At 34.3% G+C, this 72,089-nt stretch overlaps 4 protein-coding genes and 1 long non-coding RNA gene across 10 annotated transcripts; 2 read left to right on the forward strand and 3 right to left on the reverse strand.

Annotated features, from left to right (window-relative positions):
- Positions 1-7,879: 7,879 nt before the first annotated feature.
- LOC145037558 (uncharacterized) lies at positions 7,880-9,651 on the reverse strand. The gene is made up of 5 exons (XM_078986246.1): positions 9,249-9,651; positions 8,784-8,977; positions 8,348-8,690; positions 8,071-8,157; positions 7,880-7,993 (listed from the first exon to the last, which is right to left on the reverse strand). Exons 1-5 carry the CDS (start codon positions 9,342-9,344, stop codon positions 7,958-7,960), a joined length of 756 nt encoding a protein of 251 aa, XP_078842372.1. The 5' UTR covers positions 9,345-9,651; the 3' UTR covers positions 7,880-7,957.
- Positions 9,650-17,450, reverse strand: LNO1 (Nuclear pore complex protein). 4 transcript variants are annotated; one of them, XM_078986238.1, is made up of 16 exons: positions 17,228-17,450; positions 16,381-16,589; positions 15,989-16,157; positions 15,696-15,842; positions 15,434-15,558; positions 15,204-15,316; positions 14,954-15,090; positions 14,717-14,879; positions 13,538-14,615; positions 13,307-13,459; positions 13,173-13,230; positions 12,959-13,092; positions 12,739-12,863; positions 12,325-12,649; positions 10,216-12,247; positions 9,650-9,744 (listed from the first exon to the last, which is right to left on the reverse strand). In XM_078986238.1, the coding sequence occupies exons 1-15, from the start codon at positions 17,448-17,450 to the stop codon at positions 10,250-10,252; spliced, it is 5,157 nt and encodes a 1,718-aa protein (XP_078842364.1). In that variant the 3' UTR covers positions 9,650-9,744; positions 10,216-10,249. The 4 variants fall into 4 exon arrangements, with proteins under 4 accessions (XP_078842364.1, XP_078842358.1, XP_078842352.1 ...); XM_078986232.1 differs by having other exon boundaries at positions 9,717-9,811; XM_078986226.1 differs by having other exon boundaries at positions 9,717-9,816.
- A 291-nt stretch (positions 17,451-17,741) lies between these two features.
- LOC145037567 (cytochrome B5-like protein) lies at positions 17,742-26,857 on the forward strand. Of its 2 annotated transcripts, none has more exons than XM_078986256.1 (7): positions 17,742-17,881; positions 18,524-18,603; positions 25,566-25,844; positions 25,962-25,999; positions 26,164-26,241; positions 26,376-26,467; positions 26,639-26,857. In XM_078986256.1, exons 3-7 carry the CDS (start codon positions 25,694-25,696, stop codon positions 26,703-26,705), a joined length of 426 nt encoding a protein of 141 aa, XP_078842382.1. In that variant the 5' UTR covers positions 17,742-17,881; positions 18,524-18,603; positions 25,566-25,693; the 3' UTR covers positions 26,706-26,857. The 2 variants fall into 2 exon arrangements, with proteins under 2 accessions (XP_078842382.1, XP_078842391.1); XM_078986265.1 differs by having other exon boundaries at positions 18,524-18,584.
- Positions 26,858-27,472: 615 nt separating this feature from the next.
- LOC145037580 (uncharacterized) lies at positions 27,473-28,093 on the reverse strand. Its single transcript, XR_013678913.1, has 3 exons — positions 27,866-28,093; positions 27,711-27,748; positions 27,473-27,546 (listed from the first exon to the last, which is right to left on the reverse strand). It is a non-coding gene; the product is annotated as an uncharacterized LOC145037580 (long non-coding RNA).
- Positions 28,094-34,411: 6,318 nt separating this feature from the next.
- On the forward strand, positions 34,412-37,410 carry LOC145037585 (oxidoreductase). 2 transcript variants are annotated; one of them, XM_078986291.1, is made up of 8 exons: positions 34,412-34,598; positions 35,768-35,949; positions 36,105-36,165; positions 36,268-36,306; positions 36,476-36,588; positions 36,701-36,911; positions 36,988-37,034; positions 37,146-37,410. In XM_078986291.1, exons 2-8 carry the CDS (start codon positions 35,842-35,844, stop codon positions 37,269-37,271), a joined length of 705 nt encoding a protein of 234 aa, XP_078842417.1. In that variant the 5' UTR covers positions 34,412-34,598; positions 35,768-35,841; the 3' UTR covers positions 37,272-37,410. The 2 variants fall into 2 exon arrangements, with proteins under 2 accessions (XP_078842417.1, XP_078842409.1); XM_078986283.1 differs by having other exon boundaries at positions 34,413-34,598; positions 35,763-35,949.
- The last annotated feature ends 34,679 nt before the right edge of the window (positions 37,411-72,089 follow it).

A 72,089-nucleotide genomic window follows, 5' to 3' on the forward strand; every position in this document is an offset into this window, starting at 1 on the left:
GTATAGTGCATTTAGAGGGAAAAGGGACTAGAATTGGTTTTGACTAAAATAATTAAACAACTATCAAAGGACAATCCAAAGTTCGACGAGGATTGGTCGCTTGCGAGTAGTTGGAAGTATAGTATTGGAAATTATGGAAGTGTTTCCATATTGGATGGACGATATCGACATCATTACGAATAGATAAGATTCTATTAAGAATGAGTTGTCATATAGAAAATATGGAAGTGTGTCCATGTTGAGAAGTAAAATCTATGTCTAGATTAGAAACTTTATGCGAACGGATGTTCAAAGGAATGTACTTTGAGTGAGAGACATCATATCTAAGGAATTGTCTTGTAACAATCTCCGATAGAGGAATTTGTAATATCATTGGCAATAGTCTTTGAGACTTTGGTGCAGTGACATTACAAAAGGATCGTTGCATAAAGTGTTAGAATCTAGTATATTCTATAAGTAACAAGAATTTGATATTCTTACACTTAAGAAAATGGATTTGGTGTTGTAAAATGAGAATGATTGGAAATGTGTTCAATTTGTCTATTTCGCAAAAGTAAGAACCATAGGTAAACATTGTGTGCATGCTAGGAGCATGGGACAAGTGTTGGAATTCAAATGCGAAGTTGATTACCCGAAACGACAAATAATGAGTAATCGATATGGTGATAAATAAAACGTGTTTGTTTATACTCAAAGGTTTGAGGCCATATGGGATTAGTATTATTCTTGTGTTTCACCTTGCATGTTTTGACTTCCAGAATAATTGAGTTTATTAAGAATAATCGAATTATTCAAACGGGCCACAGTCGTTCATATGTTGGAAGTAGATATGAATGAAGACTGTCGTGAATTGGTGTGTGGATTGTCTAAAAGAGTATTAGACATAAGCAAATGTTTGCTGCAACGTTCATGAGTGCTTATGAATATGATTTGAGCATTGGATTAAACCCACGCTCACTTGGATCACTCCATGAATTGTATTACGAGTGATTGGTGAGACGATAACATCTTATATTCTTGAAACCGAGATGTGTGAGTTGTATCTTGCGAATCGGTTGCACATTGATAATATGTAAACGCACTAGTAACTTGGTGTTATAAAACATATTGTTGTGTGTGATTTGGTTAGTGAGTGCAAGCGAACATTGTATCAAAGTTTATCCGTTCCTTTTATCCAAAGTAGGATAAAAGCGATATCTTTGGGCCCCTCGATGGTTTAGTGATGACATACGTAAATGCTCGGCCGGGCTAGGGCTAATTTGATTTGTTCAATTAGTCTGTCGTCATAAATCGGAAATCGAGATATAGTACAAAGAGAATGATTAGAAATCATATCTCATACGATATCTAGAATGGAGGAATATATGATCCCTTATCTAAGGACACGCGTATCTGATATGATCAGAGTTGACAGCGGCTTTGGAAAGCTACGATTGCAGATCAGGATCTGAAGTCATACGCAGAATAGTTGTTAGACTTATCCAAGTGGGAGACTGTTGGATTAGTGTCTAAGTCCATAACTATTTTGGTATGTACTTGACCCGATGGTGCATGGTCCTTTTGGGTTGCCTTCACCAAAGCAACTTGATTGGAGAAATGAATAAAGAGAGAGAGGATAATATGATTTATTAATATGTTATAAGAATAATATATTAAAGGAGAAATCATATTTGTTTAATTAATATTGGTCAATAATTAATTAAGAATTAGTTTTGTGATCAAATGTAATTAATTAAACTAGAGGGGCTGAATTGTAATTATGTGATAGTTACAAAATAAGGTAAGGATTATCTTATATATATGGTGAACGAATTTGAGGTGTAAATCCCTTAGAAGTCGAGTATGATAAGGATTCAAGGATTATCTTATTGGTTGCTTAATGGATAATCAACTAGATAAGGATAATGACTGAAACCCTATCTCTACACCTATATAAACACCCCTAGGGCCATGGATTCGTGTATTCCTTCCCAAGAGGTCCTAGATACGAATTCTAACCTCTCACTTCTCTCTTTATACCTTCTCCATTTGCTTATGGTGTTTGTGAGCCATTAGAGGAGTGACACTTGTGACTCTATGCATTCCAAAGTCAATACAAGGAGGAATTGGGATTGTTATTACTACATAACAATCAAGGTATATTCTTAAACCTAATTACATGTTAATATGATTACTTGCATGCTAGAATTAGGGTTTATAGTCTTGGATTCAAAGCATGTACAATAGAGAAACCTAGATCCAAGCATTAGGGTTTGTATGAGCACATAGGATGTCTTATGACCAAAACCCAACAATGATAACATGAAAATGTTATGATTCGGGTGTATTTTCTGGGGGAAAATCCTAACGTGTGATAACATGAAGATGTTATAAACCTTATGTAATTTATGGGGTAAGATCCCAATTTTAGATAACATGAAAATGTTATAAACCTTAAGGATCTTAACGTATGTTCAAAGATAAGAGGGTTGGCAAGCCACTGCATCGTGAAATGATCCCCTTATTTGTATCCCATAGTTAGATATCGTGCGTTCAAGCGAGGTGTATAAACCTTACTTCGTGTAAAAAACGTAATTAGCTCTTTAAACCTTAGAGAATATTAAGCACCCTTAAGCGTAGGAGAGATGATCAATCTCTAGCTTGTGTATATGATAGTTTAAAGATCATACCGATGATATAATGGAATTGTCTAAGTGTTAAGATGCTGAGATCTTCGTGTGTCAAGATCTTTATGTTCAAGGATCTTCAACCCTGAGGATCCTTATATTTCAGGATCATTTCTTATGGAGATCATTAGTTGTACAATGTTCTGTATAAAAATGTTAGCTACGAGTGGGCGTTAGTCTAGCTAATGCCCCTCCGATGCTTAAGTTAGTAATTTATCCGAAGAGAAAATAAGTAATGATGAAAAGTTTAAGGTAAAGAACATGTGCAGCTTGGTTTAGTTGAAGGTCAATCGATCTTGTTTACATATAGTATGCTTTGAGATGTATAGCATTCCAGGATCTTGGTAAAATGTCTCCTTTGAGTGTTGCTAGCCAATATGCTCATTTTCCTGCTTTAGCATCTATGAGATATGATCCTTCCCACTTAGGAGCTAATTTCCATATACTATGATCCTTGGTGTTTGGAATGTTTTCCTTTATACCAAGTCTCATATTTGGAATCTTCTGACTTTTATGTTCTTGTTGTAAGCCTTGGTGATCCTTTTTTGATGAGCAGCAATCTGTATCTTTGCAAGATCTTTGAGTTCATTCACTAATAGCCAAAACAACCGCGACCAGATCTCACGACCCGCATTACGATCCATAACCCACCGTACCTCGGTTTACATCCTAACAAGTTAATCTATTAAGCTCTTAAGCAATAACATCCATAGCTCAAACTTCATATATGGCTCTTAAAAGGGGCTTAATGGATAAAGTTCCTGACTTTATCTATTTCCCAACCAAAAATGAGACCGTAATTCAAACCCTAACTCCTCTGGATGCTTATAAGGACAATAACTTGTGCATGGCTCCAAGGGAACCAAAGCACACACCTTTTTCCATCAAAACAATTCTATAACTGAACACAATCCAATCTTAAGGTTTTGGAGTTGCTTACAACTCCAAGAACATTCTTCTAAAGGACCAAAAGAGACCTCTAAGTGTGAAATGAGAACCAATAAGCAATAAAGGTGGTAATTGTATACCTTCATAAGGTCCAGAGTGTTAGTAGGGTAGGATCTTGGTGGAAACAAGCTTTACAAACATCAAGCACCACCTTCTTCTCAAGGCTAAGGTTTATCTTCTAGGGATGGAGGCGGAGAGAATCTGCAAACCGTAGAAGTCGGCGCGCTTATATAGGGCATAAAGTCCGAGATTTGGCGTTTATGCCCGGCCGTCACCACGTCGCGGTCCAATTCCTGACTGTGATGCTACTTAAATGATATGGTTGGGCGGCAATAGGTCTCCACCACCACACCGCGACCAAGAAAAACTCAAACCACCCCCCCCCCCCCCAAACTTAATGTATAAAATCTTACTTGAAACTCGGATGTTACATTATAACTAGAAAATAAACATAAATGATGTCATTTTATAGTAGAAAGTGATGTCTGAAATGGTCCAATTCAAGGGCATACCAAAAAATATTTATTCTTTTCATAACTAGAATAATAACATATATGATGTAATCTTGGAGTAGAAATGTTGAAAAATGCATTTCAAGCACCGAGTCAAAGAATCTTTCCTAAATATAGAAGTGACATTACACAAAATGAAAAATTATAACTAAAACAGAAGTACATTACAATATATATGGATAAAATGGTGTTATATCGTTGAAATATTGGTTATACTAAACATTATTCGGACAAGAACTATATTACAAGGAGTAGCTTCTTCCCCTTACAATCAAAGTCTCATCATCAATAAATATTCTAACAAAATAAAATATGCTCATTTGTTGACCCTAAATGTCACTTCCACATGTTTGGTTGATAGGAAAGACTAATTAAATGTAAAATACATTGTAGAGCATTCACCTCACATTTCATCGCCAAACACCATTCAAATTGTCATCAACAAAACGAGATTGAATTGTATATTTTGTCAATTTCCAAAGCATACATTCTTTGAAATCAAACGAGTAAAGGAACTTCGCCAACCCAAATGTCCTCACAATGAAAGAACCATTGTCCACTTATTTTGTGAAGCATAAAACTAAGATCAATGCCTTTATATCAAACTTGATTAGAAGAACCGATTTTAAGTATTGTTAAAAAAAATGAAGGATTAAAAAGGGTGGTGGTCTTCATGGAAGTCAAAATGATCGATCTAGAAAAAATTATGAATTAAAGAAAACTAGTTATTATATTTTGGTCACCATTTTTATGTTTAGAATCAAAATATTTGACTAAAACTACTCAATTCTGTTAATTTTTTCTATTGTTACCATTTTAACGAGATATAGAATGTCAAGTGACCGATGTGGAAATAAGGTTTAGTGGAATATTTTAATCGATATTGTTAGACTGAAAAAACAACCAATTCAGCTTTTACTTTTTTCTATTGTTACCATTTTAACGAGCTATAGAATGTCAAAGTGACCGATGTGCTCCTTTCCTATTTTGGACAATGATCGAGACGTGTATTTAGGACATTGCTTGGATTATTATTATACCCGAGAATGACTAAGTCAAACCTTAATCAGTCCTACCCTTAGGTGATTAAGTTTTTAATGGGTTAAATGTTCTTACTTAACCCTAATCGTCATTTCATGTGAAATAGTCACTGTTGCAAGTGACTATGACCTGTGATCGGAGATTTACTCAAGTATCTTCCTGTAGGTGACTGGAAGTGAGTCGAAGCTGGTAGAGTTATTTATTGCTATAGTGGTTACCTACACGCATATCGAGGTGAGTTTTGCCTCACTGTACTCGTGGGACGAACGCACCAATGTCGACCCACTAGTTTTGGTTACATGTTAATAGATGGATGCCTTAGAAATTGTATGTAGCCATGTAGGATAGACTGATGGCTCTTGATCTAAGCTCTCTTACATGTTCCTTGTTTAGTTGTGGTTCTAGAGTAGGATCACCTGTCCGGGTAACTATCCCACCTCTAAGTATATACGGCCATGCATTCCTTGGATTGTTGATATTTAGTATGTTGTTATGCTGTAATAATTTGTTAGATTTGTGTTCTGGTATCTAGTATGATGTTATGTTGTAGTGATGTGTTAGATCTGTCTCCCAGTATTAAGTATGTTGCTTTGTTGTAATAATCTGTAGAACTGTATGTTATTTGTGCTTGTTGGTTGTCATCTATGGAGTGCCCTTAGGGTATGTGGTCATGTAGGATAGCATGAGAACTCTTGGTCTAGACTCTCTTGTTTGTTCCTTGTTTGGTTGTAGCTCTAGAGTAGGATCATCTATTCGGGTGGCTATCTCACCTCTGGTTACCTACGGTTACACATTCTATGGAGGTTAGCTGGTAGCAGGATTGTATGTTATGAGAGGACTAGTAGACAGTAGTGAGTTGTATGATTGATGTTGCATGTATTATGTGCCTACTTGATCATTGATTGTTCACATGTCGACATGTTGTGTTTGGTTTAGGTTGAGGCGGTCTTACTTTGTGTTGTAGGACAAGATACACGGTATAGGCCAGCTATAAGTCGTAGGCACAGAGGCTCGGAAAGAGCAATAGGGTTGAGGCGGTAGGCCAACAAACATTGGGTATTCCAGCCCGATGACTGATTGGACACGTAGTATATTGGCATTCCAACATAGGGTATTCCCTCCTGAGGATGACTGGACTCGGAGGTTGACTGGGCCTGGGGTATTCCACTCCGATGGTTGATTGGACCTGATATATTTGATTGTATATATTATCTGGTTGTGTGGTGGTATTTTGGGAGAAACTCACTAAACTTTATGATTATCCAGTTGTTTATTGTTTTAGGTATCATCGGTGTCTATAGGAATGCGAAGATCGGATTGTACATACTTATCAACAACATTGATGATTTCGCATTCATTATAATACTCTAATTTTAATAAATTGTAACTCAGAATAAATGACTTTCTTAAAATTGGTTTTATAATTAAGGAATTTTACTTAAATAAAAATGAAAATTTTGACCGTGAAATTGGAATGTCATACCAAATGTCCTTACAAGGAAAGAAATTGTACACTTATTTTGTGAAGTATATAACTAAGATCAATGCCTTTATGTCAAACTTGAGTAGAAGAACCGGTCTCAAGTATTGTTTAAAAAAATTAAGGATTAAAAAGGATGGTGGTCTTCGTGGATCGACCTAGAAAAAATTGTGAATAAAAGCAAATTAGTTACTATATTTTCCTTCAGAATCAAAATATTTGACAAAAACTAACTCAATTTTGTTATTTTTTCTATTGTTACCATTTTAACGAGCTATAGAATATCAAAGTGAGCGATGTGGAAATAAGGCTTAGTGGAATATTTTAATCGATATTGGCTAAACTAAAAAACAACCAATTTAGTTTTTGCTTTTTATATTACCATAAACATTATTATTTAGATGTATGTAGATATATGAATAATATAAAAATCTTTAAATAACTATGTGTTTACGACTTATATATTAAATAAGCATATTTTAAACTATGTTACGCAGAGGATAAATTAATGATTTAGTCTTTTATTAATTAAATTAAAAACAAGTGTCGACATTATTAGTGTCTTGACATGTTATTTGGGTTTTGTTTAAACCTTATAAATAATTCAGCATACCAATTATTTTTATTATATTCATTTCAATTTCTTCAAATAATACATGGTAAACTTATATCATTTCAGTTTCATCGAATAATACATGTTAAACAAATATTTAAACATATATTATTATTTCTTCCACTTTTCCCTCAATTAAATGTATCAAATAACACATTTTAAGAAATGTAGAAATATATTAAAGAAAAATATTATTTTTAAGGTATTAGAAGTAGACCAAGACCTTTTACCATGGTGAATATCAAATCAAAGACCAAAAGAGATCAAAAGTCCTTCATAAGGAAAAAAAAATCCGTAACTACTGTAATGTTAACGTTTCAATATTATTATTTTTATGAATTAAATATATCAAATAACATATTTTAAAATCCATTTTTTCCTTAAATAGCATATTTTTTATACAACATATTGTTGTAGTTTTGTGTACGTCCATTTTATGATCATTGGACATTGATCAGTGCAAAGGTACAATCCAACATGCATGAAGTACAACCCTCATGCATACCATATTTGCTCAAATGTAATTCAACTAAATGAATAGATTAAAGATGCAACTGTACATTAGAGTATGTTACCTCAAATCATTCAATATAAGAATAATAATAATAATAAAGCTGCATTCTGTAAAAATAAATTAAAAAAGAATATATTGAAATAGGAATCATATGATATATTGTGAAATAATCTTTTTTCTACTTCAAAGACTCCCAAGCCTGTTTACTATGCTCCTTTCCTACATATACAAAAACAAACCTACCAACATTATATTCATATAATCATAGAATTATAAAAACAGGAATTTAAACTTACATTTGAACCCCGAAAAGATTTTCCTAAAGGCGGCTTCAACAGAGAATCAGACAGCGACGCATCCATGCCCATGCGACGGTTTTGACCCTACAAAATTACATCAATTTTCACATGCAACCGTCCCAAATATAATCCTGATACATGTGTATCATGTATCAGGCACTATTAGGCACAGTGCCTAATAGTGCGTGTGCCTGATAGTGCGTCTATCACTATCAGGCACAGTGCCTGATATAGATTCTATATCAGGCACGATGTGTATGATAAAGATATTTACCGGTTGTAAAGATTCTTCATCATGGTTATCTGGGAAAAGAGAGGTGTAGTATGATGGATCATAGATGGAAGCTCCTCCTCCTCCTCCTCCTCCAACTGAATCAAGAGAACCAGACGTGCGTCTAACTACATGAGGAGGTGTTGCAGGATTCATGAAACTGTTCCTCGAATCCATATCTCCATCTCGAGGAACTATACTATCTACAAGTGAAGGCCCCAATCTATACATCTGAATCCATAACAATGAGGATGATGATCTTACTGTGAACCCAATTATTTGCATTAACAGAGTCAATCTCACTGAAAATATCGCAAATTCTCCATAAATCTCTGAAGAAATGTTCCTGAATACGTCCCAAACTGGACTGTTTTAGATGAAACTGAAGAGAGAAAAAAAAATTGAATACATAGGAAGAATTATAAGAGAGAAAGCTAACCAGATTTCTTGACTGAAGAAGATGAACCACAGAATGTCTAGCAAAATTGCGGAAAATAATAGAGCTGCATAAGTTCGACCAAGACTCTGGCTGCTACTCTCGATTGCAACCAATGCGAATAACCCAATTCCGAGATTTACAAGCGTAATTCCATTATATAATGCCCCCAATGATCCAATCAAAGCACAAGCAATCTTCGAACATATGATAAAACTTCAATCGATTAATACAAAATCAAAAGTACATCGCGATATAAACGAACAGTTTTTGAATCGGTGTTATTTATTTATATTAAAATTAATGAAAAACACGAATTCAGATGAAAACTCTAGGTCATGATTCATAAATTCAGTTCTACGTTTCGGAATCATTTGTAGACGGATCAAAACTAGTGTAAAATCACAATGTGTACGACTAACATGAATTCATTGACATGGGAATACAAAATGGGGAGAGAGAAATTACTTGAATGTAAATTAGAATCACGGCGAACGACTGAATCTTGTCGTAATCACGAAGCCAGGTTTGTATCTGAGTGTTCAATTCAGGACAAAGCATCATAAAGCAAACACAATCTCTCCCTCCTCCAATCCCCTTAAACAACTGATAAATTTGAACTCGTCCCACCACAATCAATCAATCAAATTGCGAAGAACATCGGTTATACGATCAATTGGGCTACATTGAAAGAAACGGAATCTTAAATCAATGTCTGAGATAAAGATATGATTGTTTCTTGTGGGGTTTCTCTTCTCCGAACACTGTTTTGTGTGAGTATGCGTTATATGTGTGTTGATCGTGGAAAATGAGGAATTGGGGAGAAGATTTTTGAGGGGAAAGATGAAAAAGGAAAGCGTTCAACACTGGCATGAACCCGCTACTTCAATTTCTTTATGCTTTTTGGGTTATTGGAAAGTTACATTTACAATCCCTCTCGTATAAAATAGTGACTCCTAACCCCCTACAGTTTTGTATGAAAGTCATTTAGGCAACCTTTGGTACATGTGATTGAATTGAATGGAACTAACCTGAACTGAACCAGACAGAAATGAATAAGAATGAACAACTTTTATGTATAATATTTGGTAGGACTAGAACAATACATAACAAGATACTAAAATTACCAAATTATCCTTCTCAACCATGAATTTGTTTTTCACAGAATAAAATAATACACTAAAAATAAATAACTTTTATTGGAATAGCATTCAATGGTACCGAATAAGTTCCCATTAATATTCATATATCACGCAATAAATCGTACTTAATAACGAAAATTTAAAAAAAAAAAAGCATTTTCTCTAACCATAACCAAAAAACCATTGAACTCGTTATCACGTGAAAAGAAACACATTTGTTTAATTAAAGAAACAAAAAAAATGTTTATATTGGTTTTCTTTAATAGATAAACAAACATATAGGAATATACTACCTTCAACATTAGATTCGAAACTATATATGATTATCTATCTTCTCATCTGTGTAAAGAGCTCAGATGGAGGTCTTGGTGTTGTTCCCCCACTACTACCAAATGTAGAGAACCCACTTCCACCTTGGCTCCCAAAAGCACCAAATCCACCACCACTACCCGCTGCAGCACCACCAAATCCACCACCACCCGCAGCACCACCAAACCCACCACCACCTGCAGCAACACCAAACCCACCACCACCCGCAGCACCACCAAATCCACCACTGCCTGCTGCGGGACCACCAAATCCACCACCACCACCAGTAGCCGCAGCAGCAAATCCACCACCGCTAGTAGCTGCCGCCGCAAACCCACCACCACTGGTGGCTAAACCACTAAAACCTCCACCACCGGAAGCCAGATTGGCAAACCCACCGCCAGACGAAGCGGCGGCAAAACCACCAGCAGTTTGACTGGCACCGAAACCGGAACCCCCAAAAGAACTTGGAGCACCAAACTGTCTCGACTGACCAAACGAACCAAGAACCGACCCTAACACCTGTTGACCCGACCCAATCTGAGGCGGCTGCCCAAACCCCTGTCCACCACCAAATCCGCCGGAAAACGCATTGAAATTTGGCTGTTGAGACGGATGTGAAGGTTGCATGGGTGGTGAAGATTCAATGTTGAAGGATGCAGGTCTAAACAGACCACCAGTAGGTTGAGAAGGAGCAAATGAAGGAACCGGTTGAGATGGAGTAGCTACCGGGTTACCAAATGGTGCACCGAATGGGTTCGGTTTGGGTGCACCCGGGTTCGGGTTTGGGGATGACCCGAGCCCAAACCCACTGAAATTTCCCAATGTGGGAGCTGTTTCAGGTACAGGAGCTTCTTCCTCCATCTCATCTTCCTGTGAAACTGCAACATCTTGTATCACTAATGATGCTTGTACTTGTTCTGGTTTTGGATTTGATGCTAATGAAGGAGAGGGACTACTTGTGGCAACTGAGGAAACCACGGGGGTGGGAGGTGAAACTTGAGTTGAAGAACTCTCATTTGGTTTTATATCGAACTTGGGTAATGAAAGTAGACTAGGTATTGGAGTTGGAGTTTCAGTTGTATCTGGTTTTGATTTGGAAGTGTTCAAATCTATGTTGGCTGAAGGTTTAATGGAGGATGAAAACGAAAGAAAAGAAGGTGAAGGTGAAGGTGAAGGTGAAGATGAAGGTGCAGAGAGTGGGGTGGTGGTCTGAGTAGCACCTGATTGGATCCCAAAACTGGTTGATGGTTTACTAAATGAAATGGGAGGCGTTGAGGATGAAGGTGTTGAAGTAACAGGAACAGATAATGATGCAACAGAAGAAGACACAGCTTCACTAAGCTGTTTCTCTTTCGTAGATGACGATGATTCCAAAGAGAAACTTTTTCCTGAAAAGGCAGTAGATGATGACGTGGCAGAAAATGGTGATTCTTGACTCTTTTTTGACCAAATTGAAGAAGAGCTTTCTGCCACTTTTGGCTTCTGGTTCGTGTCTCCAACTAAAAACTTTGGTTTTTCGGTTTCTTTATTGCTTGATTCTGAGAAGTCAAGAGGCTTCTTCTGGAATATATTTGTTGCAGGTGACTTTGAAGGTTCCAAGAAACTTGGAGGCTGTTGAGTAATTTTTGGGTCATCTGATTTTAAGTTGAAGGTGAAACGGCTTTTTGACTTTTCAACCTCTTGACTTACAACAGGCGTTGACTGTGAATGTGAAACAGAGCCTAAAGAAAGCACAGAAGCTGCTACCACGGGAGTTTTTGTTGAATCTAAACTGTTATTGTTACTGTTACTGTTATTACCCCAAACTGAGGAGGAATTCAATTGTCTTTCAGAATGTCGCATTATTTGTGTTTCTGATGGCATATTATGAGAAACCGTGGGACCCACAGACAACCGATCGAGTTTTCTAGTGCCAGGTGGCAAAGATGATCTGGCGGGAGGTGTACTTGTTCGCTCCTCTTGCAAAAGCATCCTTTTTACAGTTGTTCTCGGGGGTTCAATGCTTGCCCAGCTCTGAAATGAAAGTTTTCAAGGTTAAAAATGTCATTTTTTTATGTAACAGAAAGAAGAAAGGTAATTTACGGTTTTACCCTATCGAGAGAATCTCTGCGTCTTCTTGCGGTTTCTGGTTCAGAAGTCTTCACAGCACTTTGTTGACTTTTCTTTGTAGATGAATTTGAAGAAATTACAAGTTGACTTTTTGGTGGGACCGACCTAGATTTTTCTTGACTTGGGGAATTGTCGTAGGAGATTCCGATTGTGTCAAATAACTCCTTTTTCACGTTTTGTTTTTTTGTGGGTCCCGTTTCGATACTAAGCACAGCCATTTGTTTTGAAAGACATTCAGAGAGTTTCTCTGCAGCTGCCAACTGGGCATTCATGGTGTTGTGTAAACTGTGTAAAGACTGAACATGCCTGTAAACCAAAAGATTCTTTCATTAATATTTAATCCTAAATAGATAAAAAGTATTATTATTATTAATTAAATAATAAATAATAATCACCTTGGTGGGCCATGTCTCGTATGGAAAGATCTTCGATTTGTTTCTAGGTCACCTTTATCACCAAATCTTTGGAGTTCAAGGGTGTTTAAATGTCTTTCAAGTTCTATTACCTGATTTGTTAAATTCTGGCAGAAAGGAAACGTTTTTATTTTAATAAAATATAACACAAAAAAATAAAAAATAAAAAGTGTTGGTAAGAAAAGAACTAAATGGTAAATACCTGATTTATCTGTAAAATATGTCTACGCTTCATTTCCAATTCAGAATTCAGCTTCTGGCGATTCCAAATATCTAAATATTGACTATCAGTTGCTTGTTTCACTATTGCCTCCATATATATTTTCCTTGCCAAAACTATAAATTAAAAGCAATTAAAATATAGTGGTAAATAACTAAATATAGAAATTATTTGGTATAAATATGATGTTTGTTACCTTGAACAGTCTTGTCAAGGATAAGTTGAACCTCTTCAATCCCATGATCCATTGTGTCCTATTATTATAAGTAAGGTCAGTATGGTAAATATTTTAAACTACAGATGTGAAGGTGAAGGAAGGAAGGAACTCACTGTCCATTTTCTGCATCTTTCTGAAAGTACCAAAATACCCTCTTCCAGAGCTGTAACAGATGGTTTATGGGCAGAAACAGACGCATCATAAAAACCACCTGGTCCTTGAATAGAATCCAACAGAGTATCTAGTTCTTTTGCCATCTCTTCAACCTGAATACAATACAAAACAGAATAAACTCCAGACTGATTTCTTTTTTTTTAAATGAAAAGATTATTACATTTACTTACACTGCGTTGTTCTGATAGATTTGGGTCAGAATTTAACATCCTTGACTGAGTTTGACTTCTGTAATTTCCTTTGTCAGATGATCTCAAATCCAAAGATTTTCCTAGATTCGGTGGTGTAGTAGACATTACAGGCAATGTGTTGATGACATTAACCCCAGATGTGATTGATGTAGTTGTAGATGAAGCGGAGGGCAATTTGGGAAATGAAAGTTTCAAAGGTGTGGTTCCTGTTCCTGTATTTGAAAAAGGAGACTTCACCTCAAAAGTTCTAGAAGGAAACATGCCTCCACTAGAAGATGTTCCTGATGAAACAGGCAGATTAGTTGATCCTATTTTGCCTGATGATTCTGCACTCCTTTGGATACCAGAAAAAGACGAAAAAGAAGAAGAAGAAGAAGAAGAAGAAGAAGAAGATGGCATCCCAAAAGCATTTAGAGAAAAGTTTGATGATCCAGATGAAGTATTCAAACCAAATGATGCCTTATTCACACTAGCATGAGCTGAAGAAGAAGAAGAAGAAGATTGAACTCCAAAAACATTTGAAGAAAAGTGTGATTCAGATGAAGTATTCAAACCAAATGATGCCTTAGAAGATTGCACCCCAAAAACATTTGAAGAACTAGAGAAGCTTCCAGATGAATCATGCAAGCCAAATGAAGAAGCTTTATTGAAAGATGATTCTAAACCTCCAAATACTGTTTTGTTTGATTTATCATTTTTTGAAACAGAATCAGCAACTTTTTCATTTTCAATCTTCTTCAAATCTTTAACAGGCTCAGATGCTTTAAACAGTGGTTGCCCTTGATCTTTGCTACTACTAAGAACTTGTTGTTGTGTAGCACCTTTATCTAGCTGTAAAACTGATGTAGAGTTGGTTTTTTCATCTTTTCTTATTGTATGAGCTTCACTGTGTGCTTTCTCATTTTGTTCATCCACTTTTACTTTTTGAGGAGTTTGATCCTCAATTTGTTTATTAATATTCATCACCTGATTTTGAGAACTGATTGGAGAAGACTCAACTTCCTCATCAGAGACAGAAGAAGTTGCATCTTCTGACAAAAGGGAAGGGCCTGTGGCACTACATAAGAAGTTGTAAGTCAACCAAAGCTTACTTCTTTGAAAGAAGACAAATATAATAACATTTTAAATATCATTTGTAGTTTAGAAAATGAGAAATACCTGGCAAAATGGAACATAAAAACCTTTGCATCAATGGTAAGGCATAGAAGAATGCAACATGGTGAAACTTCTGTATCTTGTTCCCCAAGTGTGAGTCTAAGTTTCTCATCCTTGTAAACTTTGTCAACAGCTAGCCCCAATATCAGATTATCATCACTGTTTTCTGATGTAGGAAGCAACTTTTATTAGAATTATTGAAATAAATTAATCAAGATTATTAGCAGATATCATTGTTACCTTGAAGATTAATTGTTGGAACCCATGCATCATTTGTGATTTCTATCATTTCAGCTTCATTATTCTTATCTGAAGACCAACCAAATAGCACAATGTGTTGATCTGTGTTCTTCCTATTAGCAACAAATGCAATCTCACTGCATATGATTCAAAAAGAGCATGGAATTAGCAAGAAACAGCAGAGATTTCCAAAACAGTTATGATGCTAAGCAAAATGTATATTAGGTAAAGATAAAAAAAAAAAACAAACCATTCATCCACATAGCTCACAAACATATGGGGTCCACTTCCAGATGGAATGTCATCCTCATTTATAGCAAGAAAAGCATCACTAAAAGTCAAAGCCACTGGATTGGAAGAGGGCTGCATGAAAACAAACAAAATCCACATGTAAACTATATGAATCTGAACCAAAAACATAAACCTTTAATACAAAATTATGTTAATAAAGAGCTTAAGGATACTAATGTGTTTACTTACTTTTGTGATTTTTCCATCTTTGACACTGATGAGTTGAAGTAGATAATTCTCCTCCTTCCCATCAGCATTCAGACGATAACATCCTAAGATAATACAATCTGGGCGGGCCCACCTGAGAGAATCCACTGTAAGGAAAGCATAAAAGACACTTCAGGTTCCTTCTTGACTTGTAAACACATAAGAATGAAAAGGTATATGGAAGTAGAATACATGCATATAAGTTCACTAAATTAAAGTAATCAAGATTTGGATAGTAATATACCTTTTACAACAGAATCTGGAGCGGAATCATCAACTAATGAATCAAATAGTAACTTAATTTGTAACTTTTCTTCAAATTTTGATGATAAAATGCTTAAATAATCATATTTTGCCACAGCAAGAAACTTTCCATCCATGCTCCAGTCAACTAGACAACAAAACACAGTGATAAACAAAGTGGTATTTAAGTTTTCTTAAAGTATCTACTCAGAACTTAAACCTTTTACAGACAAAAAAAGGACAAGGATCAATCAACCCAAGAAAACTTTAAATAGTTGAGAATATAAAATTTACCAGCATCAACATTGTCCATAAGATTATTAAGATCATCTTGGCCAGCTGCATGGTATAAATTTCCATCATTTGTAAGAACAACATACTGTTGCTTCAAGCGTGGACTCCACTGCATGTCTTTGATGCTACTTGAGCCATTGATTGACTTGGAAAAGGAAGGTTCTTGATCCTAAAAGATGAGAGAAACAATCATATCCACAGTGGCATTGCATTAACTCTTGAACAAAATATCTTTTGATTCTCAAGAAAGAATAAAAAAGAAATTGAACTTCCAGAAGTTAGCCCATCAACATAAACCATTTTGAAACCGATGCTTAAGCCAATCATTGTATGGAAACACCAGATTTGAGGGTTATACAGATAACAAATGAAATAACAAAAGTATCACGAACCTTATTAAGAAGACCCTCAACTGAGAAAAAATAAAGGTTGGAACCAACAGAGGCTGCAAGCATGGAAGAATCTGCAGATAATGCCAATATGGAAATCTTTCCAACAGAAACATCCACAACACTTAGCTCCTGTATACAAGGACCAGTGCCTCCATTTTTCAACTCTTCTGCTGAATCCATAACATCTTTGGTCCTTGCAACACAAAACCCTAGCAGCAACAAAGTGAAGTAATATTATGGAAACCATCAACCGTTTATCATATATGTTCCCTATCAGTTACAATACATAAAAAAAGAACTTTGATTTCCGAGTTCCAACTTCCAAGTTCTAACCTTGTAATTTTCTACAATATGCATATGTGTATAGGAACAAAAGAATGCCACTAATTTTCAATAGGCAGTTTGTGTTATTAAACTATTAGCAGTTATCAAGTTTTGGAGAAGTTTCAGAATCAGATCATTTTGAAGTAACAAATAGCAAGTAACTCAATGTTTCGTCTTTCTCCACCAACTCTCATTACACACTAGAAACCGACACAAGGAGATATGTGAAAACGACATATTTGGTAGAAATTTTGGTAAACAGCAGCTCGACTACACCTCATAACACATAACTCTACCAGCAACCAATCCAAGTCACGTTAAAGTAAATACAGACACTGTGACAAACTCTATCCCGAAACATTAACAATTCTCAAGGAGAAGTGAAAATGACTTGGAAAAGAAAAAATCAGTATTGTAGCAGCTTCGATACAAAAGTAAGAGTACTAACTCGATACCTGCGACATTCAGCCCTAGCTAACCTTCAAATGATATAAATAAACTCCAAACGAGAAAGAGCTCTTACCGGAGGAATGAGCAACAAAAATCACTCCAAAACGTTCTGAGACTGCCATGGGACGAGACGGAAGGTTGTCCATATCGAATTTGAAATCTGCATCGGATTTGATGGGAACAGATTCGCCGATTTTGCTGAAACGATAGTTTTTTGTGCCAATTTGGTCTCCTTCGATTTCTTCCTCAACTTTGATGACATTTTTACTAGTATCAGCAGTTTCTGTTTCCGCCATTGAAGCTATACCAGGTGGCTTGAAGGATCAAGGATTCGAAACCTATGGCGAATTTGCGAACGTAAGGGGTTTTGGGCGGGAAGTTATATGGCCAAAACCTAGATGTCTGCGTCTGGGCCGGCTTTACTTTGAAATTAAGCAAGGCCCCAATTCTAAGGGGGCCCAACTTAACCCAAATTTCGATTAGGGATTACTCACGCCACAAATTGAATCAACGATAGCCAAGCGGCCTCAACCTGCTACTGTTCTTCTACTCGTTCTTTGTCCTCTGATTTCATTCTTCATTCTCGTTCCCTAAAACGATTAACCATATTGCATTTTGGAAGAGCAGGTCCACCGGATATCAGAGATACTTATAACCTATTCACTGCTCGTCCTCAACATCACCTTTCGTAAATTGATAATTTCATCATTCGATTTTGTCTTTCCAGGTACAACTGTTTTTCCCCCTTTTTGATAAGTATGGAAAGGTTGTTGATTTTTTCATCCCTAGAGATCGCAGGTACAGTTTCCCGCAATTAGATTTAGTGGTTAATGTGCAATAATAGGATTTCTCATGTTTGTGGAATCTTGCATTTGTAGTTTTCTTCTGTAATATTTTTCATACACCAAAGTGATTGAAACATTTATATTTTTGGAGCATATATGGCTAAATGCAAGAATTGGTAACCAAATTTTGTTTATTTGTTTGTTATTCTTTAATATTTTTTTCTATTATAACATATAATTTCGTTGTGTCTAAAGAAATTTTTTTTGCTTATATCATTACATTTCCAATTTTTTGCTTTGAAAGTCTATCTAGTTATTGCAAGAAAAGTTTCTTAAAATCTTTGTAACTATTGATAACGATGTTATATTAGGTAGAATTTCTAAAGAACAATGCATAAATTGGAAGAAATGAGCATAGGTGTTAAAATAAACAGAGTCACAGTCTCTTGCATTTAACCCAATTATATTATTAACTTTCCCATAATTTGTTTTGATTCTGCTATAAATTGAAAATCTTTATTCCAATTGTTATTGTCTTAGCATATTTGACTTTACTAATTATGTAATTCCTGTGTTGATTATAGGACTGGGGATTCTTGGGGCTTTGCCTTTGTTCGATATAAGTATGCAGATGAAGCCCAGAAGGTAGTGGACAAGCTTAACGGTAACAACTGAATTTCCATTTCTTTAAAATAATCCATTTCATGAATTAGAAAAACAATCATTCCTTTTTACGTCTATGCCATTGCTTTAGGAAGAGTTATTGATGGTAGAGAGATAATGATTCAATTTGCCAAGTATGGACCTGATGCTGAATATGAGTCACAGTCACTTTTGTTGCTAAATATAATCACAAAAAAACATATACATAACAAAAAAAATTAACTCCGTCGTTTATAATTTTTTAGTTATTATTGCCGATTCAAAACCCAGCTAAAGGAGAATGTTTATAACATTAACTATAGTAAAGACCAAAAGGCCCCAAATTTTTGGTTCACTTAGAGCTCCCAAACTGGTTGAGCCGCCCCTGTGGGGAGTAAGCACCCAGTGACCAGCTTGGGACTTGGGAGGTGGCAATGAAGATTTTTACGGTAGTTAGCTAATTACATTACATAACTACTAATATAATTATCGGGGAAATCATATATTCGGATAGAATGATAAGATTTTGAAAATTAGGGCAATTTGGAAGAAAAACTAACGAAAGTTTATAAAACATAAAATCTGTTTGGAAAAAATCTTAGGTGGTGATTGTTTTTCTCGAATTCTAATAGTTGTGTCACGTAAACATTTTGTTTCGCAGACTGTTTGTTTTTTAGATGACTGTATATTTAAAAATATTTGCATATCCTCTTCTTGATGCAGATAAATAAAAACGTATGTCTTGTAACATTTTCTAATATTGTTTTGCTTGTATTTAACTTTTATAAAAGACAAAATTACAAAAATGGTTTTTATGGTTTACCAAAAGTCACAAAGTTAGTTCCTGTTAATTTTTTTTGATGCAAATGGTCCTTGTGGTTTGCAAAACTTACAAAGTTGACCCTTTTTACTAACACCGTTAATATATAACCGTTAGGGACTGAATCTGTAAGGGTATTTTTGTCTTTTTAAGTATAAAGGGACTAAATTCGTGACATTTAATAAACCACAAGGACCTTTTTTGAAGTTTGTTTGGAAAAAAAAAATTAATTAAGTGGGGAAGGCTAGAACTTGAGACCTTCACCCCGTAAAATGACAACAAGACTTAACCATTTGAGTTGGAGGCTTACTTGGTTATAACTTCCTAAAACTAACTTATATAATAACAAAATCGTTAATACATAAATAATAAATAAATTATTAAAAACATTTTTATTACATAATTTTTTTTTTTAAAATAAAACAAAATTTATTTTAGTCGTATTATAAAAAAAATAGTTTTTTACAAAAAATTTGTATGTATTTTTTATGTATTTATTTAACATAAAATATATTTTTTTATATCTTTAAAAAATACGTTTCGTATAAAAAATATGTTTTTGTAAAATATTTTTTTTTAGCCTTTGAAATAATAATAATTAACACTACTCACGAGATGAAAAAATATATAAATTCTTTTGGGTCGCTACTTCTAAAATACGTATTTCATCTTATTTAAAATACATATTTCATCTTATTTAAAATACGTATTTCATCTTTTTTAAATACATATAACCGAAAAACAGTTTTCAAAAAACTGACTAGACTAATTGGTTTTCTGAAAACCGTTTTTCGGTTATATATCTTATTTAAAATACGTATTTAATCTTAATCGTAAGTTCTAAATCGTATGGTTAAAGTGAAGATGAAAATAAATAGTTATATAGCTTTTTGAAATAACGATAATTAATAGTATACTTGACATTAAAAAATACCGTATAAATTATTTAAATACATAATAAAATCGTTGTTAAGGTGTTTTTAATACATAACCGAAAAAACGGTTTTACAACTAGCGACCCAAAATAATTTATATATTTTTTTAGGTCATGATTAGTGTTAGTTATTATTTCAAAGACATAAAAAAATATATTTTACGAAAACATATTTTTTATACGAAAACGTATTTTTTAAAGATATAAAAAAATATATTTTATGTTAAATAAATATATAAAAATACATATAAATTGTTTGTAATGAACTATATTTTTATAATACGACTAAAAATAATTTTTTTATTTAAAAAAAATTACGTAAAAAAATGTTTTTAATAATTTATTTATTATTTATGTATTAACGTTTTCATTATTATATAATTTGGTTTTAGGAAGTTAAAACCAAGTGAGCTTCCCGATCAAATGGTTAAGTCTCATTGTCATTTTGGGGGGTGAAGATCTCAAGTTCAACCCTTCCCCTCTTCCTTCAGTCAATTATTTTTTTTTCCCAAACAAACTTCAAAAATGGTCGCTGTGGTTTATCAAATGTCACGAATTTAGTCCCTTTATACTTAAAAAGATGAAAATGCCCTTAGAGATTCAGTCCCTAACGGTTATATACTAACGGTGTTAGTAAAAAGGGTCAACTTTGCAAGTTTTGCAAACCACAAGGACAATTTGCATCAAAAAAAATTAGCAGAAACTAATTTTGTGACTTTTGATAAACCATAGGGACTATTTTTGTAATTTTGTCTTTATAAAATAAAAGTAACTCTTAGTGTTATTTTTTATTTTTTTTACTTTGTTCTCCATTTTATTAATCTAATTATGCATTAACCTATATATATATATATATATATATATATATATATATATATATATATATATATATATATATATATATATAACATTTGGGTTAATGCATAATTACATAAAAAAAATAGAGGAAAAAGTATAATATATATATATATATATATATATATATATATATATATATATATATATATATATATATCTTTACTACTTATAAAAGAAATCTAACTATTTCTATAAATAGATTGAATATAATAATATTATTTTTTTAAGACGTACAAACGAGTAAGCTAATATTACAAACAACCATTAATAAAATAATATTAAATTTTAAATTTGTTTTGATTCCTTATATTTCTCAGCAAAATCCTAATTTCATGGTCATTCAAAATTTAAAACCTTTTCATCCTAATACGCTTCAACAAATATCCTTTAAATGTTGCATTTGCAGCTGATTAAAATATCTCATAGCAGACGTGTGTTTGTTCTCTCCACCTTATAAACCCTGCTATAAATCCCACTGCCATGAAGTATTTCCCTTATAAACCCTAATCGTTTTTCTCCCTCTCTTAGACGAAGACAATGTGTTTTCTTTAAGAAAAAAAGTTTGAAAATATTCCAATTTCTCAAAAAAATTTACCCCAAATGCGAAACTAGGTAAAATTTTCCATTTTGCGAAGACTACAGGGATGCGAAATGAAAATTCTGCACTTGTCTTTTTATGACCCCATTTTGCGAAGTTGGACCACTTATATTATTTCTTGAAAAGATCAGGTGCCAAATGCGAAACTCTAAGCTTTCTTCCCCAATTCGCATTTATACATTAAAAACTTCGCATTTTCATTCAAATTCTTCGCATCTTGCATCCATCCGTCTTTGAGTTCATTCGCATTTCATCGCATTAACTGAGAAATTAATCAGTTGTCTCATATTCGCATTTCAGTTGTTTGAGAAACCCAGATACGAACCCAAATGCGAAACCCACTGATTTCAAATGCGAACCAACCAAAAATCATCAACCACGTACTTGTGTCACCAAATGCGAACTGAATATCACCATTAAATTCTCCTCGCATTCCATAGATGCGAACACAATCCAGATCTCCGACTCCAAGCTTGCGAAATCAAAATCAATTAACCTCAAACAAATCGTGAACTTCTTATGCGAACTGTTTTGACCCACAAAACCAAATGCGAACTCAATTGATGTCATATGCGAACTGATTTCATAGATGCGAACACAATTGATTTCATATGCGAATCCACATCCATCGATATGAAACCAATACCAGTTACAAGCAATTAGTAGCAACCATCGATCCTCTAATTTTCAATTACTCAGCCTTCGCTTTTCATACAACCCGTCGACCCTGAAAAATCGATAAACACCAAATGTCTCATTTTTAGATCGATTTTCTGATTAAATGTCATATTTGAAGAATGATCGATTTTCTGATTAAATGACCCCATTTTGCGAAGTTGGACCACTTATATTATTTCTTGAAAAGATCAGGTGCCAAATGCGAAACTCTAAGCTTTCTTCCCCAATTCGCATTTATACATTAAAAACTTCGCATTTTCATTCAAATTCTTCGCATCTTGCATCCATCCGTCTTTGAGTTCATTCGCATTTCATCGCATTAACTGAGAAATTAATCAGTTGTCTCATATTCGCATTTCAGTTGTTTGAGAAACCCAGATACGAACCCAAATGCGAAACCCACTAATTTCAAATGCGAACCAACCAAAAATCATCAACCACGTACTTGTGTCACCAAATGCGAACTGAATATCACCATTAAATTCTCCTCGCATTCTATAGATGCGAACACAATCCAGATCTCCGACTCCAAGCTTGCGAAATCAAAATCAATTAACCTCAAACAAATCGTGAACTTCTTATGCGAACTGTTTTGACCCACAAAACCAAATGCGAACTCAATTGTTGTCATATGCGAACTGATTTCATAGATGCGAACACAATTGATTTCATATGCGAATCCACATCCATCGATATGAAACCAATACCAGTTACAAGCAATTAGTAGCAACCATCGATCCTCTAATGAGGAAACAGTTTCCTATTCGATTGTGCTTTGCAATGACAATCAATAAAGCTCAGGGACAAACAATTCCATATGTAGGTATCTATCTTCCAGAACCAGTATTCTCGCATGGACAACTTTATGTTGCATTGTCCAGAGGGGTTTCACGTTGCAATACAAAAGTATTAGTAAAGCCTAACGAAAATTCAAAAGGTGATGGGGTTTATACAGCAAATGTGGTATATAAAGAAGTATTGCACGATTAATATTTTGTGTCGTCTTGACTGGTTGCTTTTTATTGGTTATTTGATGCATGATGTAACAAATAACACCATAGTTTGATTATATTGTCTTCAACATGTACTTTTTTTTAACATAACAATTTTGTAATGGAAACATATCACCGAAAGAACTCACGTGCCCCGCCGCTTTGCGCGGGTAGCCGGCTAGTATATACATATATATATATATATATATATATATATATATATATATATATATTACTGTAAATATATCGTAAGTTGCCTAAACTATATTTGATGGTCGGAACTTTTAAAATCATTTTCTATAAAGTTTTACATTATTATTTGAAAATTAATGCTATAAAGAAATAAAAATTATATCTTTGAAGTTCTGTTCCCATATTTTTCCATCAAAATAACCTGATGTTGGTTACAATTACTACATCCAAAATCCACACAACCTTGCAAATGAAAAATGCAAGTGAGGCCTTATCCAAAACGAAATATAGTAGCACAAAGCTTTATGTAGAGAGCTTGTGAATACATAGGGTGAAACACAATAATTTATAGACAAGGTAACACAACGGCTTCTTTGATTTTGACAAAGCTTATTTAGCCAAAAAAAAAAATATCATCATTAGGTTATTATTGTGGGCGTTATTATTTGCTACAAAAAGTTTAGTATGATCTTAAAAAAAAGGTAAATAACAAAAGAATAAGACTAGTTTGGTCAAAATTTGGTTTAAGCACTCCATTTTCGTTTGTTTTAAAAAATATTATTTACATTTACAAAATAAAATAAATAAACAAAAAAATACAATGTGTTTATCATGATGACACATGTCATTTTTTTCCACTAAAGCCTTTTAATTTTAACAATTTTTTCTGTTTTAATCACTAGAACAAAATTTTTATTTATTTGTTGTTAAAAGGTAGGTTTTTTCTTTACACATTTGCATTTTTTAAGAATGGTTTATTTGTTTTCACAAGGGTTAATGACTTCCGAGGGTAATAAGTTTACATTAGGTTCTCAATGAGTTTTTTTTTTTTTTTTTTTTTTTTTTTTTTTTTTTTTTTAACAATATGGTTGTTATAACCGTTTAAAAAAGATAATAATGTTTTTATTTTGTCCACAATAGATCCCTAACATCTTTTGTTGTACAAATTTTACCGTCATGGTTGTTATAACCGTTTAAAGAAGGGTAATAAGGTTTAACTGTGTCCATATTAGGTCCCTATTTTTAATATATTTATCATTTCATATAACTCTTTTAGAATTTATATTAGTATTTAGTTAGATGGCTTAATCATTTCATCTTCTCATTTTAGTCGTCTATTCACCACAACCACGATTTCAATCAAATGGTTACGTAAACCAATGGCAGAACCATGTCAAAGTAAAAGAGTATCCCCGAAAAGTAATGAAATATCCTCGATAAGTAATGGCTCCGCCAATTGGGTATCCTGATAGGCAATTACTTATCGGGAATACCTCATTACTTGTCGGAGATACTCTTTTACTTTGACTCCAGCTCTGTCACTGACTTATAAGCTGTCCGAAATTTATAAAATGACATAAAATGACATTTAAAAAATACGCTTTCTTAATTAATTAGGAGGTGTATTTGGAAATTTAAACCCTCACTCTTCAAACCAACAAGATGGGAGACCCAAGTAAGATCCACACAAGTGTGCTTTCTCTTACCCATCAAAAGACCAAAATATCAGACGATTTGAGTGTGGATCTTCTATCCATAGGGTCCTGTCAAAAAGTTCCTAAACACTACTTTCTTCACAGAAATACCAACATGCTGACAAGCATTAAAGAAAACATCCATAATCATATCATGTCGGTATATATGAAACCATGAAACTCTTTACAATGAACCGTTAGTCATTTTTATTTAATTTTTTTAATCAATCCATATAATACATAAATTCATAACCTAATTACAAAATAATCTAACTAAATACAATAATACTGTTCGAAGTAATTCGGTTATTCTAAATATCAAAAATATAATCAAAAGTAACCCATGCAAAATGAAATATAATTATTTTGATGTTTTATTTTTTTGATTCTTTTGCTTCCTGAACAAGAAATTCTTTTCTATTAATGTTTATTTTCAGGGACCATTTATACCAATATAACAATATACTGGGGCTATCGACGGCCATTGCAAGAAAGTAGAAACACTTCCACTTTCAAATTAAAACCCCAGTAAACCCTAATTTCTCTCTCTAGATCATCGACTAGAATGGCTACTCCCGAAACCTCCCGAGAACCCTGCCCAGATCGCATCCTTGATGACATCGGTAGCGCCTTCGGCATGGAGCTAATGGTAGTTACTTTGATTATTGGCTTCCTGTTGAGTTTGTTGTTTCTAGCCCCTCGATTCATCAAATCCGGTAAATCTTTTCATTTCATCTTACATTTCTTTCGTGTAATCCATCGAATCGGAAGTTTTCAATAATATGCACAAAATTTGTATGTATTTCTAATCTTCGGGTATTTGTGTAATGCAGATCAAACCAAGAAAGTTCAATCAGATACTAACATCAAGGTACTATCCTTAACATATAAGAATTCTGATGTTTGAAACAACCATGTATTTGTTATACAGACAAAATTGATGCTATGGATTTCAAAGAACACTAGATTTGTATTTCCAAAACAAACAAGTACCTAATGAATAGTATTATAATGTTGTACACTTTTTAATTGCAGACTGTAAAATCATACAACAAGGCTGCGGTTTCCTTGCATAACAAAAGGACAGATTGCTGGATCATCATCAAAGAGAAGGTTCTGTTAGGTTATATAACCTATAACAATACTTCATTCCATCACTATGAAATTAGGGGAAACCTAAAAAAGTTTATATAGAAATAGAGCCTCAATCTTTTTTCCTCATATATATGATTCTTGATCTACCATAGGTATATGATGTTACCCCTTATGTGGAGGAACATCCTGGTGGTGATGCAATTTTGGCTCATGCTGGTGATGACTCAACTGAAGGATTTTTTGGGTAAGTTTCTATGCATTTGAGAAAAGAAAACAACTACTTGAATTAATCTGCATAGGGCCCATTTAGATATAAGGAGTTCTTGATTTTCTTTCCAAAAATAGTCATTTGATGTGAGCAATTGGATATATTATGCAACCTAGATTGAGACTATTTTTATGAAATTTTATTCAGGCCACAACATGCAACCCGAGTATTTGATATGATTGAGGACTTCTACATTGGGGAGTTAGAGAAGTGATGATATTAAAATTGTTGATCATGCAGAATGATAGTAATCTATTTTAGCTGATAGTTTTTTCCTTTATATGTAATCCATTTGAAGACATTTAGATTAATTTGCATTAGTGTTGATCTTCAGGAGATTGAAAATTGAATAACTTGATTTGAAAATCATGTGTTTTTTCATGTGTAGTTTTCTATAGTTGTGTTTGTGTTACATGACAGGATGAAACATCCCAAAAATTACAACTAAAATTTTCTTTTTAAAACATTACCAAAACCATATTCATAAAAACCGTATCATAAATCATAACATAATTTCATAACATTAATTCGAAATACAAGCTTATTATCAGAGTAAAACATCCCAGGCTAGCTGATTATGGTGTGTGCACTGCAATCTTTCCGAGCTTCTCTTTTGAAAACTGAGTACCTGAAACCAAAAACTGAAACTGTAAGCACGAAGCTTAGTGAGCTCCCCAAACTACCACATACCATACAATAACATATAAAGCATATACTGGGCCTTGCCCACTCCATCGGACCGAGGTCCGGACTAACTGGGGCCTTGCCCCCTGCATCGGACCGAAGTCCGGGAACTGACTGGGACCTTGTCCCCTGCATCGGACTGAAGTCCGGAAACTGACTAGGACCTTGTCCCCTGCATCGGACCGAAGTCCGGACTAATTGAGGCTCTATTTCTATATAAACTTTTTTAGGTTTCCCCTAATTTCATAGTGATGGAATGAAGTATTGTTATAGGTTATATAACCTAACAGAACCTTCTCTTTGATGATGATCCAGCAATTTGTCCTTTTGTTATGCAAGGAAACCGCAGCCTTGTTGTATGATTTTACAGTCTGCAATTAAAAAGTGTACAACATTATAATACTATTCATTAGGTACTTGTTTGTTTTGGAAATACAAATCTAGTGTTCTTTGAAATCCATAGCATCAATTTTGTCTGTATAACAAATACATGGTTGTTTCAAACATTAGAATTCTTATATGTTAAGGATAGTACCTTGATGTTAGTATCTGATTGAACTTTCTTGGTTTGATCTGCATTACACAAATACCCGAAGATTAGAAATACATACAAATTTTGTGCATATTATTGAAAACTTCCGATTCGATGGATTACACGAAAGAAATGTAAGATGAAATGAAAAGATTTACCGGATTTGATGAATCGAGGGGCTAGAAACAACAAACTCAACAGGAAGCCAATAATCAAAGTAACTACCATTAGCTCCATAGCTCCTCTACTTTGAGCCCTGGCTGCAGTAATGTAGTGTGTGTGGAGTAGAGAGAAATTGGGTGAATTGAAGAAGAGATAGACTTGAGAGGGATCTACAAATGTTTCTAGATTCGCTCGCTAATTTCCCCAATTCAAAATCGTTGCAGCCAGGCGTTTTTATCGACTTAATACTGTTTGCTTTTATCGACTTCTGACTTGTTGACATTTTCGGTCCATCTACTAATCGTTTTTTTGACGTTTTTTGTTTTCTTATTTTTGTGTTTAAAAATTTTAGTCGGATTTGATTGGGTCAAAATTTAACTGGATCGTTTGATAGTTGCTAACTGGGTTATAATTGATTGGGTTACAAACTGAATTTAACTGCGATCGTTTGATAGTTGCTAACTAGGTTATAATTGATTGGGTTAGAAACTGAATGAGTTATAGGTTTTAACCGGGTCATAAAGGAAAACAACGGGGACTCGAACCAGAAAAAAAATGGGAACTTTTACAAAATATTGACTTGGGACTAAGCATCGGGTTCTAAGTTAGAAGACAAATCAAACAACCACTTATATCTGAATATGACCGTTAAGAAGTGTCATGGCTGATTCAAATGTTTTTATAAATGTGGTATCAATTTGTTTCTTAAGCAAGTGATTGATCAAAATGATTTTTGATTTGTTGTCATTTGTATTCCACTTATCAAAAGTTAGATTTGAGATATATCATAACTAGTGGAATGCTTATCATTGTTCATGTTGGTTAAATGTTAATATATATATATATATATATATATATATATATATATATATATATATATATATATATATATATATATATATATATATATCTTTACTACTTATAAAAGAAATCTAACTATTTCTATAAATAGATTGAATATAATAATATTATTTTTTTAAGACGTACAAACGATTAAGCTAATATTACAAACAACCATTAATAAAACAATATTAAATTTTAAATTTGTTTTGATTCCTTATATTTCTCAGCAAAATCCTAATTTCATGGTCATTCAAAATTTAAAACCTTTTCATCCTAATACGCTTCAACAAATATCCTTTAAATGTTGCATTTGCAGCTGATTAAAATATCTCATAGCAGACGTGTGTTTGTTCTCTCCACCTTATAAACCCTGCTATAAATCCCACTGCCATGAAGTATTTCCCTTATAAACCCTAATCGTTTTTCTCCCTCTCTTAGACGAAGATAATGTGTTTTTTTTAAGAAAAAAAGTTTGAAAATATTCCAATTTCTCAAAAAAATTTACCCCAAATGCGAAACTGGGTAAAATTTTCCATTTTGCGAAGACTACAGGGATGCGAAATGAAAATTCTGCACTTTTGTCTTTTTATGACCCCATTTTGCGAAGTTGGACCACTTATATTATTTCTTGAAAAGATCAGGTGCCAAATGCGAAACTCTAAGCTTTCTTCCCCAATTCGCATTTATACATTAAAAACTTCGCATTTTCATTCAAATTCTTCGCATCTTGCATCCATCCGTCTTTGAGTTCATTCGCATTTCATCGCATTAACTGAGAAATTAATCAGTTGTCTCATATTCGCATTTCAGTTGTTTGAGAAACCCAGATACGAACCCAAATGCGAAACCCACTGATTTCAAATGCGAACCAACCAAAAATCATCAACCACGTACTTGTGTCACCAAATGCGAACTGAATATCACCATTAAATTCTCCTCGCATTCCATAGATGCGAACACAATCCAGATCTCCGACTCCAAGCTTGCGAAATCAAAATCAATTAACCTCAAACAAATCGTGAACTTCTTATGCGAACTGTTTTGACCCACAAAACCAAATGCGAACTCAATTGATGTCATATGCGAACTGATTTCATAGATGCGAACACAATTGATTTCATATGCGAATCCACATCCATCGATATGAAACCAATACCAGTTACAAGCAATTAGTAGCAACCATCGATCCTCTAATTTTCAATTACTCAGCCTTCGCTTTTCATACAACCCGTCGACCCTGAAAAATCGATAAACACCAAATGTCTCATTTTTAGATCGATTTTCTGATTAAATGTCATATTTGAAGAATGATCGATTTTCTGATTAAATGACCCCATTTTGCGAAGTTGGACCACTTATATTATTTCTTGAAAAGATCAGGTGCCAAATGCGAAACTCTAAGCTTTCTTCCCCAATTCGCATTTATACATTAAAAACTTCGCATTTTCATTCAAATTCTTCGCATCTTGCATCCATCCGTCTTTGAGTTCATTCGCATTTCATCGCATTAACTGAGAAATTAATCAATTGTCTCATATTCGCATTTCAGTTGTTTGAGAAACCCAGATACGAAGCCAAATGCGAAACCCACTAATTTCAAATGCGAACCAACCAAAAATCATCAACCACGTACTTGTGTCACCAAATGCGAACTGAATATCACCATTAAATTCTCCTCGCATTCTATAGATGCGAACACAATCCAGATCTCCGACTCCAAGCTTGCGAAATCAAAATCAATTAACCTCAAACAAATCGTGAACTTCTTATGCGAACTGTTTTGACCCACAAAACCAAATGCGAACTCAATTGATGTCATATGCGAACTGATTTCATAGATGCGAACACAATTGATTTCATATGCGAATCCACATCCATCGATATGAAACCAATACCAGTTACAAGCAATTAGTAGCAACCATCGATCCTCTAATGAGGAAACAGTTTCCTATTCGATTGTGCTTTGCAATGACAATCAATAAAGCTCAGGGACAAACAATTCCATATGTAGGTATCTATCTTCCAGAACCAGTATTCTCGCATGGACAACTTTATGTTGCATTGTCCAGAGGGGTTTCACGTTGCAATACAAAAGTATTAGTAAAGCCTAACGAAAATTCAAAAGGTGATGGGGTTTATACAGCAAATGTGGTGTATAAAGAAGTATTGCACGATTAATATTTTGTGTCGTCTTGACTGGTTGCTTTTTATTGGTTATTTGATGCATGATGTAAGAAATAACACCATAGTTTGATTATATTGTCTTCAACATGTACTTTTTTTTAACATAACAATTTTGTAATGGAAACATATCACCGAAAGAACTCACGTGCCCCGCCGCTTTGCGCGGGTAGACGGCTAGTATATATATATATATATATATATATATATATATATATATATATATATATATATATATATATATATATATATATATATATATAGATGTGTGTGTGATTATGTTCATGTTTTTCTATTAACATATATATTTATCCAAATAATTTTGACATAATTTTATAGATATTTTTATTTTTGTTCATGTTTGCATTTAGTAGGTAAATCAGGTAACTTTTTTTTTATGTTATTTAGGATAGAAACAATATTTATCGATTAATTAGTTCATATATATAACATCAAGAATCTTAATTAAGTTTTATTTTTCAGTTATCATAATTTATATCACGCTAATAACTAAGTTCATTTAATTTTTTGATTATTGAATCTAAGCATAATTTAAGCCCTTCGAATCATCACATCGTCAAATTATGTATCGGTTTGTGTTTATTATTTTTGATTTGTTGTGTTTTTATCAAGTTTTTTTATCGATTCCCTAACTATATTTGTCAATTAGTTGTTTGCTTTATTTAGTTGCTTAAGTTATAATTGATGAAAATTTTAGTTTATTGTAATATTTTTTATGCTTAAAAAAAGACAAAACTTCATAAATGGTCCCTGTGGTTTTCGAAAATATCAAGTTTAGTCCCTAAGCTCAAAAAACCTCACAGATGGTCCCTGTGGTTTCAAAACTTTTAACAAATAGTCCTTCCGCCTAACTCCGTCAGCTTTCTACCGTTAAGTGAGGGGCATTTTTGTCATTTCAATACACAGGGACCATTTATGAAGTTTCCTCTATTTAAAAAAATGAAAAAAAAATATAATTATTTAATTAAAGAGCCCCACCCTCTCTCTCTCTTTCTCTCTCCTAATTTTCAGAGTTCACACTTCCCCCTTCTTCCCCATTCTTTTGCTTCACACGAAGTGTGTGAGTGAGTGCGTGCTTTTATGAACAATTAATGGTTTGTGTCGAACGAATGACATCATCATCTTGCTTAGACTCCTCCTCCAACATCACGATACGAGACGAACTTAAAACTGTAGTGCAATTGTTTCAAAACAACACCAGAAATGATGGCGATGGTGATGATTTAATTCACAACATAGAAGAAGAAGAAGAAGAAGAAGAAGAAGAAGAAGAAGAAGAAGAAGAAGAAGAAGAAGAAGAAGAAGAAGAAGAAAAAGAAGGTTGCTCAAAGATGGTGATCACAGAGTGTAGAATATGTCAAGAAGAAGACGTAGAACTCGAACTGGAATCTCCTTGTGCCTGTAATGGCACCCTCAAGGTTTATTTCTTATTCTTATTCTTCCCTTGGTTTCTCTTCTGGTTTTCAAACCACAAACACATAGACAAAACAGTTCCTCAAAGAAATTTGGAAGAGATAGAACGTGAGAGAGATCACGAAGGGGTAGATATGAAAAATCAAGGAGAAGAAATGGCTCACCATCATCACCGAGAGAACCTTCCACCAAGATTTGTTATTCGTCGGTGTTGCATCGACGAAACCCTAATCGGAGTTAGAAGCACAAAGAGCACCATCGCCACCAAGTCCAGTTCTTTGAGAAGACAACAATTAATCCGAGAATGGAGGCATACATCGGAGCATCAGGTGAACTGATTTAGTAAACATGTTTGCTCATTTGTTTCCATCTCTTTTTCATGGAAACCGAAGCTATGGGCTTTTCTAATTGAGTTTATGGATGAACCCGCTTTAGGGGTTTGTTTACCCAACTGAAAACAGAGAGAACGGAGAAGAGAGATATGGGTTTGGCTTTCTTTTTTACAGAGAGAGGGAGAGAGAGAGAGAGAGAAAGGGTGGGGCCCTTTAATTAAATAGTTTTATTTATTTATTTTATTTTATTTTAAATAGAGAAGACCTCATAAATGGTTTCTGTGTATTGAAATGACGAAAATGCCCCTCACTTAACGGTAGAAAGCTAACGGAGTTAGGCGGAAGGACCATTTGTTAAAAGTTTTGAAACCACAGGGACTATCTGTGAGGTTTTTTGAACTTAGGGATTAAACTTGATATTCCTGTAAACCACAGGGACCATTTTTGAAGTTTTGTCTTAAAAAAATGATATATTTAAATTTTAGTTTATTTTAACAACATACAGACACTAAAAACAAACAACCTTCTTTTTGCGGACTGCATACATTTGGTTCATCTCTTCTACTGCAGACGTTTGCAGATGTGGTCCGTAGACTGCAGACATTTTGTCTCCGAAAAAACAAACAACACTTTAGTGTTTTTATTTATTCTTTAATTTTTTTAATGTACCATCATTTCACGTTTTTTTCCAATATTTCTTGTTGTTATTAAACCAACTCCTATCTCTAGTTCACTCCGGCCGACTCATGTCACATATTGTCCATCATTCTCATGTTGACTCAGTCCAAAATTTCCGGTCTAGTCATTCATGTGGGTTTAGTCCAACATCCTCACTTCAACCACTTTTGTTGGTTTCGCCTAACATTCCCAATCCATCCACTTCAGTCCTACAATCAAGCTCTCGTTCCCTCTTCTTCCAAGATAGACAATTTTTCGATCGTATATATAAATCTCTTAACCCACATAATAGGGACTTTCAAAGAAGTTCACATACTTCTCTCGTATACATTGCACATGCTCACAGTGACTCCATATTGCTTGGAGAAGTCAACCTATATTTCTATTGAGTGTTACATATATCAAATCACCACTTACATAAATCATCAATTCTAAGATATTACATCTGATCATCATGATGACCATTGATGTGGTGCAGATTATACATATCTAGTTTTAAATTTATTTCCAAACTATTTATCTATTAATGCACTTATAGTCAGTGTACCTAGTCGGATTATTGATATTCATTTGTATGCTTGTTTTTATATATTTGTTGGAAATGAAAAAATTATGTTTAATTTGGAGTTTGTTTATTATTTTTTTTTTTTTTTTGTAAACAATACGGAAAAAAACATAGGGCCCAATTGTTATATTTTTTGTAAGACCAATGAACTCATTTTGTAAATTTTTGTCCCACTTAATTTTTTTAATTTCAATTTTTTTATTCATTTGTTTAGAACCTAAAATATGTTTGGACCGGTTTTGATAAAACCTTTAAAAAATATTAAAAAGGGTAAAAAGCATCTATATTTCAACTTGTTTAATTAACAAAAACAAAAACAATATTAATTTTCATATATCAACCTATTTATTTAACAAATCTGGTTGGATTAAGAAAATGATTTGATATTTTCTAACATGTTTAACAACATAAAACATGAAGCCAACCAAACTTACTTTATAGGTTCTAACCGAGGCGCCAAAGATGGATTGGGTCCAACAAAATTTAGTTGGCATGTTTGATAATGATTTGAAAGTCAAAGACTCGGTCCAAGGTTAGGTTTTCATCAGATTCGGTCCCCCATTTTTTCTTGATGGACCGGGAACAATCCACAATCGTGCTTCTCGTTCCTTGCATCAACACTTCCTTTAATAGAGCATAACACCGGTGACGCCTCATCAGCCTCCATTGGCGGCAACCTCCACAGTAGTGCAGCAGGTAAGCCGATTTCTCCTCCTAGCACTACACACTTACCTTTCCTTGGCGCTAGATACACTTTCTTCCCGATACTCCTCGCACATCCGACCTAAGCTTTCGCCTCCTTTCTTCTAGATAAACACAAATTTTCCTTCACAACTTTTTAACGATTTCGACAACAAGGAATTACATTTTTTCCTTCACAACTTTTTAACAACATAAATTGTTGCTATTTAACGATTTTACAACAAGGAATTACATTTTTTCCTTCACAACTTTTTATGTGCGAAGGGAGTGAAGGGAGATTTGAGGAACAATAACCAATTTGGGTTGTTTAGGCCTCCTATATAATCCATCGTCCGTATGAGTGTGTTTGTATTTATGGATTCCATGATTTCAGATGTTGATTGGTTTTTGGGTAACTACTATTTGTTGATCACCAGGTGTTTGTTAATTTGCTCCAATGATAGCCTATATTTCAATCTTTTTTTCCACCAATTATAATCTTGATCAAGTATGTATCTTGAGTGATTGTGTTTAGAATTATAATGTACGCATCTTGATTTGATTGTAGAAGCTTTTGTAAATGAAATTAATTCAACAGAAATGGCTTTCAACTTGTGTGATGTGTTTTTGTCACTAATGTTTATCAGACCCTTTTGGTTTTCCTAATCTAATGTGTTTGGTTCTTAAACTTGGGGTTGTAGATTATGTTGAAAAATATTTTAGATATAGTTTAATGCTAAATATTTTTTTCATGATACTGTCTCAAAGGTAAACATTTACAGATGAATGGACCAAACCTTAAACATTGAATTGAATTGAATAAATGCAAGTCATTTTCTTGTATGTTTATATGCATATTTTTTAAAGAATGTTTGTAAATTACATTGATTTGATTATTTTGAATGTTTTTATAAAAAATGTAATGTGATAAAGGAATAATTATAGAAAATGGTGTATGAGGGTAATATAGTCATTTTACATAGTTAACCAGATTCAACATCAAACAGTAAGTTTTAGTCAAAGTTAACCCAATCAGAACTTCTAACCCAATCAGCTTCTAACCCAGTTAGCAACTATCAAACGACCCCTTAACCGAGCCCAAATTATTTAACCCGACCTCTACTTTTCAAGCATTTTTGTACGTTTGGAATCGGATCCGATCGGGTTTTATTTATTCAGGATAGGCTAAAGTCGTTAAATTAGTCAGCATTTCAACACATAGCGTGAAGGTTCCGATCGATTTGTAGAACAGAGGGAAATGGAATCGAGTGATCATTTGAACAAGTTCAAAGTCGGCTCAGTTCCGACGTTGTACTACATACCGGACTTTATCTCCGATTCCGATCAAAAACTACTCCTAAATCAGGTATGTAATCTACTAACGCATCTTCTGTTTGCCATCTTTTCTCCTTTTTGTTGTTCTTTGGGGTGTGATTTTTCACTTCGAAATTGAGAACAGTGGTGTAGTTGCTTAACTCTTATTCTCAAATTGAAACGAGGTTTTATTTTTTGATTTTGTAGATTTACACAGCTCCGGTTTCGAAATGGAAGTCTCTGAAAAACAGGAGATTGCAAAATTGGGGTATGACATTACTGTTATCTATCAACTTGTTAATTTGGAGGTTAAAATATATGTTGGTTTTGATGAGATTTTTCGTTTGTTTTCGTGTGATGTTTGTTACAGGAGGGATTGTCCATGAAAAAGGTCTTTTGGCTCAAAATTGTAAGCCCTAATCCTTCTCTCTTATCAATAGCATTTCGGGATTAAGATGTCCTATACCTTATTCTCATAAAACTTAATATTGAATTTTATATGTAGCAATTCCATTTGATTTAATAAGATCAAATTAGCGAGTAATCATAATTCATACCTCTCTCTTTTCTCTTTCTAGTACCACCATGGCTGACAAAAATTACAGAAAAAATCAAGGAGGAATTGTGTTTGTTTCCTTCTGCAATCAACCATGTCCTCATCAATGAGTATCTTCCAAATCAAGGCATAATGGTTTGTACTCTGTAGTTAAGTGACTAAATCAATTAAAAAATTGTATTTTGCATTTACCCTTTTTACTTTCCCATTTATTAACAAATTTGTTTTTGGTGAAATTAAAACATAGCCCCACCAAGATGGGCCCGCTTATTTTCCGGTGGTGGCTATTCTTTCATTAGGATCACCTGTTGTCATGGACTTCACTCTTCATTCAACTTTAGCAGACACTAAAAGCAACATTCAAGAAACCAATCATGGGAATTTACAAAACTACCCTCCTTTCTCTATTGCACTGATGCCATGCAGTTTATTGGTATTCAAAGATACAGCATACTCAGGTGAGCCTATTTTTAAATGTTTTCAATTGATCTTAATGAAATATTATTATACCATTTTTTCCTTTTTGGTGATCAGATTACTTACATGGTATAAAAGATTGTGAAATTCAACAATATGATGAGGTAAGATGACTTGAAAAATCATCATGGCATAATTATATGATTAAAAAAAACTAACTTTTTTTATCTTTATGTCGTTTATATATGTTTTTTTGTTTGTTTTCACTTTTTCAGGTTGTGAATGGTAGTGAGGTTGAAATGCATGATGGGGATTTGAAGGTGATTCATAGATCTGCTACTAGGGTTTCGTTGACTTGTAGAGTTGTATCTAAGGTTCATAAGAATTTGTTCAAGTTTTGAAACTACTTTTTTTTTTAATGTTATTCAAGGTGGAAAAGGGTTGATCTTGTAGGAAATTGGTTGTTTTAGGTGATCCATAATCATATTTTGTTGATATGTTTGCTATTCATGGTGCATTAATTTTAGTAGCATTTCTATGTGTTTAGTTGTGGAAAAATGTTAGTAAGTTTTTTTGGAAATGTTTACAGAAACAGGAACGGAGTTTATTTTTCAGTTTTCAGTAGAAAATTTAGAAAACTTGTTTTTGGTTGAAACGGATTGAGTTTTCATTTTCTATTTTAGAAGATTAGAAAACGTGCTTGAAAGTTTATTTTCTATCAATTTTCGTTTTCTAAATTTGTTATTTCAAATGATACAATATTTAACATATTACCTACATAACACTTAGCAAATGCTGTGTTGTTAAGGGCACATTAAACTATAGTTCTCTAATCTAATAATTATAGAAGTTGTCAATGTGTAATAATATAATTATAGAAATGGTCCATCTATTCTTTTAATTTGCATGGAACAGACAAAATTATAGAAATGTTTCTTATGTAATAGCAGCCTGCAAAGAATGTAAAATTATAGAAATGATCTCGGTGTAATACTTTACATTAGTAGTCCACATGTCTTACCGTAATTGTCTAAATTTGAACGTACAAGCGATTCTGGGTTTTATGTTTCGGTATTTCTTTGTGGGTATGATATAACGAGAAAGGAAGTCAACCTAAAAATCTAACATGGGTAAACCGGAACCTATTTTTTTTTTTGAACCAAGCCGGAACCCAATTAAAAGAAAAGATATGTACTGAAAACCCAACCCTATATATGTTTTGAGTTAACCTAACCCGATTTTCATTTATGACCCTAATAAACCCGACCCTATTAGCATTATTCGGGCTTAGATCAAGTCATGTTAATCGAGTTCGAGCATTTTTATACTCCTAGGTAGGGATGACAAAAAGTCTCGAACCCGATGGGGAACCCGAAACTCGCATCCGTTTTGAGTGGGGAATCCTCAAGTTGACCGGAGATTGGGACAGGGATGAGGAATCCCCAAATAAAAAAAGTGGGGATGGGGCGAGGATAACCCTAATCCCGACCCTGGATTCTCCTCCGATATATTAATATAAACAAATAATACAAAAAAATATATTTATAGTAAATTTTACAATACATAAAGCTTGATCCGGATAGCCTAACTCTTTAGTAATTACTTTGTTGAAATTATATATATATATATATATATATATATATATATATATATATATATATATATATATATATATATATATATATATATAACTTAAACTCGTATACAATTTTTTTCGATTTGGATTATCTATCTTTTACCTCAAATATCACTCTGATAATTTTTTTCTACTTGATTTTTCAAGTATTTCTTTAAATTTGCTAGAATATTTGTTTATACTGTTTATGCAATCTAAAGATATTTTTATATTTTGGAAAAATCTTTAAGCTTACATCGGAAAAACTGAAATTTAGAATTTTTCTTAACGAAAAAGTTCTCATATTAAAAGAGGAAAATAAATTCCCCATTCCCCATTGGGGGTGGGGATGGAAGTTTATTTATATTCTCTCATGGGGATATGGATGTGAATGGAAATTGGAATAAGAATTCGATGACGAGAATAGGGATTAGGGTCGTCTATATTCTCTGATCCCCGTTGCCATCTCTACCCCTAGGTGTATGGGTGTATAACTTATAACTTATAAAAAAAATAGAAATGAAAAATATGGAAAACAAAAATTATCATTTTTTCAAGTTATAGAAAATTGAAAAAAAATCTTTTTTCTTAGAAATTTTTTAGAAAAATTATTGAAAAATACATGTTTTTTAACTTTTCATTATTCTTGGAAAAAAAATCTGTAAAAAAACTAAAATAATTTCTACAACCTAACGCACTGTAACGCCCGTAGATCCGGACTAGTCAATTTAGAGATAATAAGGGTCGAAAGCGACTTTTTGACAAAAGATTATTTAGAATAAATAATCTTAAACAAGTTGTAGAATATGTCTCAATGGTTCCGTACATATAAAGAACATCGAAATCCGAGTTATAACGAAGAAGTTATGGTCCGTCGAAGTTTTTACGGCAAAACCGGCACGGCATCGGGAGACATAAAAAGTGAATTTACGATAGAAGACTCTTTGGCCTTAGTAATCTAAACCAAAGTCATAGAATATGTTAAACCGAGAACAACCATAAAAAGAACGCCCAAATCTGACTTTGTAAGAGGAAGTTATGATTTTTCTAAGATTCGGCATAGCAGTGCACGACTCGAAACTCGAATTTTAGTTCGAGCGGTTTTTGGCCTACACGACCTAAATGAGAATTGAAGATCTCATTAATAGGAACTCAACAGTGAAAAGACAAACAAAAATGGAGTCCGTACGAAGGAGTTACGAATTCTCCGCGGTAATTTAGCAGTCTAATCTCCTCTTACTGATAAATTTAAGATCGACCAAGAATTAGCCGACGGGGTCTAAAAGAAAGTTGTAGATCTTGTTTTTACCTACGCGTTGAAAAAAACATTGAAAATGAAGCTCGTATGCAAAAGTTACAGGGTTTAGAAGTCGGCAGGGTGTTGCTGCAAAAGGGGTGGTGCCACACACGTTTCGCCACCAGAATGCTAACACATGGCCTGGAACTCAACGAGTTGGAGGCCAACTCGACGATTTTTGGTATTTCCAGCCTATAAATAGAGGTGTCGGGTTCCCTCATTCTTCACGCCTTCTCAACTTCACTTTCTCTCTCTAGTTTCTCTTTCTAAAGCCCCAACCCCCCCCCCCCCCCCTCTAAAGTCTAGGTAAACCCCCTAGCACCCGAAGGAAGCTCCGAGGCTCCCGGAGTCCAGAGAAAAGAGCCTTTCGGCTCGGGAACACTGGTCCAACGAAGCCCGATTTTCGAGAAAATCCGTTGTAAGTGAGCTACGCCTAACCTATCTTTAGTATATCTTATGTTTCAATATAGTAATGTTATTAGGACCTTAAAATAATTATTTGGGCTATTATTATAAGTTATATGGGTGTTGTTTAATGTTTATATTATAATAATAATAATAATAATAATAATAATAATAATAATAATAATAATAATAATAATAATAATAATAATAATACCTAGACTATTAATTAGCTGCGGTTAACGTTAGACTAAACCTTGGTGATCATGTAGACTTGATGCCTAAACACTAGTGACTCTGCAGACTTAGTGCCTAAACCTTGGCGACCATGCAAACTTGATGCCTAAACCCTGGTGACCATGCATACTTGGTGCCTAATCCCTGACGGCTATGCAGACTTAGTGCCTATTGTGTGAACCGTGACAACGATAGACTTCGTGCCGATTGCTTAGGATGATTCTTAGGAATAAATAAACGAGGAATAGCTTATTCTTAGGGTAGATCCTTAAGATGAAGGAAGATAATGTGGATGGGTAATTGAGTTGATTGTTTGATGTTTAAACATAATAATTATATTATTATGGGTTGAAAACCGTATGTACTCACCAGGTTTCCCAACCTGACCCACTCAGTTTATTTATATCACATGTGTTGATATAAAGTCACATTACACTGAGAGATTAAGGAGATATAAATCACTAGTGATAATGAATGTAAGTTCTGTTTATGTTTATGTTTCTGTATTGATGATGACATCCCAAATGTTTTAAAATGAATAAAAATATTTTTTCTTCGGAAATGCCTTGATAACGTATTTATCATGTTTTACTGAGAACAAATTCCGCAACATTTTTATTAAAAGAGGTACTCTGATTTTTATAAAGCATAAACAAAAATCGGTCTTTTATGGCCGTGAAAATGGGGATGTCACACGCACCCCACACAATTGTAACTTTGTGTCTACAAAATACCAATTCTATCCTAATAAATAAGTACTTTTATTGACACGTGCCATTCTCTAAGGCTCCCCAATGGATTTTTCCCGCTCACAATTTTACAAACTGATATACCTATCTTTCCCTTTTACTCATTAAACCGCACTAAAGTCGGCCTTGATTTGGTTCTGATTTTCTGCAATCCCGTTTTAAATGAGGAATGCATTCTTATCGGTTCTACAGCTTCTATATGTTCATTGGTACCCATTAGTTAGAGTCTATCTACCCCGATTTCGCTTTCTTGCTTTTGGAAACCGAATCAATTTTTAAAATTGACAAATCCTTTTATCAAAAAATGTTCTTCTAAAGCTGCAAAACCCGTCAAAAGTGAAGCAGTCGACGACAACAATGACAAAATCGTTTCTCAAAATCCACCTTCCATTGGAAATCGTTTTCTCAAAATCCATGTTAAGTGTTCATCAATCCTTATTCCATATACATCTATCTAATGAATTTGTTTATTGTGAATATAAAGTAAAAAGCGTGTGCAGCAGATTGAAAACTCCTCTCACATTAGACATCATCGCTATATAGTTTTCAAGGTATGTATTGCCTTATTATTCAATCTTATTTGTCTATTAAATCCCAATACCACTGTAGTTTATTAGTATATGATTGATGATTGATTCTTTTAATAAGTATTTAACTTTGTAAGCACATAAAGTGTTCGATGAAATGCACACACGGTTTTTTTTTTTCTTTTTTAAAGTTCAGGGAAGCAGGTATTCCACTCCATAAAGCAATCTATATTTATGTATTAACCTTGATTGCGATTAAGAAATTGTGGGTTTGGATGGGATCTTGATTCTTATAATTAGAATTTGAAGTTTTATAAAAAAAAATTTGCAGGCGATATTCCTCAATCACCATTTGTAAGGTTTTCTTCAAAATATCAAATTACCAGAAAAAACCTTAGGAGATTGCAGTTATGACAATCAAGTTGACAACTTCTTCCTATTCAAATTTTCTTTTGTGTTTGATTTAACGACAAAGTAAAACCATTTTTTTGGGGGGTTTGTGAGGAACATGGTAGCGAAGCAAAATTAGAAAATTTTATTTGTGATCTTGATGCCGGGTCTAGGGCATTCACGATGGACAGACTACAAAGAATTCCCAGAAAAAAAAAAAAGTGATCTTCTTTATTTGCAATCCCAAAAACTAACATCCACAATAGTAATTGTTCCAGATAAATAAAAATTTTCCTAAAAAACAGGCAAAAGAAATCAAAAGGATAAACATTAACCTCAAAAAAAAAACAACTAGATAACTAATAGAAGATAACGCCACTTGAATCCGAACAACCTGGGTCCGCTCAGTTCTTCACGGGCCGGGTCCATCCCTACCCGGGTTGTCGTCATCATTCTCCTCCTCTTCGACAGGACTCGTCCTCGAGTCAAACGGATCTTCATTACTAGGAACAAACGGAGATAAATCGGCAACATTAAAAGTAGCGGACACATTATAGTGACTTGGTAACTCGATCTTGTACGCATTGTCGTTGATCCGCTCAAGAACTCGAAAGGGACCATCCGCCCTCAGCTGCAACTTCCCCCCACGCCCTTTAGGAAACCGGTCCTTGCTTAGATGAACCCAAACGAGATCACCCACATTGAAAACAACCCGCTTGCGGTGCACATTCGCTCTCCTTTGATACCAGATATTGTTGTTGATTATTTGTTCTCGTACTTGCTCGTGCATGGCCTTAATCTGAGTCGCTCGATCCTCCCCGTCAGCACTGAAGTGATCAGTAGCTGGTATGGGTGCTAAATCAAGTGGAGTAAAGGGGTTACGGCCATAAACAATGAAAAACGGAGTTTTACCGGTAGACCGGTGAGAAGACCGGTTATATGCGAACTCTGCTTGAGGAAGAATGACATCCCACTGTCGTGGGTTGTTACCCACAAGGCTCCTCAAAAGATTCCCAAGAGTACGATTAGTAACCTCAGTTTGCCCGTCACTTTGTAGATGATGTGCACTGCTGAAATGGAGGCGGGATCCCAACCGTTTCCATAAGGTACGCCAAAAATGACCAATAAACTTAACATTCCGGTCAGATGTCAACGACCTGGGTACGCCATGTAATCTCACAATCTCGGCAAAATACAACCTAGCGATTTGACTTGCATCATAAGTTTTGGCACACAGAATAAAGTGTGCCATTTTGGAGAACCGATCGACTACAACCATGATAGAATCTTTTTGTCGTTGTGTTCGGGGAAGACCTACAACGAAGTCCAAGCTAACGTCCTCCCACGGACCCTCTGGAACAGGAAGAGGGGTGTAGAGACCTGCGTTAGAGTGATGGGTTTTTGCTATATGACAGTTTCGACACCTCTCAACGATCCGTGTCACATCAGTGGCGATTTTGGGCCAAAAAAATCTTTCCTGTACGAGGTTTAGAGACTACGTATGATGGCATAAAATTCTTTATCATATGTACTGTATTTTTGCCGAGTTTCATTTAGTTTTTCACTAAAGAAGGCAATAGGTCTGTTATTTTGGCTGAGTACACCTCCAATACCAACACCCGAAGCGTCACATTCAACTTGGAAAGCCACGGTGAAATCTGGTAGGGAAAGTAGGGCAAGTACTGGAGCTTGTGTCACCTTGGGTGGACCATGTGAATGTGGTTCTTTTGAGACAGTCGGTTATGGGGGCCACAATAGAACTGAAGTTTCGAATAAATCGCCTATAAAATAACGCTAAGCCATGGAAGCTTCTTACCTCGTTGATGGTTGTGGGTGTCGGCCACATGGTGATGGCCTCTATTTTTGATTCATCCATGCGGATACCGATCCCGGAAACAAGATAACCCAAGAATAATACCTCCGATGCTAAAAAGTGACACTTCTTTCTGTTTGCATACAACTTTTGTTTGAGCATGATAGTAAACTGTAACGCCCATGTTTCTAGGTTTGCCATTTTTAGCAATGTAATAGTCTAGGTTAACCTTGTAACTCAACTTGAAATAATAAGAATGTATTATTTGTGAATTATGTGAATTATGTGATTTATGTGTTTATTTTCTTGATTTTTATAATTTAATGAATTAAGAATAAAATAAGCGTCAAAATTAAAGTGTGAGATAAGCCCGATATCTTTGCATAAAGTTGTAGTGGTCGAAACAAGGATTCTGGAGATATAAGGAATGCCAAAATCCGAGTTATAACGAAGAAGTTATGACCTGTCGAAGTTTCGAGACGGAACCAGCACGACGCCGAGTGACGTAAAATATGAATTTAAGTTAGAGCGATATTTAGCCTTAGCGGTCTAATCGAAAGTCGTAGATTTCGTTAAACCGAGAGCGTGCATAAAAAGAACGCCCAAATCTGACTTCGTATGAGGAAGTTATGATTTTTCTAAGTTTCGACTTGGTAGTATGCAGCCCAAATACTCGATTTGAGATCGAGCGGTTTTTAGCCGAAACAATCTAAATAAGAATAGAAGATCTCGTTGTTAGTATCGAAACGATGAAAAGATAGGAGAGAACGGACGTCGGACGAAGAAGTTATGATTTTATAACGAAGTTTTCCTGTCCGAGCCTTCTAAAAATAATTAATAAAAATAAAAGTCAAAATTAGCCGACGGAGTCTAAACGAAAGTTGTAGAGCGTAGTCTCACCTTCGCGTGGATATAAAGAACGTCAAAATCAGAGTTCGTATGAAGGAGATATGAATTTCTGAAGTTTAATAAAATATTTAATATTTATTTTTATTTTACTCCGATATTATCCGAAGAGAGGAGAGGCGGTCTATCCGAAGTACGCAGCGCGTACTGCTGTACACCCCGCGTACAGCGTAGGGTACTCGAGTTCTACGGAGTAGTGAGTCGTATGCAATGACGTAGATGGACCGATGACGTAAGCGCTGACGACCACCGAGGCGTACGCCCCGCGTACGTGCGAGGGTTCAACACCTATAAAAAGAGACCCGAAGCAGCCGAGTTTCCTTTGCAAATTCCATCATTCTCTCTGGTCCTTTGCCTCGTTTTGCGTGCCGTTTGTACCCCGAAGCCCCGGTAATATTCCCGAGCCCCGAAGCGAGATCCGAAGCCCCGAGAATCCCGAAGAGCGTTATTCCCGAGCCGAAGCCCTGCCCGCGAGGAGCCTGCTTTTGTGAAGATCTTCCAGATCTACGGAGAGACACTACTTCTATAAACTGTAGTGCTGTCGGATCATCTTCTGATCAAGTGAGTGTGTAGTTATTTTCATTCCAACGCAATATTATGAAGTATTTCCTATAAAATACGTGTTAGGTGTATATATTTGGTTGTTATACGTGTGAGTGTATATTCACTCTCTTCTATCTTATAGATCTGATGTATTCTCTATGAAATACGTGTTATGTGTGTATGCCTCATCTGTTATGTGGAATATGTATTGATTAAAAAATGTTATACAGGTTTTTAAACAATGTATAAAAATGTATATTTTTATCTACTAATATGTTGGGTAGAACATGGGTAGGTAATTGGTGTGTAATAAACAGATGAGAGGCCTCGGTGTTATTGGTGTTATTCTAGTCATTCAGCAAAGTATGGATGACGACCACGGACTATTCTAGACTGTCCCGTGGAACACTAGCAGGCTCATTACCTGTAGGTGTTGTGAACGACGTGTTCACCGGTGTACTCTATCCCCCACATGGTTGCCTATAGGATACTTATTGTTGAGGAAGCCCCTCTGCAGTAATGTCCATCCTGATGAAAAATCCTAAAATAGGTTCCTTATAATAGACGTTATTTTTAGGAACGTAAGGTGAGGATAACGGGAATGGGTAATCGGGTTTATTGTTGATTGTTGAAATTAAATATAATTATTGTGGGTTGAAAACCCTATATGCTCACCAGGCTCCCAAGCCTGACCCACTCAGTTGATTTATTTTACAGGAAGTGGCGCAAGAGCTTAAGATGGGCGAACATCAAGTTGTTTTTGTTTACAAGTCTGTATATGTATATATTTGTTGAACGACTTGTAATGTTATCGTTTATGCTTTATGACCTGTATCGGAACATGACATCCCGAATTTTGATTATGAAATGAAATCATATTTCTTTATGAAATGTTTTGATAAATATCTATTTTATCATGTTTTGTTTTTGGGAACAAATTCCGCATCTCTTTTAAAATTAAAAGGATTTTCTCTGAAAATTATTTTAAAAAGCATAAATGAAATCGGTCTTTTCTGGACGAGATTTTGGGGATGTCACAGTTGGTATTAGAGCATTAGTTTAAGTGAATTAGGAATTTGTAGGATTTCTAAACTTAAACTTAGGATGCTAAGTGGAGATTGCTAGGTGTGTGTCTGATAAATTTTAGACACGAGCACTAGTTTATTTTAGGAAAGTTGCCTAAAATGCTTTTATGTGCTAAATGTTATATGTTGCCATATATGATATTATTTGTTCGGATCTACGGTTTATTGCCAACCGGATCTGAAGGTTTATGTGTTTAGGATTCTAAGCGTATATGTACGATATTAGAACTAGCATGTAATCGTTTGGAGTAATAAGGTGAAATTATTCGGTGTATAGATCAAAATGGTGAGAACAAGAAGCGGAGTTGGAAATGCTAATGAAAACAGGAATCAACCGCCTGTAATCGAGCAAGTACCTGTCGTAGCTGCTGCACCTGAGCCGATAACAATGGCTGATGTACAAATGATGATTCAAATGATGTTGGATCGTCAGATGGAAGAAACAAGACGCCTGCTTAGGCAGAATCGTGAAGAACCGTCAATTCAAGCGGAAGAGCCCGAGGAGAATGGAGGGCAGTCTGAAGGAGAAAACTTTAGTGGGATCATTGGTTAAGACGAACAACCAGTGGTTAGACGCAATAACCAATATGGAGGAAATGATGGTCGTGGGTGCAAGTATAAGGATTTCATGGCATCCAAACCACCATGCCTATCCGGAAGCCCGATGCCGGTGCAAGTTATGGACTGGGTCTCCGAAATGGAGACTATGTTTGAAAGTTGCGAATGCAGCAACATGCAGAAGACCGCTCTTGCGATCCCTCTGCTAAAATCTGGCGTGTTGAGTTGGTGGAAGTTGTTAGCTGACTCTATGCCCAAGGGAGAAGCAAGCAAAATGTATTGGGAAGACTTTGTGGAACAACTAAAGCTACAATACTGCTCCGAACAGGACCTTCTGGAAATCAGTAATGAGTTTCAGAATTTGAAGAAAGGGAAATTGAGCGTTACTGAATACGCTACAAGTTTCACGGAAAAGATGAAGTTTATCCCATATTTGGTGCCTACAGAACTCTCTAAGGTCAACAAGTTTGCCCTTGGACTACCAGCAGACTATGGTCCAATGGTTAAGCAAGCAACCACATTGAAAGCCGCCATTTGGGCTGCTAGAAATGTTGAGACCCAGATCAGGGAAAAAGGTCTGGAAAGGTCAGAGGTTGGTGAGAAAAGGAAAATCGATGGATTCTCAGCGTCCAGCAAGAAAAGTAAGTTCTCGAAGTCTAGTTCGAGAGGAAGTGGAGGAAAGGTAGAGGCAAAATGGTGCGACAAGTGCAAGAAGAAGCATCATGGGAAGTGTGGCGGGGAAACCACATGCTTCAAATATGGAAAGCCAGGGCATTATGCCAACGACTGCACTTTCACCAAGAATGTTTGTTATGGTTGTGGTGAGGAGGGGCACATCTCAAGGGATTGTCCGAAAAAGAAGGAAGCATCAAGACCCAACATTCCGCCAAAGCCAAAGGCAAAAGCATTCCAGATGACACTGGAAGCTGCTAAAGATGAAGCTGATGTCGCTTCAGGTACCTTTCTCGTTAACAAATTGCTTGCACAAATTTTATTTGATTCTGGAGCCAACTACTCCTTTATATCGCATGAATTTGGTAGAAAACTAGCTTTGCCTATTGTGAGACTAGATAATGCTTTATTAGTCGAAGTTGCTAGTGGCAAGATTGTACCTGTTAGCCATCGTATGAAAAACATTTTAATTGATTTGAATGGGAATAAGTTCCACGAGGAATTATTACCTATAGAACTTAATGGTTTCGACATCGTTTTGGGAATGGATTGGCTTAGTGCCAATGATGCCGAAATTTTATGCAAGAAGAAAATAGTGAAAGTGAATCTGCCTGGAAAGGAATCGTTTATGGTGTATGGAGATAAACGCAGAGTAAATTCTGGAATCATTTCTCTAATGAAAGCTAGAAAATGTTTGACCAAGGGGTGTACATCATACTTAGCATTCGTGATCGATGCTAAGAAGGAAAAGAAGGTGATGCAAAATATTCCTGTTGTGTGTGATTATCCGGAAGTATTTCCCGAAGATCTTCCTGGATTACCGCCCGATCGACAAGTAGAATTTCGTATTGACTTGTTGCCCGGAACAACGCCAATTGCAAAAGCACCTTATCGATTAGCACCGACGGAGATGAAGGAGCTAATGATGCAACTTCAGGAGTTATTGGACAAAGGTTTCATTAGACCTAGTTCATCACCCTGGGGAGCTCCGGTGTTATTCGTAAAGAAGAAAGATGGAAGCATGCGGATGTGCATTGATTACCGAGAGATGAATAAGGCAACAATAAATAATAGATATCCGTTGCCGAGGATTGATGACCTATTCGATCAGCTACAAGGTTCAATTTATTTCTCAAAGATCGACTTGAGGTCAGGATATCATCAGCTAAAAGTAAGAGAGCAGGATATAGAGAAGACTGCATTCAGAACCCGATATAGACACTATGAGTTTTTGGTTATGTCGTTTGGACTAACCAATGCTCCAGCAGCATTCATGGATTTAATGAACAGGGTTTGTAATCCGTTCCTTGATAAATCTGTGATAGTGTTCATTGATGACATTCTGATTTATTCAAAAAGCCAAGAGGAGCATGGCAGACACTTACGAGAAGTTTTGGAAGTCTTGAAGAAGGAGAAGCTATATGCGAAGTTCTCCAAATGTGATTTTTGGATTCGAGAAGTCCAATTCTTGGGTCACGTGGTCAACCAAGAAGGTATAATGGTTGATCCAGCAAAGATTGAAGCTGTAATGAAGTGGGAACAACCAAAAAGTCCCACGGAGATTCGAAGCTTTTTAGGATTAGCCGGATATTACCGAAGGTTTATCCAAGGCTTTTCTTTGATTGCTAGTCCATTAACAGCTTTGACCCACAAAGGAGCTACTTATGCTTGGAATGATAAGCATAAAGAAGCATTCGAGAAGCTAAAGAAGAAACTATGCGAGGCACCGATACTTTCTCTACCCGATGGAGTTGAAGACTTCGCTATTTATAGCGATGCGTCTGGTGTTGGATTGGGTTGTGTTTTGACCCAAAGAGATAAGGTGATCGCGTATGCATCTCGACAGCTGAAAGAGCATGAAAAGAACTACCCAACTCATGATTTGGAGTTGGCAGCGGTAGTTTTCGCTCTGAAAATATGGAGGCATTACCTCTATGGCACGAAGTGAAAACTTTTCACTGATCATAAGAGTCTCCAATATCTCTTTAGTCAGAAAGAATTGAATATGAGGCAACGACGCTGGCTGGAACTACTTAAAGACTACGACTGTGAGATACTTTACCACCCTGGTAAAGCCAATGTTGTCGCTGATGCTCTCAGTCGGAAAGTCAATCTTGAAAAGAGAAGGCCAAGAGCGTTGAGAATTGAAGACATATCTCAACCATTTTGGAAAGTATAAAGGAAGCTCAAGAGGAAGCTTCGGAGGAGAATGACCGAAAGGAGGAACGTTTGGGCAAAACGTTGGTGTTCGGTGTAAACAGTCACGGACTGAAGGTGTTCCAAGATCGGATTTGGATACCTAAGACAGGAGGAGTCAGAGATCTTCTGATGGAAGAAGCTCACAAGACCATGTACTCAATTCATCCCGGTAGCACTAAAATGTATAGGGACCTGAAACCCTATTATTGGTGGCCGACGATGAAGCTCGACATTGCGAAGTATGTGGCCGAGTGTGTGACTTATGCAAGAGTCAAGGCACAACATCAGAAACCGTACGGGAGTTTAGAACCATTGCCTGTGCCTATGGGTAAGTGGGAAGACATTACTATGGATTTTGTCACTAAACTGCCCAGAACAAAGAATGGTCACGACATGATTTGGGTGGTCGTTGATCGATTCACTAAGAGTGCGCATTTCATAGCAGCCAATGAGAAATGGTCTATGGAAAAGCTTGCGAATTCTTACGTGAAGGAAATTGTGAGGCTTCACGGTGTTCCGATAACGATTGTGTCGGATCGTGATAGCCGTTTCACCTCACGATTTTGGAAAAGTCTACAAGAGGAATTGGGTACCAAGTTGTGTTTAAGTACAGCTTACCATCCGCAGATTGATGGTCAGAGCGAACGGACAATAAAAACACTTGAAGATATGTTGAGAGCGTGTACCTTGGAATTCCTAGGTAATTGGGATGAACATTTACCTTTGGTAGAATTTTCCTATAATAACAGTTTTCACTCGAGCATAAAGATGGAACCTTATCAAGCTTTGTATGGACAGAAGTGTCGTACGCCGTCTTGTTGGCTTGAGGCTGGGGAAAAGCAGTTTATGGGGCCGGAGATAGTCCATCAAACTGCTGAAAAGTTGAAAATAATTAGGGAGAGAATGTTAGCAGCTCAGGACCGTCAAAAGAGTTATACTGACAAAAAGCGAAGACCGATGACTTTTGAAGTTGGAGTTTCAGTTTTGCTTAAAGTCTCGCCGTGGAAGGGACTTATAAGATTTGGAAAAAGGGGAAAGTTAAGTCCAAGGTTTATTGGACCGTTTAAAGTTCTTCAGAGGATTGGGAACCAAGCTTACAAGCTCGAACTACCAGAAGAACTGAATGGAATTCATAACACTTTCCATGTGTGTTATTTGAGGAAGTTCATGGGAGAAGTTCCCGACATAATTCCACTTTCAGAGTTGAGGATCGATGAGAACAAAAGGTTGATTGAGGAACCGGAGGCAATTGTTGACCGAAAGACTAAGAAATTGCGACGTAAGATGGTGGAGTTAGTGCTTGTCCGATGGAAACACACGAATGGGCCAAATCTCACCTGGGAGACGGAGAGTGACATGATAAGTTGCTATCCGCATTTGTTTGCTGGTGTGTGATTCCGGGGACGGAATCATTCTAAGGTGGAGAGAATTGTAACGCCCGTGTTTCTAGGTTTGCCATTTTTAGCAATGTAATAGTCTAGGTTAACCTTGTAACTCAACTTGAAATAATAAGAATGTATTATTTGTGAATTATGTGAATTATGTGATTTATGTGTTTATTTTCTTGATTTTTATAATTTAATGAATTAAGAATAAAATAAGCGTCAAAATTAAAGTGTGAGATAAGCCCGATATCTTTGCATAAAGTTGTAGTGGTCGAAACAAGGATTCTGGAGATATAAGGAATGCCAAAATCCGAGTTATAACGAAGAAGTTATGACCTGTCGAAGTTTCGAGACGGAACCAGCACGACGCCGAGTGACGTAAAATATGAATTTAAGTTAGAGCGATATTTAGCCTTAGCGGTCTAATCGAAAGTCGTAGATTTCGTTAAACCGAGAGCGTGCATAAAAAGAACGCCCAAATCTGACTTCGTATGAGGAAGTTATGATTTTTCTAAGTTTCAACTTGGTAGTATGCAGCCCAAATACTCGATTTGAGATCGAGCGGTTTTTAGCCGAAACAATCTAAATGAGAATAGAAGATCTCGTTGTTAGTATCGAAACGATGAAAAGATAGGCGAGAACGGACGTCGGACGAAGAAGTTATGATTTTATAACGAAGTTTTCCTGTCCGAGCCTTCTAAAAATAATTAATAAAAATAAAAGTCAAATATAGCCGACGGAGTCTAAACGAAAGTTGTAGAGCGTAGTCTCACCTTCGCGTGGATATAAAGAACGTCGAAATCAGAGTTCGTATGAAGGAGATATGAATTTCTGAAGTTTAATAAAATATTTAATATTTATTTTTATTTTACTCCGATATTATCCGAAGAGAGGAGAGGCGGTCTATCCGAAGTACGCAGCGCGTACTGCTGTACGCCCCGCGTACAGCGTAGGGCACTCAAGTTCTACGGAGTAGTGAGTCGTATGCAATGACGTAGATGGACCGATGACGTAAGCGCTGACGACCACCGAGGCGTACGCCCCGCGTACGTGCGAGGGTTCAACACCTATAAAAGGAGACCCGAAGCAGCCGAGTTTCCTTTGCAAATTCCATCATTCTCTCTGGTCCTTTGCCTCGTTTTGCATGCCGTTTGTACCCTGAAGCCCCGGTAATATTCCCGAGCCTCGAAGCAAGATCCGAAGCCCCAAGAATCCCGAAGAGCGTTATTCCCGAGCCGAAGCCCTGCCCGCGAGGAGCCTGCTTTTGTGAAGATCTTCCAGATCTACGGAGAGACGCTGCTTCTATAAGCTGTAGTGCTGTCGGATCATCTTCTGATCAAGTGAGTGTGTAGTTATTTTCATTCCAACGCAATATTATGAAGTATTTCCTATATAATACGTGTTAGGTGTATATATTTGGTTGTTATACGTGTGAGTGTATATTCACTCTCTTCTATCTTATAGATCTGATGTATTCTCTATGAAATACGTGTTATGTGTGTATGCCTCATCTGTTATGTGGAATATGTATTGATTAAAGTATGTTATACAGGTTTTTAAACAATGTATAAAAATGTATATTTTTATCTACTAATATGTTGGGTAGAACATGGGTAGGTAATTGGTGTGTAATAAACAGATGAGAGGCCTCGGTGTTATTGGTGTTATTCTAGTCATTCAGCAGAGTATGGATGACGACCACGGACTATTCTAGACTGTCCTGTGGAACACTAGCAGACTCATTACCTGTAGGTGTTGTGAACGACGTGTTCACCGGTGTACTCTATCCCCCACATGGTTGCCTATAGGATACTTATTATTGAGGAAGCCCCTCTGCAGTAATGTCCATCCCGATGAAAAATCCTGAAATAGGTTCCTTATAATAGACGTTATTTTTAGGAACGTAAGGTGAGGATAACGGGAATGGGTAATCGGGTTTATTGTTGATTGTTGAAATTAAATATAATTATTGTGGGTTGAAAACCCTATATGCTCACCAGGCTCCCAAGCCTGACCCACTCAGTTGATTTATTTTACAGGAAGTGGCGCAAGAGCTTAAGATGGGCGAACATCAAGTTGTTTTTGTTTACAAGTCTGTATATGTATATATTTGTTGAATGACTTGTAATGTTATCGTTTATGCTTTATGACCTGTATCGGAACATGACATCCCGACTTTTGATTATGAAATGAAATCATATTTCTTTATGAAATGTTTTGATAAATATCTATTTTATCATGTTTTGTTTTTGGGAACAAATTCCGCATCTCTTTTAAAATTAAAAGGATTTACTCTGAAAATTATTTTAAAAAGCATAAATGAAATCGGTCTTTTCTGGACGAGATTTTGGGGATGTCACATAAACACTTGTGTTAGATGGCGGATGTGTTGTTCTACATCTTGGCTGAAAACGAGAATGTCATCAAAATAGACGACAACACATCGTCCAATTAGGTCTTTAAAAATGTGATTCATGAGTCGCATGAACGTGCTCGGGGCGTTTGAAAGGTCGAAAGGCATTACCATCCACTCATACAAACCGTCACGTGTTTTGAACGCGGTCTTCCCTTCATCTCCGGGCCGCATTCGGATTTGATGATACCCACTTCTAAGATCAATTTTGGAAACGATTGAGGACCCATGTAGTTGGTCTAGGAGATCTTCGAACCGAGGTATTGGGAACCGATACTTAATGGTGATTTTATTGACCGCCCTGCTATCAATACACATACGATACGCACCCCCGGGTTTAGGAACTAATAGTGCAGGAACAGCACAAGGACTCATGCTTTCGCGAATGAGTCCCTTTTCGAGAAGCTCAGTGACCTGGCGGTGTAATTCCTCGAACTCTTTCGGGTTTATTGGGAATCACAGAACCGGGTACGAAGTCAATGCAGTGTTGTACATCTCAAACAAGTGGTAGGCCTGGTGGTATATCTTCCGGAAAAACTTCTTTAAACTCCTCAAGGAGAGGTCGTACCTCACGGGGTGTCCCCTCGGTTTCACTGTTTTGTGCTGCCACGATTAGTGCATACATGAGTGGAGGCATGTGGTGGTGGTTGTAGTCAAGAAATGCTGACTTTGTGAGTATGAGAGCCTCGGTATCTGTCTCGCGAGTGTCGAGAGGAGCCAAGGTGATATTCACACCATCTTTGCGAAATGAATGTGTTTTTGAACCCATCATGTTTCGTATGCCGATCATATTGCCACAGATGTCCCAACAAGACGTGACATGCGTCCATTGGAACTACTTCACACCATACTTCATCGGAGTATTTGTTACCAATCAAGAACTGGACGAGGCACCTGTGGTTAACTTTCACTACGTTTCCTTTTTTTAACCAGGTTAATTGATATAATTCGGGGTGTGGTTCTGTTTTTAACGCCAGTTTTTCCACCATGCGTGTGGCTACCATATTTTCGCAGCTCCCCCCATCAATAATTATGGTACATACTTTCCCTTTTGAGGTGCATTTGGTACGAAATATATTGTTGCGAAGCCACAATGTACTGTCAACAGAAGGTACAGGCGTTGTGTTCAAGACCCGTTGTATTATAAGTGCCTCCCCTTTGTCTGGGTAAAGGATTTCTCCTTCTTCGGTTCCTTCTTCGTTTTCGGTGTCATAGACAGGTTGTGTTTCGTCACGTGGATTTGCCCTCCTGTCTTCTTTTGTTTTTAACGTGATCCCACCACAATGAGGCATATTTTCGCAGCTTAATAGCGACAAGTTTTACCTTATCGTTGTCTTGAATATCTTTCAGATCGAACACCTGTTCCACCGTGCTAAGCCAATCAATGAATTCATCCGGTTGCATCTTCCCATCGAACTCAGGAATGTCAATTTTAACCCCCATGCTTCTTAGTGGATCAGCCTCATACCGTCCCTAACGATTCTGTCGACCAAAAGGGTTTTGATTACCACCATCATCTCCGAAGAACCCGATGTCAGACTCGGTTTCTTCCCCACGTTCTTCCTGTTGCAACTCCAAGTCCCGGACTCGTTGTTGTAATCTTGCAATTTCCTCAACATCACGTGGATATCGTGTGTTCTCCTCGCTGCCTCTTCTGGCGAATCTACGGGCTTGCAATCAAGGTCCTTGCTGATTTGTGGCCATTGCGATAATGAGAGCTCTGTGCTCTAATACCAACTGATGCCGGGTCTAAGGCATTCACGATGGACAGACTACAAAGAATTCCCAGAAAAAAAAAGTGATCTTTATTTTCAATCCCAAAAACTAACATCCACAATAGTAATTGTTCCAGATAAATAAAAATTTTCCTAAAAAACAGGCAAAAGAAATCAAAAGGATAAACATTAACCTCAAAAAAAAAAAAAAAACTAGATTACTAATAGAAGATAACGCCACTTGAACCGAACAGCCTGGGTCCGCTTAGTTCTTCACGGGCCGGGTCCATCCCTACCCGGGTTGTCGTCATCAGATCTGGTAGCAAAGTAAAAACAGTAAACTTTTTTATGATAAAAACTTAGGTTGCTATTTTTTGTGTTTTTAAAAGAACACGTTTATTTTTTTACTTTTTTTTTTGTGACCAAGTAGTAAAGTATAAACATGAAAGTTTTAATATTTGTTTGTTTGTAACAAACTACGTTGTTATACATATGGTACGTTTTAACCATGATGTTTGTTTTTGCAGGGCATGTGACAAAGTGAATTGAACCATAAATGATGCTTCTCAAACATTATAAACACGTCTAGGAGAATGAAATTGTTGTTTAATGTGATGATCTTTTCTCAGTGGTGTAGTCAAAATTTTATTTTAGGGGAGACCAAATAATATACAAAATATGAACAGTAGTAAATTACTTCAAATGATAGCAAAATATAACAATATATGCATCAAAAAATATTATATTTGTATATAATTTGAAATTTTTAATAGGCAAGCCATACGACAACTCAGGTAACCTAGTCTTTTGTAGTTAACACATATATATATATATATATATATATATATATATATATATATATATATATATATATATATATATATATATATATATATATATATATATATATATATATATATATATAACCTGAAATTTATCTAGGTGGGCCAATGCCCACCCTTGTCCTAATATGTGTCTTTTCTCTTACATTTGACAACAAATTGTCTTGCACTTTTTAAATTCATATGGAACCCTAATTGGTGAACATTTTGTCATATTTATGAGAAAGTTGTAATGCATTTGTACCTTTTGATATATTCTTTTAAATTTAGAACTAATCTGGTCCTTTTATTTTGGTTTTATGATTTAAGGTTTTGGCATTCAATGGATATCAAATATGTTTAGAAGTCGAGAATCTTTTTACCAAAGACAAAAGAATTCAAGTGGTTTGTTCCCTTAAGGAAATGACTAATGCAACTCTTCCTAATATCTCAATGCTCTTGAAATATATCGTAATTATATAAATTAGCCATAAAGAGAGAATGCTAACTGTTCGGACCGATGATGAAAGTGGTTGCAAACATGATGTTTACACCAGTTATAGCTTTCTGGCTATAGCAATTATTGTGAGTAGTATTTGGTTTCCTTTGGCCAATGTTTGGAAATTTTAAAGCTTTTAGTGAAAGGGAATACCAATATGTTTGTCCTCTGTTTAACTACTTTCACTTAAAATATTATGTCTGATGTTTTGTTTATTAAGTCAACAAAACATATGAAACTGTAGATATTTTATCATACAGGAGTTTTACGTTTTTCAAAAACTTATTTGATGTATGCTTCTATTCATTCTTCTCCATGATGGTTAGATGCTAAAGTTAAGATCATCATCGTGTAAATGTGATTAGGATTATTATTTTCTTTCTTGATGTATATTGTAATATTTATGGGTGGTTTATTGTTTAGTATCCACTGCACTGAGGTTAGTACGAGTCTTGGTGGACTTTCCAGCAACTCACGGTTATAACCACATTGTAAAGCCCATAGATGTTGAAGTGATGGCATAGTTTGTTTCATGATTGTGTGACATTTAGAGCTTTAGCCATCTTGCAAAGACTAATGGCTATCGATGGAGTCATGTTATGTTCAATGATTTCCATAATATTTCAAGGTTTATTTGATCGTCTATAAGATCACTACAATAATGTTATTTTTATTATCTTTTATAATGCTTTCAATTTGAGATATGCTAAACAAAAATTTTGATATTTATTATTTTTATCAAATATAATAATTTTAAACATACCAACCGTGGTTTCCGCGGGTTATAACCTAGTTATGATAATATTTAATGGTATTTTGTGAACAACAACATATAGTTTCCGTACTTCCGTGTCTCTTTAGTCTTTATAGTTTTTTTTAATAGAATATTTTATATAAAAAAAAATATTAATAGATAGTTACCTATTTGCTACATTAACGATACATTATTTTTAGTAGTATTTTGGGTACAAAACATGTTTGTGATGTCCAAGAAATTCAACGGATCCTTTTAATTCGTTCTTTTTTTTATAAAATTTGTTTTAGTAACAATTACATCTTATTTTATTAAAATTTGTCTAGTAACAATTACATCTTATTTTATTAAATAAACAAATGACATAATTTATTTTTCCTCATAAAATGAGACATTTTTGAACATTTCTTTGATATCACAAGGGGAGGAGCTAGGGAGCTTGCAAACATTAAGGTGTTTTTTTTTTTTTTTTGAGATAAAATGTATGTAGTCTGCGGATCATATCTATAGAGCTTTGCAGTAGAAGAGATGGACCAAACGTCTGCAGTCATAAAAAAAAAAGACTATTTATTTTTTTAATATCTGTAGACTACTAAAATAAACTAAAATCTAAATAAACTGATTTTTTTTTAAACTTCAAAGTATTTTTTTTTAATATTTTTATGACTTTCTTATAAATAATTAGCAAACCTAGATCAACTTTTATGTATAATTGTATAAAAAGTAAAAATAAAAATGGTACAAATTAACGTATATATTTTATAAAAGAACAACAATTTTGTTCATAAAGTTATACTTGAACATTGTAATTAGGAATCAAAGAATTTAATACATAAATGGATGAAAATAAACTTTGATTTTTTCAATTAAATAAATTAAAAACATATCATAAATATTTTCTCAAGAAATTGATGATAATGTATTAAATTATGTTTTATAAAATTTGGTACAAAAAATATATCAATATATTACGATTTTTTTTGTTCATAATTATATAAATAGCTTCAACGACCATTATTATAATAAATCTTTATTTATAAATTTGTCAAAAATATCATGTTTGTGTCGTCGAACTTTTTTTTTAAGTATTGTTTATCATTAATAAAGTTTGAATAAATATAAACTAAAAAAAATAAAAAAAATAAAGATATATGTGTTTTTTTAGGCTAGAAGATGTCTGAAGATGTTAGAAGACTCTAGTCCACATCTGCGCCAAGAAGAGAGCATGCAGACATTTGTAGGTCTGCAGTCTTCAAAAAACAAACAGTCTGCAAAGGCTAATGTCTGCACATATGATCTGTGGGGCGTAGACAAAAGAGGCCAAAAAGATTGAGACAAAAAAACAAACAACGCCTAAATTTTCCTAGTATAACGCATCAACCTCCCCCTGTGTTCACAAAAAAAACCCTAGAATTATCTTCAAACCAAAATCTAGGACATAAAATTTTATGTAACGTTGATTGGGTTTTTTAAACCGTATCTATGGTATGTTTTCTAGATTTCTATATGTCAATTTACTTGTTGTTTATATTCGTAACACAATCGAATTATAATTGGGTTTTGAATTATCATGGATGTGATGCTTTTAATGTTGATATTATTAGATTTCTGAATACACGAAAGAGGAAATTAGTCGTAAATCATATTTAGGAAATGACGAAACTATTGAACTATTTTGCATTTTTGTTTTGAATTCGTACATATTTAAATAATTAAACATTAATCCAAGTTTTATATAAGGGTTATGCAATCAGCTGCGGATTATGTCATACGTCTTTTCAAATGCATAGATCAAGGAAATGTTTGTGCCATGATTTTGGCTCGATTGTGTTTTTATCATGATACAAAAGAAAATACAAGGAGTCTCTTGAATCATGATGTACCCTCTTAAGTTGATTTTCTATAGATTATAATCTAAGAGTGGTTTCACTATATGAAAATCAATGCTTTGTGTTTTGTTTAGATGATGCAATTGCTTCAACGAATTTGACTTTATATAGAAACCTAAAAACTTAAACTTGAAACAATCATGTGAAATTTGATTAGAAACACTATTTATATGTTATTACTATTAATAATTAATTGTAATAACATGATAAGACACATTGCAATTTAATTATGAGTTTATTTGTGGTAGAAATACCTACCTTTAGTTTGTATCATGAAATTGATTCTTAAGGGAAAAAATGAAGTTTAAAAAGTTTTGAAGCTTATCATGAACTTGTTTTTTTCAGGTTGCCAAGATTCTTGCAAATTTGACTGTAATTGGTTATGGAATAATGGATAGGGCTCTTGTTCAAGCACATAAATGCCCTTGGTAATGATTGTATAGTTTATAATCTAATTGGGTATGAGAAAATGAATTTTGTATTCTTTAACCATGTTGACTTTGAGTAAAGTGAATAAGACTTTAGCATTTTAGGTATTTAGGTATTTTATGTATTCAAGTGAGTCCAAAAAACATGTTTGTATTATGTGTTGTAGTTGTTTGGAGACACATGATGTAACAGATATAATAAAATGTTGCACCAAGTCAATGATAACTTAAAATAACTTGCATGGGGGTTTGATTATATCACATATTTGTTTTTGAGATTTAGAGATAAGTAGTAGTAATGAGATCTTAAAAAACAATCATACTATAAGTTGTTACATAAAACACAACTATAATGATAACTAACGAAATAAAAGGTATTAAGATGTGTATTGTCATCATGGACAAAGGTTGATCTGAGATTCTAGAGGATTCCAAAAGGACCGAGAGCATTCAAGAAATATCAAGTTTGTGGAAGGGTCTAGTAAGAGGGTTTTGTGGACCATTCCTTGTAAATATTTTAGAAACGTTAGTTTATTCATTTACTTATAGTTTTGTATTCCAAAAAGACTTGATTTTTAAGAGGTAGGATTCTTCAATTTCTATTCATATTGTTTATATAATTCTATTTTGTAAGTATTAATAGAGTAACACAAGTCTCTTTTCGGTTTTGCTTAGTAAGTTGTTCATTCTTCATTTTAGTTACTATTTTTCCTTGTTTACAATAGTGGTTTGAGTTAGATCGAGTTGGATTGGGGGATAAGTAGTGACAATGAACTTGTAGAGTTAAATCAACGGTATCGAACAATAAAAATGAATTGTTTGGTAATATCTAAACTTTTAAGATCTGATTTTTTTTAATATCTGAATTTTTAAGGGGTCGGAGAGGGAAGTGGGATGGAAAATGGAGGCGATCATGTAAAATAGAAAGAAACGTGGGAAAAAGATTTGCTGAAAAGTTTGGGTATTTTCGGAACACGCTCCTTTTTTTATTCAGATACAACTCCTCTTAAAAACTAAGAGGCTGCTAAAGAATTGTGAGACAAAAAATTAAGAGGCTATCAAACATTTTGAATCTGAAAAATTAAGAGTCTATCTCTTAATTAAAAAATTAAGAAGCTACTAAGCATATTCTAAGGCTAAAATGGATGTTAGTGTGGTATGGAGAGCCACTTTCTCCCTGTTTTATTTATATTGGCTATGAAGGGTTTACATATGGCCATTCGGGATGTTGCAACAGGTCTCTTTTTTTTTTTTTTTGGAAAGGGAACTTCCCTAACGAGGGTTTCCGGGCCAGCTTTCGCGCACCGACTAATCCCCCCGCTGCAAACATAAAGCTTTGCCTCATGCCCTGGAGTCACTGCAGGCGAACCTCCATAGCCACAAGGGCTGAGTGGTGTCAGGATTTGAACATGGGTCAATAGGTTATCCACCATATCTTCCACATGCCTTACCAAGTCACCACAACCCAAGTGGTTACAACAGGTCTCTTTCAAGAAGGGAAGACGGGGAATGATATGTTTTTTCACAACTTTTTTTTTCAAATGGTGTTTTGTTTTTTGGGAGTGTAGCCGCACGAGAACATCTATGAATATTGTGAGGATGTTAATATGTTTCTATTCTGTATTGGATTGAATTCGAATCTTTAAGAATCAAGCTTGTATGAAGTCGGGGTCGGTTTTGATGAAGTGGAACAATCTACGGGTATTATGGGTTGGAGGCAGGAAAAACGTTTATTTAATTACTGGGTAATATAGCATTTTGCAAGGATGACATATTGTGATCAACAAGGTTCATAAAAAATTGTCAAAATGTAAGCCTAATATGCTCTTGTAGGAAGGCTCGCTTATGATGTCAGGAGTTCAAAGAAATAATTGTTGGTAATTCTAACTATTCAGGTAAGTACTTGACGACTTTTTCCCCGTTTAGGATATATGGCAACTATATTTGCATAAAAATAAAATTTCAAGGTTATATGAGTATTTGATATATAATACATGATTTAATAGATTTTTTATTATAATTGTTATAAAAAAAATGAGACATGAAAAAACAATTATAACTTTTATATAAAAATTTATATAAAAGTACATCCATGGCATTATGGGTTTTGATGAAGTGGAACAATCTACGGGTAGTATGGGTTGGAGGCAGGAAAAACGTTTATTTAATTACCGGGGAATATAGCATTTTGCAAGGATGGCATATGGTGATCGACAAGGTTCATAAAAAATTGTCAAAATGTAAGTCTAATATGCTCTTGTAGGAAGGCTCGCTTATGATGTCAGGAGTTCAAAGAAATAATAGTTGGTAATTCTAACTATTCAGGTAAGTACTTGACGACTTTTTCCACGTTTAGGATATATGGCAATTATATTTGCATAAAAATAAAATTTCAAGGTTATATGAGTATTTGATATATAATACATGATTTAATAGATTTTTTATTATAATTGTTATAAAAAAAATGAGACATGAAAAAACAATTATAACTTTTACATAAAAATTTATATAAAAGTACATCCATGGCATTTGTATGTTTGAGAAGTCAAAAGAAAAGTAGTGCCCATGCATACATTAAATGTGATTGCATTAAAGTTGAGTACAGGTCCGAACAAAAATCCAGAAAGAGGATTAGAACTTTACTGGGGTGGTACTTCCTTCGCAAAGTAGATGTCTTTTGTTATCATAGGTTGATTTGTTATTCCTATGTTGGCCAAATACCATGCTAGAGTGGTATGTCACGCTAGTGTGACAAAACAGATAAACATAGTAAACTCTCAGTACAATGTTTGTTGTATGCATTTCATGCATAGCATTACATATATATAATTATTACTACAAAAAAGCTTATAAGACCCGATTAAATCAATTAAAAAACCCGGTTTTCAACCAGGTCTTATAATCGGCGAGTCCTATGTGAAAAAAATAAAAATAAATAAAGCCCAATTCCAAAACCCGGTCCTTTCATGTTTAAAAGAACATGGTTCAAATAAAAAATCGAGACATTTAAGGAGATTAGAGTTTGGTTCTAGTTCATAAGACCGGGTCCTTTTTGTCGAGTCTGAAACTTTTGTACCATTATTTAGCCCGGTTCTATTGTATGCAATCGGGTTCTAGTTCACAACTTTAAGTACATTCTTATTTTATTATATAACAATATGTAAGAAATAGCATGTTTGTGACAAAAAATGGTTACTTTGGAAATTTTCAGTACATAACAAATGCATAAAAGTTAAAGAAATAACATCCATTATCCCATTGAAGAGGTATTGTCCCTAGCATCAAGTACGGCAGATCTATCATCTATCCTCTATCATTACTGAAAAACAAACAAAAAAAATAATGAGTTTTTTACATCATTAGAAAGACTTTAATTTTAACAATTTCAAGAGCATGGTACTCTTCTACTACATGAAATAAGATCATAATGGTGTGTTAAAGCAATGTCAAATGATAAGAAAGGAGATGTGAATGAGGCGGATGCAAAGAAATATAAATGAAAATAAATGATCAATAGACTAAAAATAGGATGTTGGAAAGATAAATGACTAACCATATATGTATTTTTAGAAGACCATGTATATATATGATTATAGATTATACTGAGTTGTGTGAAAGGCATATGAAGATTTTAGCCAAGATTTTGTTGGATTGTTTACATAATTGATGTTATGATTATTAAGTGCATTGATGTCAAGGTTACTCACCAAGCTCTTTGTTTCATGTTTCCTTTTGTTGTTGTATGCTTCCATGTAAACTCGTTAAAGAAGCGAAAAATTATATAAATAAGGTAGTAATACCCGACTTAAGTCATTGTATTCTTTTTTATATTGTCCTTTTAATATCTTATTGTACTAAATGGTTAATACAAGTGTACACTGATAGATTTTGATATTTAAAGTTATTAACATTGAGAAAGATAAGTCTTGATCTAATAATCCTCAACAATACTACATAAAAGTTTTTCGTTGAAAGGATCGGTCCATGATGTTTTACCAAACCTTTTTTCATCAGGGAGCTCAATCTAATGCTATATGTAACAAAAAATTGATTACACTTATATCATAAGCTAATGCGGAGGACATCGAGGAGGCAATATTGGTCGTGTTCTGGTCGTGGCATTATGGAGGGGAAGTGAATGTGACTAGTGTAATTCAATGGAACCTACAAGTCAACTTAATATTGTCGACACGGGAACGAGATTGCGGTGACGATGTCATCAGTCTTCACAAATTCCATGATTGGAGAACCCTGAATTATGAAACATCATTGTAATAGTGATATGATAAGATGATTCCAAGAAGATAGGATTGCAAATAATATTTTCATCTTAGTTTTTTTTATAATTATAATGATTTTAGTATATTTAAAATAATGATAAAATAAATAATAATGTTAAAAATAAAAGTTTAGATAAATTTGATATTTTAAAATTTTACAAAGTAAATACGATATCTAAAGATTAAACTAAAAAATATGTCATAAATATAATGTATAAATGTTTAAAAAAAACATATATGAAATTATTTCCTTAGTAAAATAATGACAAAAATCAAAATAAGAAAAAAAAAACATAAAACAAAAAACTACAGATAAGCATAAGTAAATTTTCCCCCCTTGTTATTTTCCTTCAAAATTCTTTTATCCTATCCGTTCCGTCTAAAATTTCCCTCTAATTTCTTTACATTTTATAAACCTTCGACAATTGATGATATTAGAAGGCATAGAGTTTTTTTGGAAAATTGGATATTTAACCATCTCATAAATCGTTTATTCTAGTCATAGAATCCGTTTGTATTACAAAACCGGGTCACATAACTCTATGGTTAAAGAACCCGGTTATGTTGATGGAGCTCGGGTTTTTTACTTCAAGCATATAACCCGTTTTTTTTACTTTAAACCGGGTAATATATCATCTCTTTTAATAAAACCCGGTTTTTGCAAAATATAAAAAACTGGATCCTATATTGATGTTCCTATGTGACTTTTTGTAGTAGTGTAAATTAAAGAAACAAATTTACAAATAAGAATATGAATATTATTGTGTCAAAAACCCAAGTAACTTAGTAGACATATTTGTCTTACCTATTTTTTTTATTCCATAATCCATATATCTCAGGTGTAAGAGCTTCAGGTGCAAGAGTTTCGGGTGAAAAATTAATATTTAAAGAATTCAAGTTTAAGGTGCTATGTAAGATATTCTGTTCAATTATGGTTTTGTATTCAGTTTGTACTACCCTAAATATTGTAAAAGCTATAAATATTTATGGACTTTCATAAAATAAATTTTATATACATGACTCATTGTATTTTCATAATAAAAATAAATTTATAGAAGTTCTATAAATTTGGGATGTTAGAACCATTATGTGGGTAGATTCATTATGTATTTTATTAACAAGAGATCAACACCAGAAGCAATTGTGATGACAACTTGATGAGAGCAAGACTAAGCTGACCGGGACAACCATTTTTATTTCGTTGTTGATTACTCGTTTGATTGATTTGTCAAGAATAATCGATAAATCGTAGAAAACTTAGGTTTCTTGGCTTCAATACTAAATTAATATTATTTCCGTGTAATTGTTTTTTCCATGCTAACTCCCCATTAACGTGTTTAATGAAATTGAGTTGTTAAAAAAATGAGATTTCTTTTAACACAGTGGCTTCAATATCATCTCTAATATGTTTTATGTAATTAAAATAGTTAAAATGTTCATTGAATGGTGTTTTAAATAATATTTTAAAGGTCACCAAAAAGTATATGATACGATGCCTTTAGGTGGTTTGTCACATGCAATGATTATTAGTAGACTTTTTTTTTCAACAAATCATGAAAAATATTATAAAGAAAGAAACATTCAAAGTACATAAAATGAGAAAGAAAACATATGGAATATAAAGGTGACATAGATGACATATCATTGTTTCTTTATGGGACCTTTATATGCTTTCACAAAAGAAAATTGAATCCAAATATATTAGAACTAATTATATATACCGGTAATTATTTAACTTGTAGCTATCTATTAATCCAAGTCTCTCCAAATTTATATTTATATATCTAAAACATTTATTTTTATCCGATTAATTAAAACTTTTTGATAATATAAAGGAAAATAAAAAGTTTCATGTGTAATTTCATCCACATATAGAACAAATAAAGAACAAAGATCAAACACATTACCCAGCTTATAGAACAAAAATAAGATATATGAGTTAGTTAAGAGCATCTTTCATAAATATTGTCTGTGCTATAAATATGTTTTTTTTTTGTTCTCTAATCTCCAAAAAGGTTGGTAAAGGCAATACATAAACTCACAGATTTTAAATCTATTTATCACGTTCAAGTTAAAATTTTATTTTTTATCATATTAGTATGGTTTTTATTAATATAAAGAAAGATAAAGAGTTTGATGTGTAATTTCATCCATTTTTAGTATAATAAAGAACAAAAACAATAGTTTGATGCCAACGTACAAAAGCAAACGAGATATATGAATATAAAGAGAAGTTATTCATATAAATTTCTTTGCATCTCTTTGCTTGAGCCACGAGTTTTCTAATATGAGTGTAAACTCATGGATTTTGAATTTAATTACAATGTCAATTAATTATTTACTACTTTTTTCGTCATATTAATTTAATATTTTATTAACATAAAAAAAATAAAAGAGTTGGATATAATTACTTTCTTATAAAGACAACAACAAAATTATAATTTCTGATCTCATATCATGGATCTTATAACTAAATAATAAAAATAATAAGAAATATGGTATTATATAAGATTTTGTTTCCATAAATTTTCTTTTGTATCTCCAACTATTCCTCCTATGATACAAAATATTGTTCGAGGCGGACAAGAGATAAAAAGAAAATAACATAATAATTAAGGTTATATGGTATTATACCACATTCACCACATATTATTGTAGTCTCATGTCATCGTCATATTATTTTTCTCCCAACTCACAAACCTAGTGGGTGTCATACTACACCTTACCATATATGTATATGTATATATATATATATATATATATATATATATATATATATATATATATATAAAGAGAGAGAGAGAGAGAGAGAATCAAGATCAAATAAGAAGGAAAATTTTAGTAGGAAGTTAAGAAATTTTTTATATGCATGTTTTCTTAGCAAAAAAATGAAATGAATCATTAGATGATTCTCAAAAATAAGATGATTCATAAGAAAAAATTCCGAAAAAAACTCATTCATGATTCATTTTTAGGTAAATCAAGAAAAAAATTAATTTTTATGATAACTTTAGTGAATATCAACAAAATCATCATAAAACTGAATCATCAAAATGTTTTTTCGGAAATTTTTTTGGTGAATCATGTTATTATTGATTCATTAAGTGATTAATTTGTTTTGTCCCAAAAAATAAGTCGAAAAAAAAATTTCTTGCCTTCCTACCAAAAAAAATTTCTTACCGGATATATATATATATATATATATATATATATATATATATATATATATATATAGATAGAGAGAGAGAGAGAGTTAAGATCAAATAAGAAAGAAAATTTTAGTAGGAATGTAAGAAATTTTTTATATGCATGTTTTCTTAGCAAAAAAATGAAATGAATCATTAGATGATTCAAAAATAAGATGATTCAGAAGAAAAAATTCCGAAAAAAACACATTCATGATTCATTTTTAGGTAAATCAAGAAAAAAAATCATTTTTATGACAATTTTAGTGAATATCAATAAAATCATCATAAAAATGAAATCATCAAAATGTTTTTTCGGAATTTTTTTTTTGTGAATCATGTTATTATTGATTCATTAAGTGATTCATTTGTTTTGTTCGTCAAAAAAATAAGTTGAAAAAAAATTTCTTCCCGGATCTTGACTCTCTCTCTCTCTCTCTCTCTATATATATATATATATATATATATATATATATATATATATATATATATATATATATATATATAATTTTTTAATTGGACGTAATATAATAAATATGTAATTTATAAAATTAATAAAAGAAAAATACATCACTACTTTAATTAAAACGATTACAATAATACAACGATAAGTTAAATTAAATGACCACATAGATAAGATGACGATCAAAATAAAATGACTACAAAATAAGACTACAATTATAATATTTTTCATAATTTCCGCTCTAGCCTTCAAAACCATATCAAGCTCGTTGCCGGTGAGATGATCAAATGATTTTGTTAAAAATTCCACATCACATGTTCTTTTTTTTTTTATCCTATCGCGTTTTTGTTTTCTCCTCTAACTTTTCTTTCTCAAGATTCAAGTGAGTTTTGAAATTCAAATTATAAATTTCGAAACTAGAAGTGACCTTTTGAATGTTAGCTCCTATTCCGACAACTGATGTATTTTATGAAGACCCTTTCTTTTTCACCCTATCCCGCTCCATCGGTCGAACTACCTCTTTGAGTTCGAGTTCATCCACGTCGTTCAAATCAACCCCAAAATATGCATTCAATGAAAATAGTATAAATCGTCTCCGAAACTTTTGTTCTTTTTCTCACCACATTCTTCTTCTTCCCTATACTCTTTTATCTATTTCAGGGATGCGGATAAAAATCTCCAAACATCAATAAATTTGGAAGACTTTTTAGTATCAACAAAAAAATATTTTAAGCGCCATCTCGAAAATTTGTTGATGGCTTTCCCCGTATTTCCGTTGAGTAAGCAAGTTGTTGTAAATGCTGTTGATTTTGGTAACCGATTTGTTCATCTCTCAAAACTTACTATTGCATTGGTGTTTTATACGGTAAGGCCATGACACTGGGAAATCGCTCTATAATGCGTCGCCAAAACTGCTGATCTTTTTGTGCATTTTCGGTTTGTGAATCCTCATAAATGTCGACCCATGATTCGATTAAGTTCATCTCTTCTTCCAATTGCCATTGTTGAGTTGACGTCGTCTCTTTCCCTGAAACCTACACTTTTCCTTTCCTACATCATTTGGGGTTGGATGGTTTGGCTTGTGTTTCGCGAACAATGTTGGGTTGGGTTTCGGTAAACTGTTCGGGTTTGGTTATCGGTTAGGGACCAGGTTGTGTTTCCTTGACAAATTCAATATCAGAGACATATTCGGGAATCGATGAATTTTTTTGAAAGATAGATGGGCTAAGAGGTTGCATCGAATAATAGTGTTGGTAGTAAACTTGTTGGGGACGAGGCGGAATCATGGATGAATCAAGTTGAGGTCAGTAAACCAACGTATCCAACAGTCGAACATGTAGCATCCCAATTTTTCAATGTAAAATTTTTATTTTAAATATAATCAAAACACCCAATTATCTTTTATTCAAAAATTAGAATATTTCATAATAAAACAGTTATCAGAGTATAATCCCAAAATCACAAAGTTGCGAAAAAAAAATGAGTGTATGCGCTTAGATCAAGTCGGACTCTTCCCTTTCAAACTGAAAGTACCTGAAACCATAAATAATAACCTGTAAGAACAAAACTTAGTGAGTTCACCAAAATACCACATATCATACATACAATATAGAATGTTATGTGCCAGCTATAGTCTTGCTATTATGCTATGAACTATATCATGTCTTTCCTTGTCACGTCGCAGTCCAAAACCCTGGGTCTTACAGACAAGTGCCAAGAGCCACCTCCTGGTCTTCCATGCAAGCATCACAAAGACAACAAACATACAATCTACAAATCACAATCTACTTAACTGCCACGGTCCGAACCCTGTTCTTGCATACAAAATTACCAGGAGCCACTTCTGGGTCTTACATACAATGCCAAGGGTCACCCCTTGGTCTTCCAATAATACATAAGCCAATAGGCCGGGCATTGGTGCCTTCGACCCATAGTATAGTAAGGAGACTCTCCTCTGAATCAAAACAATAGTTGAATAGGTCCCGACTCCGAATATCAACTTTACCCATTACCTATTCATCAAATAGTTACCAATCCTTATATACAACTCAAAATACCTCAAATACCCCTAGGTCAAACTTGGTCAAAATTAAAAGTCAAAGTCAACAATATATGTCGGCCCAACACGTCGTGTTTCCCTTGGCCACACCATGTTCCTCCATCATCCAAACAGTTAGCAAAACCCCCCAACCAACATATCGTGTTGACTTGCAACCACACCGTGGTTGCCTGAGTTTCAACAGCTTAATACATGTAGCTGTTTTCTTCGACTCTAAGAGATCCAAAGCTCAAATCTAGCCCAAAATATGATCTAGAAGGATAATATTTCCAACTTTATCCAATAAGATTACCCACAAAGGTCCAAAACCCAATCCATAAAGCTTAATAATGCAAGGGCTTAACCAATAATCACCTAATCCTTAAAGTATGAAGCCCATCCTTTTTTTATAAGTGAATCTAACACGAAAACCATCCTAAAGGTTAGTGCTTTATAGACATACATGTCCAATGCATGTCTTGAACCCATATTAGGTCAAAATGAGGACTTATGACCTAATCTTTATGCATGACATCAAAACTTAATTATAATCTATCCAAGTCATTACTAGTTCATCTTGACCCATAGATTCATAAAGTTGTAAAACTTTATAAGGTCTAGCAATTCCATCATTCAAGAACAAGAAACTAAAGGGACAAAACTCAAGATCTAACAACTTGGAATGATAAAAATCGAATCTTGGACACTTACAAAGGTCCAGAAGAGTGCCAAGATGAAGAATGGGAACTTGCTTGCTTGATCTTTGCTCCCTTCCTCATCCTTCTTCCTTCTCTAGCTTCAAATAGTACCAAACTAGCTCAAAAATGGTGGAATGTGATTAGGGTTTGCAAGGAACGATTTGGGGGAATGGAGGTTGATGTGTGGGAGGCTATGAGGGGTTAAGGATCTTTAAATAGGGCTCAAACCCTTAAACTTTAGGGTTTTCTCCATCAGCCACCATCACGCCTTAGTGGCCCCAAAATACGCTACCTAAAAGTTTATCGCCGCACCGTGGTGAGGTTTCATCACGCCGTGCCAAAAAAGAACTCATACACAAATCGGAAATAATTCCCAACTTGGAATCGACTGTTACAGAACATTTGGATACGATTTGCTCCGAGCGGTAAATTAAGGATTGTTTGGATTCATTTTTGAAAAAAAAATAGGTTTGAAAAGTTGTAGAATTGAGAGAGTTGTGTGTGATATATATGTTAGATATGGGTTGAATTTGTAGTTGAATTATTAAGAAAAAAAAATGAAATTTAACTGTTTGCTAACGGTCCAAAGCGAGCAACGGTCACAAAAATGGTGCGGTAAGGGCTTATGGTGCGGTGGTCATACCGTATTGGCTTGTGGGGGGAGGGGGGGGGGGGTCGGTGTTGTGTGCACCGTACACTATGACGCTACATCAGCCACCGCAGTGTGCGGTTTAGAGTTCACCCACCGGCCCTATGAGTAATATAAGTCCTATTTTTTTTTTAAGTTGTTGGTGATTTTTGTTAAATATCTGTCTTCTTAATTTTACTCTCCTTTTTAAGTATCTATCTTCTTAATTTTGCCATTCTTTTTAAAGATAAATTAAGTAATATTCTAACCACAATTTAATATCTATTTGAAAAAAATAATAAAAAAATCGCATTTAACAAAATAATCACATAGCCCGAAATGATATTTCAGACTAAGAAAAAATATTTTTTTTTTTGACAAAAAAATATATTTCAGATTGACAATGTGAATTTTTGGATTATGGATTGAAATTTTGAAATTCTGAAAAAACTCAATAATTTCAACAAGTTTGAAATTGAACAATTCCATAACTTTGAAGACAATTTTTTTTTATTTGAATATAATAAAAAGTTAAATAAAATAATAAATGTGAAGTATACACGATATTAGAATATATAATCATAAATTTCATTGAAAAACAATGACATGAAACTCTTCAGAATGGAAATTTCGAACATAAATAAGGAGATTTTTTTGGAAAAAACCAAAAAATATGACATTTGGAGTAAGTGATCATTTAAAAAAAAATGATTATTTTTTTTTCAAAAAAATTTATTTATATGGTTTAGTTTGCTTAATTTCTCATTTTTTAAATTTCAAGTTGATTGTTGTGTTTATGCTTCCCTTCTCCCCCTTCACATTTTTTTCATTGTTTACTCACGTTACGCATATTATAGGTAAACTATGAAAATAGTGTTTACCTTAAAGGGATGTACGACCGATTTAACCTCCCAATTAGGGATGAGCAAATGGACCGGGGAACCGGTCGGAACCGGTACCGGAACCAGAACCTGCACCGGAACCGGAGCCCGATGGAACCGGTCGGGCCGGGACCGGGACGTTATTTTTA

The sequence above is a fragment of the Lactuca saligna genome, chromosome 1 (assembly GCF_052625555.1).
Source record: "Lactuca saligna cultivar CGN05327 chromosome 1, ASM5262555v1, whole genome shotgun sequence".
Classification (NCBI taxonomy): Eukaryota; Viridiplantae; Streptophyta; class Magnoliopsida; order Asterales; family Asteraceae; genus Lactuca; species Lactuca saligna.

Excerpts from the sequence above, each read along its gene's own strand:
- LNO1 (XM_078986238.1), bottom strand. The coding sequence starts at position 17,450 with ATGGCGGAAACAGAAACTGCTGATACTAGTAAAAATGTCATCAAAGTT. Across the intron at positions 15,559-15,695 it reads TCCAGATTCTGTTGTAAAAG|TGGATTCTCTCAGGTGGGCC; the intron begins GTATATTACTAT and ends CTTTCCTTACAG. Across the intron at positions 14,880-14,953 it reads TCCAACAATTAATCTTCAAG|AAAACAGTGATGATAATCTG; the intron begins GTAACAATGATA and ends TTCCTACATCAG.
- LOC145037558 (XM_078986246.1), bottom strand. The coding sequence starts at position 9,344 with ATGATGCTTTGTCCTGAATTGAACACTCAGATACAAACCTGGCTTCGT. Across the intron at positions 8,691-8,783 it reads TTCTTCAGTCAAGAAATCTG|GAACATTTCTTCAGAGATTT; the intron begins GTTAGCTTTCTC and ends GGACGTATTCAG. Across the intron at positions 8,158-8,347 it reads ATGAAGAATCTTTACAACCG|GGTCAAAACCGTCGCATGGG; the intron begins GTAAATATCTTT and ends GTAATTTTGTAG.
- LOC145037567 (XM_078986256.1), top strand. The coding sequence starts at position 25,694 with ATGGCTACTCCCGAAACCTCCCGAGAACCCTGCCCAGATCGCATCCTT. Across the intron at positions 26,000-26,163 it reads AATCAGATACTAACATCAAG|ACTGTAAAATCATACAACAA; the intron begins GTACTATCCTTA and ends TTTTAATTGCAG. Across the intron at positions 26,242-26,375 it reads GGATCATCATCAAAGAGAAG|GTATATGATGTTACCCCTTA; the intron begins GTTCTGTTAGGT and ends GATCTACCATAG.
- LOC145037585 (XM_078986291.1), top strand. The coding sequence starts at position 35,842 with ATGGAATCGAGTGATCATTTGAACAAGTTCAAAGTCGGCTCAGTTCCG. Across the intron at positions 36,166-36,267 it reads CAGGAGATTGCAAAATTGGG|GAGGGATTGTCCATGAAAAA; the intron begins GTATGACATTAC and ends TGTTTGTTACAG. Across the intron at positions 37,035-37,145 it reads AAATTCAACAATATGATGAG|GTTGTGAATGGTAGTGAGGT; the intron begins GTAAGATGACTT and ends TCACTTTTTCAG.